General features: G+C 47.5%; 2 protein-coding genes across 2 annotated transcripts; one reads left to right on the forward strand and one right to left on the reverse strand.

Moving 5' to 3' along the window:
• Window positions 1–32,050: 32,050 nt before the first annotated feature.
• Window positions 32,051–51,158, reverse strand: LOC136154594 (melanoma-associated antigen 9-like). Its single transcript, XM_065916810.1, has 3 exons — window positions 51,038–51,158; window positions 50,448–50,452; window positions 32,051–32,908 (listed from the first exon to the last, which is right to left on the reverse strand). Exons 1-3 carry the CDS (start codon window positions 51,156–51,158, stop codon window positions 32,051–32,053), a joined length of 984 nt encoding a protein of 327 aa, XP_065772882.1.
• Window positions 51,159–68,971: 17,813 nt separating this feature from the next.
• LOC136153200 (heat shock transcription factor, X-linked member 3-like) lies at window positions 68,972–70,438 on the forward strand. Its single transcript, XM_065914801.1, has 2 exons — window positions 68,972–69,457; window positions 69,845–70,438. Exons 1-2 carry the CDS (start codon window positions 68,972–68,974, stop codon window positions 70,436–70,438), a joined length of 1,080 nt encoding a protein of 359 aa, XP_065770873.1.
• The last annotated feature ends 1,124 nt before the right edge of the window (window positions 70,439–71,562 follow it).

Raw genomic sequence — 71,562 nt, forward strand, 5'->3', positions numbered from 1 at the left:
ACAGGTAGGCCTGGCATGCTTCAGTCCTATGGGTTGTAAGGATTTGGAAACGATTGAGGGACTTAACTGAACTGATTATGTGAAGGGTATCTAGGGGATATGGCAGTCAAGGTGGCAATCAGTAAGAGAGAAACCAGGATGGGAGTCTAGTGGAGGCAGGCAAATACCTAGGGAAGAGGCAGTTGTGGGGTTTGCCTACTCAGATCTGAGCAAAGTTTAGAAGAGAGACTGAAGCGTGAGGTCAGATATGGCGGAATGGGAGGAGGCTTTGAGGGAGAGCTACTTATAGGAGAGAGAGGCGAAGGTCACTGCATGTACCGCTAACCCAGAAGGGTGAAGTGCAGTCCTATGTGAGAAGTCCCAATAGGGTCATTCTGTGGCTAGAACAGAAGGCTGTGGTGCAGGGCAAGACAAATAGAACACAGAAATGCAGGTGCTGGTGGGGGCTCGATGGCTGATAAAAATGCATGAAGCTGCCCAGTGCAGGAGAAACACTGGCCCAGCACAGAGGCCAAGTGCTGTCAGTGCTCCACCCCCACCATTTGTTTTTAATTGAGCTGTAAATCCGGATTTTGATGTGGCCTCTCCGAATTTTATTTATTTATTTTTTCAGTGGGTTTTGTCATACATTGATATGAATCAGCCATAGAGTTACACGTATTCCCCATCCCAATCCCCCCTCCCACCTCCCTCTCCACCCGATTCCTCTGGGTCTTCCCAGTGCACCAGGCCTGAGCACTTGACTCATGCATCCCACCTAGGCTGGTGATCTGTTTCACCATAGATAATATACATGCTGTTCTTTCAAAACATCCCATCCTCACCTTCTCCCACAGAGTTCAAAAGTCTGTTCTGTACTTCTACGTCTCTTCTTCTGTTTTGCATATAGGGTTATCGTTACCATCTTTCTAAATTCCATATATATGTGTTAGTATACTGCAATGTTCTTTATCTTTCTGGCTTACTTCACTCTGTATAATGGGTTCCAGTTTCATCCATCTCATTAAAACTGATTCAAATGAATTCTTTTTAACGGCTGAGTAATATTCCATGGTGTATATGTACCACAGCTTCCTTATCCATTCATCTGCTGATGGGCATCTAGGTTGCTTCCATGTCCTGGCTATTATAAACAGTGCTGCGATGAATATTGGGGTGCACGTGTCTCTTTCAGATATGGATTCCTCAGCGTGTATGCCCAGCAGTGGTATTGCTGGGTCATATGGCAGTTCTATTTCCAGTTTTTTAAGAAATCTCCACACTGTTCTCCATAGTGGCTGTATTAGTTTGCATTCCCACCAACAGTGTAAGAGGGTTCCCTTTTCTCCACACCCTCTCCAGCATTTATTGCTTGTAGACTTTTGGATAGCAGTCATCCTGACTGGCGTGTAATGGTACCTCATTGTGGTTTTGATTTGCATTTCTCTGATAATGAGTGATGTTGAGCATCTTTTTATGTGCTTGTTAGCCATCTGTATGTCTTCTTTGGAGAAATGTCTGTTTAGTTCTTTGGTTCATTTTTTGATTGGGTCATTTATTTTTCTGGAATTGAGCTTCAAGAGTTGCTTGTATATTTTTGAGATTAATCCTTTGTCTGTTTCCTCATTTGCTATTACTTTCTCCCAATCTTAGGGCTGTCTTTTCACCTTACTTATAGTTTGCTTTGTTGTGCAAAACCTTTTAAGTTTCATTAGGTCCCATTTTTTAAATTTTGCTTTTATTTCCAATATTCTGGGAGGTGGGTCATAGAGGATCTTACTGTGATTTATGTCGGAGAGTGTTTTGCCTATGTTCTCCTCTAGGAGTTGTATAGTTTCTGGTCTTACATTTAGATCTTTAATCCATTTGGGGTTTATTTTTGTGTATGGTGTTAGAAAGTGTTCTAATTTCATTCTTTTACAAGTGGTTGACCAGTTTTCCCAGCACCACTTGTTAAACAGATTGTCTTTTTTCCATTGTATATCCTTGCCTCCTTTGTCAAAGATAAGGTGTCCATAGGTTCGTGGATATATCTCTGGGCTTTCTATTCTGTTCCATTGATCTATATTTCTGTCTTTGTGCCAGTACCATACTGTCTTGATGACTGTGGCTTTGTAGTAGAGTCTGAAGTCAGGCAGGTTGATTCATCCAGTTCCATTCTTCTTTCTCAAGATTACTTTGGCTATTCGAGGTTTTTTGTATTTCCATACAAATTGTGAAAGTATTTGTTCTAGTTCTGTGAAAAATACCATTGGTAGCTTGATAGGGATTGCATTGAATCTATAGATTTCTTTGGGTAGAATAGCCATTTTGACAATATTGATTCTTCAATCCATGAACACGGTATGTTTCTCCATCTGTTTGTGTCCTATTTGATTTATTTCATCGATGTTTTATAGTTTTCTATGTATAGGTCTTTTGTTTCTTTAGGTAGATATACTCCTAAGCATTTTATTCTTTTTCTTGCAATTGTGAATGGTATTTATTCCTTAATTTCTCTTTCTGTTTTTTCGTTGTTAGTATACAGGAATGCAAGGGATTTCTCTGTGTTAATTTTATATCCTGCAACTTTACTATATTCACTGATTAGCTCCAGTAATTTTCTGGAAGTGTCTCTAGGGTTTTCTATGTAGAGGATCATGTCATCTGCAAACAGCGAGAGTTTCACTTCTTCTTTTCCTATCTGGATTCCTTTTACGTCTTTTTCTGTGGCCAAAACTTCCAACACTACGTTGAATAGTAGTGGTGAGAGTGGGCACCACAACCGTTGTGTAAATGCTAAAAGCATCCTTTCTCTCATACTGACTTGTCTCCCAGTCCTGTTCCCCCACATATGACTCCCTCTGCTTTTCTCTTCTCTCTTTCCCAGGGTCCCACAGCGCCCAGCCAAGGTGGTAACTGTGGGTAAGAGGTGGTGGGTGGGAAAGGGTGAAGTGTAGAGAAAGTGCCATGGTGATTGAAACTACCAAGCTCAGTTACTCTCCAGAGAGGTAAGCAACAAGTTCCTGGTAGGTGCTCATTCTCCCTACCAGTCAAAAATAGCACCCAGGAGACCAAGACGAACAACTGTTCTACCAGTTTTATTGACATACATTTTACATACCAGGAAATTTACTCTTCCCTCATTTTCAGTGTATCATTCAATGCATCTCAGTATTGAGTACGGTTTGCTGTAAGCTTTTCTTTATAGATACCCTTATCAGGTTGAGGAGTTATTCTTCTATTCTTAACTCATTGAATAGTTTTTATTATAAAAGGCTGTTGGATTTTGCCAAATGTTTTTCCTATATATATTGAGGTAATCCTGAGGTTTTTGTCCTTTCTTCCATTAACAAATACATGACATTAATTGATTTGCACATGTTAAAACAACTGCATATCTGGGATAAACCCAACTTGACTATGCTGTATCATCCCTCTTATGTGGTGCTGGATCCAGTTGGTCAGCATATCGTTGAACATTTTTTACGTTTGTCATGGTGTACTATTGTCTTTCCTTGTGCTGACTTTATTTGGTTTGGTATATAACACTGGCTGTGTAGAATGAGTTGGGAAGTTTTTTCCCTCTCTTTAACACTTTGGTACAGTCAAAGAGAATCAGTCTTCATTCTTTTAATCCTTGGTAGAATTCACCAGTAAAGCCATCTGAACAAAGGCTTTTCTTTGTGGAAAGAATTTTTACATACTAATTCAAAATTCTTACTATTTAAAAAAATTATTTCTTTTATTTTTGGCTGTGCTGGGACTTTTTTTGCTGCATGCAGACTTGCTTTAGTTGCAGCTAATGGAGACCACTCTCTTGTTGTGGAGCATGGGCTCTAGGGTCCACGGGCTTCTGTACTTGTGGCACATGGGACTAGTTGCTCCATGGCACACAGAATCTTCCCATATCAGAGATCAAACACGTGTTCCCTTCTGTGGCAGGCAGATTCCTAAACATTGGATGGCCAGAGAAGTCTCCAAAATCCTGACTTTTAATAGATTCATTTAAATATTCTATTTCTTCTTTTTAAATATTGCTTGAAATACGTCTATTGATACAAATTCATATAGCACACAATTCACCAATTTAAAGTGTAAAATACAATTATTTTTAGTGTGTTTGAAGAGTCAGACAAGCATAACCACAATCAATTTTAGAAAAAGTTCAGCACACCAGTAAGAACCAAAGTGGATGAAAATTTACAGACACTGTATCCAACACCACCTCCTCCAGCCACCCCCTCCCCATCCATGTGTGTTTATCTGTTCAGTAGCTCAGTCATGTCTGACTCTGCAAACCCATGGGCTGCAGTCTGCTAGGCCCTTCTGTGCATAGGATTTCCAAGCCAAGAATACTGGAGTGGGTAGCCATTTCCTTACCAGGGGATCTTCTCAAGCCAGGTATTGAACCTGTGTCTCCTGTATTGGCAGGTGCATTCTATACCTCTACAACACCTGGGAAGCCCCCCAGCCTGACGTAACCATTAATCTTCTTTCCTTATCTGTAGATTTCCCTATTCTGGATATTTCATGTAAGTGGAATCATAATATGTGCTCTTTGGTGGCTGGCTTCCTTCACCTAGCATGATGATTTCAAGGTTCACCCTCATTGTCTTTTTTCATTTTGTTTTTAATGCATTTGGTGTCACATCAAAGAATCTACTTCTGAAATCCAACATCATAAAAATGTACCTCTGCATTGTCTTCTGAGAGTTTTAATGGCTCAAGTCTGGGGATTGATCAAAGGACTGTGACTTTCTGTTTTTGTGATTCAGAATAGACTTTTGTTCATTTGACTGGTGACATCTCTGCTTGTACATATCAAGTAAGAACTTACTGGGCTTCCTAACTCTTTTACTTCTAGGAAGATCATGAGCAACTAGATAAAACCATAGAGCTGCCCAAGTCGGCCTGTTCTGATTGGTGCTTTGACTTTGCTCTCCATTACTGTAAACAGGCCGGCCATGTCTTTGGTGGTTGTATGCTGCCACTTTGCTCTGGCCATCTGGGGATCTAAATACTCCCACTGCATTTAGGTTTCTGAGTTCAGTGACTGAAGTTCCTACTGTGAGTTCTGGCCCACAGAGAAGAACAATCACATAGTTCTTCAAGGGTTCTGGGGCACCCCTCACAGTCTTGGTGAAAGGTATGTCTTTGGAATTCTGCCAGTATGGATAAGTAGGTGTTAAATGACAAATCCACACCAACAGTCAAATCTCTGTAAACCTCTGAATGCCTTCTTCTGTATTAAACCAAGGCAGGTCTGACATTTCCACTCACCGTGGACCAACTTTGGGTGCATAGTTCAACCAACCAGACAAACTGATAAGAGTCCTTTCTAACTCCTGGAGTTGCAATATTAAATACAGAATTTATGCTTAGTGAATCATTTTGACCTGATCTAGCTTTATATGGGGTGTCTGATCCCACTGGGGGTCAGGAGGCTGCTTCCCACTGAGGGTGGGGAGGATTCTTCTACTGGAAAGGGTGACTCACCATACTTGATGGGCCCAGTGTCCCCAACTTCATCAGGGTCTCCCCACACAGTTCTATCACAATGTACAGAATCCCATTCTATCCAAGTCAGTGCCCTCATTTTAACGGGAAACTCTAGTGGCAGAATTCAACTTCAAGTCTAATTCAACGACTTGAATGATCAGTGTTTGCCTGTGATCATTAGCAATCTCAACACTGTATCTACAGGCGATTCATGTCTCCATATGGGTACACATAAGGGTACACATTTGGGTCTTTTACTGTAAACTGAGCTAATCCTTTTCTTTCACCACTCTTTCCAACTATGTTGGAGGCAACCAGAAAGCTCATCATATCTATCAATGTTCCCAAAATGTTCAAAAGTATCATATACACAGTCACAGAACACCTTGCACCCAGCACTTGCTTTAAGTAGTTCATCAGGCATATCCAAAGGAGATATTTTCCATATATCTGTTGCCATAGACTATCGATGCTGTCTTTAGCACAGTCATTAGCAGCTTTAAACCTAATTAAATTAGATAGCTAATTCTATAAAACCCAGAACCATTTGAGAAAACTCACTTTTTAAATTGTAGTACAGTGGCTATGCAGAACTATATGTTACAGATGTACACTATAATGATTTACAGTTTTAAAGGTTATACTCCATTTATAGCTATTTCAAAATATTGTCTATATTCCCCATGTTTTGCAATATACCCTTGTAGCTTATTTTATACATAACAGTTTGTACCTCTTACTCCCCTATTCCTATCTTACCCCTTCCTCCTTACCTCCCCCAACTGGTAAGCACTAGTTTGTTCTCTGTGTCTCTGTGTGAACTTCTTTTATTTTAATATTCAGTTGTTGTTCAGCTCCTCAGTCATGTCCGACTCTTTGAGAACCCATGGATTGCAGCACTCCAGGCTTCCCAGTATTCACAACCTCCCAGAACTTGCTCAAACTCATGTCCATTGAGTTGGTGATGCCATCTAACCATCTCACCCTCTGTCCTGTCCTTCTTCTCCTGCATTCAATATTTCCCAACATCAGGGTCTTTTCTAATGAGTCAGTTCTTTGCATCACGTGGTCAAAATATTGGAGTTTCAGCTTCCGCATCAGTCTTTTCAATGAAAATTCAGGACTGATTTCCTTTAGGATGGACTGGTTGGATCTCCTTGCAATCCAAGGAACTCTCAAGAGTCTTCTCCAATACCACAGTTCAAAAGCATTAATTTTTCAGTGCTCAGCTTTCTATATGGTCCAAATCACACATCCATGCATGACTACTGGAAAAACCACAGCTTTAACTAGATGGACATTTGTCAGCAAAGCAATGTCTCTGATTTTTAATACACTGACTAAGTTTGTCATAGCTTTTCTTCCAAGGAGCAAGCATATTTTAATTTCATTGCTGCAGTCACCATCTTCAGTGGTTTTGCAGCCCAAGAAAATAAATTCTGTCAGTTTCCATTGTTTCCCCATCTATTTGCCATGAAGTGATGGGACTGGATGCTATGATCTTTGTTTTCTGAATGTTGAGTTTTAAACCAGCTTTTTCACTGTCCTCTTTCACCTTCATCAAGAGTTCCTCTTCGCTTTCTGGCATAAGGGTAATGTCATCTGCCTATCTGAGGTTATTAGTCTGTGTTATTTTTTTAAATTCAACATCTAAGTGAGATCATGCAGTATTTGTCGTTCTCTGTCTGACTCATTTCACTTAGCATATTTCCCTCCAAGTCCATCCATGTTGCTGCAAATAGCAAAATACTGTTCATTATTATGACTGTGTACGATTGCATTAAGTTTATGTGTGTGTGCGCACCATGCCTTATTTATCCATTCATCCATTGATGGACACTTAGATTGCTTCTATATCTTGACAATTGCAAATAATTCTACTGTGAACATTGGGGTGCATGTATCTTTTCAAATTAGAGTTTTGTTCTGTTTCTTTTTTTTTTTTTTTTTTTCGGATATATACCCAGGAATGGAATTGCTGGGTCACCTAGCTCAATTTATATTTCTGAGAAACGCCCCTACTATTTTCCACAGTGACTGCACCAATTTACATTCCCACCAACTGTGCACAAAGATTCCCTTTTTGCCACTTCATTGGTACCATTTGTTATTTGTGTTCCTTTTGATGATAGGCATTCTCATAGGTATGAGGTGACATTTCATTGTGATTTTGATTTGCATTTCTCTGATGGATTTGTGATGTTGAGAACCTTTTCATGTGCCTGTTAGCCATCTGTATATCTACTTTGGAAAAGTTTCTATTCAGTTTTACTGCCCATTTTTAAAGTGTTTTTTTTTTTTTTTTTTCCTGACACTGTGTTTTTGAGCTATTTATATATGTAGGATATTAACCCCAGATCAGTCATTTGCAATATTTTCTCTCATTCGGTAGGTTCTTTTCATTTTTCAAAGGTTTCTTTTGCTGTGCAAGAGCTCTTAGGTTTAATTAGGTCCCTGTGCTATGTTAAGTAGCTTCAGTCGTGTCTGACTCTTTGGCACCCTATGGACTGTAACCCGCCAGGCTCCTCTGTCCATGGAATTCTCCAGGCAAGAATACTGGAGTGGGTTGCCATGCCCTTCTCCAGGGGATCTTCCCAACTCAGGGGCTGAACCTCCTTCTCTTGTGTCTTCTGCCTCGGCGGGCAAGTTCTTTACCAGTAGTGCCACCTGGGAAGCCCATTTGTTTATTTTTGCTGTTATTTCAGTTATTATAGGAGATGGATCCAAAAACAAGGCTGTTGTGTTTTATGTCAAAGAGTGTTCTGCCCATGATTTCATCCAGAAGTTTTACATGTTCAACCTTACACATCAGTCTTAAACCCATTTTGAGTTTGTTTTTGTATATAGTGTTAGATAATATTCTGATTTCTTTCTTTTACATGCAGCTGTCCAGTTTTCCCAGCACCACTTACTATGAGAGACTATCTTTTCCCCACTGTATACTGTATTCTTGCCTCCTTTGTTGTAGATTAATTGACCATAGGTGCATAAGCTTGTTTCTATTATTTCTATCCTATTTCATTGATTTGTCTGTCTGTTTTTATGCCAGTACCATACTGTTATGATTCCTATAGCTTTGTAGTATAGACTAAGGTCAAGACACTTGATTCCTCCAGCTGTGTTCTTTTTTTCTTTTTACTTTGTTTGACAGAGCCTGGTCTTTGGTACGGCACATGGGATCTTTGATATTCATTGAGGCAGGCATGTGGGATCCTCAGGTGCAGCATTCAGAACCCTCAGTTTCAGCACTTGGGATCTTTCTAGATGTGGCATGCAGGGTCTTTACCTGCAGCATGTGAACTCTAAGTTGTGGCCTGTGAATCTCAGTTGAAGCATGCTAACTGTTAGTTGCTGCATGTGGAATCTAGTTCTCTGATCAAGGATCAAACCTGGGCCCCCTTCTTTGAGAGAATGGAGTCTAAGCCACTGGACCACCAGGGAAATCCCTCCAAGTCTGTTCTTTTTTCTAGAGATGGTTTTGGCTATTTGGGGTCTTTTGTGTCCATATAAATTTCTAGTTATGTGGAAAATGCCATTGGTAATTTGGTAGGGATTACATTGGATCTGTAGGTTGCCTTGGGTAGTATAGTTATCTTACAAAACTGATTCTTCCAATCCAAGAACAGGGTAAAATTTTCCATCTTGTGCTGATATATTTCTCTCAATATCTTACAGTTTTCCAAGTACAGGTCTTTTACCTCCTTGAAGTGAAGTTGCTCAGTCGTGTCTGACTCTTTGCAACCCCATGGATTGAAGCCTACCAGACTCCTGGGTCCATGGAATTTTCCAGGCAAGAGTACTGGAGTGGATTGCCATTTCCTTCTCCAGGGGATCGTCCCAACCCAGGGATTGAACCCGGGTCTCCCTCATTGCAGGCAGATGCTTTACCATCTGACCCACCAGGGAAGCTTTACCTCCTTAGGTAGGTTTATTTCTGAGTAGTTTATTCTTTTGGATGCAGTTAAATGGGATTATTTAATGGTAAATGGGATAATATCCTGAAGTTATCTTTCTGCTTGTCACTGTTAGTGTACTGAAATGTGAATCAACTTTTACATATTGATTTTGTATACTGTCACTTCACTGAATTCATCGGTGAGCTCTAGTAGTTTCTGGATGAAGAAGATGGGAGGTCTCTCGGGCAGAACAAAAGGGAATCTGAAGCTGCCATGGGCAGCCAAGGGACACAGGGTGGTTGAGCATCTCTTAGGAGTATGCAGGGACAGCCAGAACATACAGAGAGGGAAGCAGGGCCTGGGGATTCAGCCATTGGCAGGGCGTTCCCTGCCACAATCCTGATAGCTGAGGAGGCAGCCGTGAGTGTTTGCAGGGTCCCAGACAATCTAAAATGGAACTCAGATTTCAGGGATCTGAGGCATCCCTGGGTCACAATATAGGAGGCACTGAGTAGGGCTTCTGTCTATGGGAAACACTGGGCAATTCTATCTAGCTCACCTGAGCTGTCTCTAGAGACATTTAATTCAGGAGGTGTTTCAGCCCCCAGTTTGCAAGAATCGACAAGGAAGCCAACCCGTCGCTGAAGATGGGAGGCTTCCAGCATGGAGCCAAGGTCCACTGGGAGATCAGTCCTTATGCACCTTAGACGCAGACTTGCTGTGAGATACAGCCCACTTCCCCATAACCACATGGCAGGCTTAAGTGTCAGGAACCTCACCACCTCCTGTACCTCCCCTGAGTCCTCAGGACCCCGTGAAACAGGTGCCCCTAGGATTACCCATGTGGGGAAGCAGAGGTCACAGTGGGTGAGCCAGGCAGCTGGGGATCAGCAGCACCAAGGTGCCTGCCTTGGCATCTCCTCACCTGAGCCCTCTCTCTCATCCACTGGGCTGGGCTCCTGGGCCCCAGCTGGCTGATGCCTCAAGGTCAGAGGCATTTCTGATTCTGAAAATCTCAGGAAAATCCTCAACCCCAGGAGCGGAGTTGGAGTGGAGGGCATTAACAGGGTGGACGGCCCATGTGAGTTGCCCTGCATGCCTGCCTCTTTGATGCTAGAGCATCAGGCCCCAGAGCAGGACAGCAACTGTCACAGCCTGGACGCAGAGCTGGATGGAGGTCCCATGGATGGCGGTCTCAAGAAAGGGAGCCACACTGTGTGTGAAGGCTCAGGTGACTGCCCCCTCCCACGTGCCTGGGACCGCGGTGTGCAGAGCAAGGGTGGCCAGGGGTGGACATGGGCAGGCTGTGGAGCCCAGAAGATGATGGCCTGTCCTCTTCCTGTGTCCCTGGGACTTTAGCCAATTTCTCTACAGCCCCCACCCTGGGGTTCCCGCAGACCAATGGCAGGGCCCAGAGAGGGTCTGTGTGGGGGCTGGCTGCTTTGCCAGCAACAATGCACAGAGGGCCGGGTGGCTGTACCCTTGACCATGGACCCCCCACCCTGGACGTGGCTGTGTTTGAGCCCAAGGTTGCCATGCACAACCCTCAGGTCAACCGAGAACACAGAGGAGGGGCTGACTTTGAGGGTCACACGTCTGTCTGTATGTCTCTGCCTGGCCCCAGGGCTCCAGGACCAGAATGCCGTGCATGGTTTACACAAGGGCTGGGCCTGAAACTTCCCACATGTGCACTAGTGTCATGGTGCCCACTGCCATGATGACCGTGGACCAGGTGGCTGGCACGCTGACTAGCCTGGGTGCAGCTGGCCCTTTATTAGGTCACTTAATGACTGTCTTGTGATGTCAGCCCCGAGCAAGCAGAGGCCTTTGGTGACGGGCCAAGCACCCTTGTGAGCCTGGACTGCTCCTGGCCACTGTACTGTCCCTTTTCCAGGAAAGAGGGATGCACCACCCTCCACATGGCTGTGGACAAGGAGGGCCCCATGATGCACAGGGTGCCCGACTTGGGGGGCTTCACTTTCTTCGAAACACAGGGGCTCCAGCCCTCAGCTCAGGGAGCTGCACTCCTCGCTGTGGACCTTTCAGTTGCCCTGGCCTAGCCCGTGCCCACGGGCCACCGCAGCCTCAAGCTGCTGCTGGAAGAGAGTGCTTTCCTGGCTTTGAGTGGAGAGCCTTTGTTGAAGAGACCACACAGAGTGTGGTGCCCTGCCTGGGGGGAGAGGGCAACCTCCTCTCCCTCCCCTTTCCCAGGAAGAGGTGGACCATCGTCAACAGTCACTGCTTTGTGTCCATCTACTGGGAGGACGGCACTTGCATAGGCATCAGTGAGGGGCTCTTAAAGAACCTTTTGGAGAGGGTGGGCTCAGACAAGGTGTTTGAGACAGACTGTATGAAGAGCTTCATCCACCAGTTTAGCCTGTATGGATTCAGCAAAGCGTGCCAGGGATTGCTCACCTCGCTCTGCCTGACCAACCTGCTCACAGAGGAGCCCGCCTGTCTATCTCCTGAGCAAGGTAAAGGCAGGCGAATACCTGCTGGGCCCTGGGGGCAGGGTGGGTGCCAACCTCAGAGCCACCAGGGACGGTGGCAGGTCTGCCGGGAAAGCTATGTGTAAAGATAGGACTGGGGACCAGCGTATGGTCCCTGGGTCGAAGCAGATGGGGAGAGGGGTTTGTGTGCCTCTATGACTCCCTCGTGGCTCAGACCTGAAATAAGCCACCTGTAAGGAGGAAGATCTGGGATCTATCACTGGGTTGAGAAGATCCCCTGGAGCAGGGCAGAGCAACCCACTCCTGTATTCTTGCCACGAGAATCCCCATGGACAGAGGAGGTTGGCGATCTATTGTCCATGGGGTCGCAAAGATTCACACATGACCGAGAGACTAAGCACATGACACACATAGCTGTGGAACAGAAGTCTAGTGCAGGGAGCACAGGTTCTTTCCTGGGAAGTGTCCTGGTCAGCCGAGGAAGTGCAGGCCAGGGATCAACACCTGCAGAGAAAGCAGAGAAGCTTCTGCAGTCTGCCCTCTAAAAATGTCGAGTTCCCTCTCTGGGTCTTGTATCAATACTCTTGGGCCACTCTGAGTCATTTTCCAAGTGCAAGAGGCAATGGTGAGTTAGTGAGTGTTGAGGATGTGCAAGCTGGGACACTGCCTCCTGTGGGACAGGGTCCCACTTTCTCCATGAGGCCTGGGGATGGCTGGGTGGGAGCATCCAGGGGCCTAGCTGGGAGGGTGCTGGATTCAGTAAGTCTTCTGAGACTCGGACTTTGCTATTCTCTCTCTCTCTCTCTCTCTCTCTCTCTCTCTCTCTCTCTCTCTCTCAGTGAACCCGTTACAGTTCTGCTGCAATTTCCTGATTAAGAGAGACAGCTCACACCTCCTGGGGCAGATGAAGAGGAGAGGGGGCATAAGTCTGCATCTCGGCAGTGGAGGGCAGGAGGGCCGCCCTGGGCATCGTTCCTGCACCAAACACCACCCAGACACAGGACAGCCTGTCGCCTTGGCCTGAGGGTGCCCACGGGACTGCAAGCCACCTGGATCTTACCCCTGCCACCGCCATGGCCAGGACCTATGCCGTCCCTGCTGCTGGTCCGGGGACAGCAGCCACACCCCTCTTGATGGGTCCTGATGCCTGGCAGCCCTAGGGGACGCAGACTCCAGTCTCACTAGTCCCTGTCCTGAGGAGGTGGCCCTGCCCATCGAGAGCCTGTGGCTCTGCTTCACCTGGCCTCCTGCCCAGATGGCTCCTTCTGTGATGGTGGTGGGCCCCACCACTGTGCCCACCCAGATCTTCAGCCTGCCCCCTGGCAGCTCCCAGTGGCCACGCTGGTGCTTCTGTGCACTACCTCAGTGCATATCGTGCCTCAGCCCCAGAATGCTTTCTACTACTGCTCAGGTAGCCCCTCTTTCTCATAAGCTCCAGCTATTCTTTCCCATCATCCCCACCTCCTTCAGGTGCATTCCTAGAGGAACCCAAATATGCATCCTATTCAGACAGGTAGAGGCAGCCCTGTGATCAGAACACTGCATAGCAATAAAGAACCTGAAAACACGAGGGATTTCCCATCCAGCCCACATCTTCAGTGCCTCCATCCTAGGACTGGCTGAGCATTTGAGTCCCCTCAGGCAGCTCCTTGCTTGTGAAAGCAAGATAGATGGCCACCCACCCATGGCACAATGCGGGCACCTCATATACAGCTGGGCAAGCCCTTCAGATGCTCTGGACACACTCATTTACAAGACACATCAAGAGTTTGACAAGAGCCTGGCAGAGTGGCTTCATGGGCACAGGGACAGTGTCCAGCAGGCTACTCACTTGACAGATGAGGAGAAATTAGGCCTCCCTTTCTTGGGGGCCCCAAAAGAGCCCTTACTGTCCTGAGACCCACAGGGCTGTATTGCATATAGGGTTATCATTACCATCTTTCTAAATTCCATATATATGCATTAGTATACTGTATTGGTCTTTATCTTTCTGGTTTACTTCACTCTGTATAATGGGCTCCAGTTTCATCCATCTCATTAGAACTGATTCAAATGCATTCTTTTTAATGGCTGAATAATATTCCATGGTGTACATGTACCACAGCTTCCTTATCCATTCATCTGCTGATGGGCATCTAGGTTGCTTCCATGCCCTGGCTATTATAAACAGTGCTGTGATGAACATTGGGGTCCACGTGTCTCTTTCAGATCTGGTTTCCTCAGTGTGTATGCCCAGCAGTGGGATTGCTTGGTCACATTGCAGTTCTATTTCCAGTTTTTAAAGGAATCTTCACACTGTTCTCCATAGTGGCTGTACTAGTTTGAATTCCCACCAACAGTTTAAGAGGGTTCCCTTTTCTCCACACCTTCTCCAGCATTTATTGCTTGTAGACTTTTGGATAGCAGTCATTCTGACTGCCGTGTAATGGTACCTCATTGTGGTTTGGATTTGCATTTCTCTGATAATGAGTGATGTTAAGCATCTTTTCATTTGTTTGTTAGCCATCTGTATGCCTTCTTTGGAGAAATGTCTGTTTAGATCTTTGACCTATTTTTTGATTGGCTCATTTATTTTTCTGGAATTGAGCTGCAGGAGTTGCTGGTATATTTTTGAGATTAATCCTTTGTCTGTTGCTTCATTTGCTATTATTTTCTCCCATTCTGAAGGCTGTCTTTTCACCTTGCTTATAGTTTCCTTTGTTGTGCAAAAGCTTTTAAGTTTAATTAGGTCCCATTTGTTTATTTTTGCTTTCATTTCCAACATTCTGGGAGGTGGGTCATAGAGGATCTTGCTGTGATTTATGTCGGAGAGTGTCTTGCCTATGTTCTCCTCTAGGAGTTTTATACTTTCTGGTCTTACATTTAGAATCCTCCTTGAAGGTGGAGGGTGGTGCATTGGGCATATCCTAGCCAGATCTTATAAAGAAAACTCCCACTGCCCTTGTCCTCCCACTGTCTCTTCTCTGATACCTGCCATTCACGAAGGTCACAGCTATCAGGGAGCCCAAGGGCCACTGTGCAGGTGTTCAGGAAAGTTCCATAATGTTGCTGGCCAAAATTTTGGCCTTCTCTGCCCACCAAAGGTAAATAAAAATACAGAGACAGAGTGGGCAGGCAATAGAAAGATGACTTTAATTCTCAGCTAGCAGAGAGGGGAACAAAGTAGGCTCATGCCTCAAAAACTGGGCCCCTTGTCCATGAGGAATCTAGGGGCTGATATAAGGTGAGGGCTCCCAGTCAGGAGTCAGTGATGAGGAACCAAGGAGTTGGGATCTTGATTTATTTATCTTGCATTGTTTCAAAGACAGTCATAGACTGGCATCAGTAACCCTTTAATTGAGCCTGGCAGTTCGGTTACTCTGTGGCCTACTTTCTGATATGTAACTACAAGGGGAAGGCTGTTGTAAGGGTAAACACCAGATACACAGTGTATTTAGCATAGGGTCAAAGAAAAATAGATGTGATGTATAGCTCTTGTGGGCTTCCCTGGTAGCTCAGCTGATAAAGAATCCACCTACAATGCAGAAGACCCCAGTTCGATTCCTGGGTCGGGAAGATCCACTGGAGAAGGGGTAGGCTATCCACTCCAGTTTTCTTGGGCTTCCCTTGTGGCTCAGCTGGTTAAGAATCAGCCTGCAATGCAGGAGACCTGGGTTGGGAAGCTCTTCTGGAGAAGGTAATGGTTACCTACTCCAATACTCTGGCCTGGAGAATTCCATGGACTATGCAATCCATGGGGTCGCAAAGAGTTGGACACTACTGAGAGACTTCCACACTTTCATAGTTCCTGTAGAGTTAGGGTGCAGAAAGGCAAACCTTAGTTACAGACATGTAGAGTTAGGGGCAGTTTAGTTAAAACAACTAGCAATGTTAAGGTCTGCTCACAGGAAAGGGGAAACAAAAACAAAAACAAAAAACCTCATTCTTCTTGCTTTCCTTTTCACTGTAATGCTAACACCCAGCTTCATCACAATCACCTCCCACAGAAGGAATCCAGCTTTCTAAAGCCCCAAACCACCCTGCCTCAGGCACCGAGTGTTCCTTCTGGTACCCCACCACCTCGCACCACGTTGCCTTGTTGTGTGTGACTAGGGGATGTCTCTCCACCTTCCTCATGTGACTGCAGCTCCTAGACCATCACTCTAGGTGTGGGGGTGTTCTGCTTCTCCTACTGTCCCCATCACTAACATGGCCTTTCACAGAGCAGAGGCTCCATGAGGTTCTGGGTGAGAATAAGCCAGTGACCAAGGTACTTATTAATTCAGACCAATTTTATCCTAATTTCTTTAATAACTAATGCAAATCCAACTAAACATAGATATTTTAGGGTTTATAGAATAACAGATAACATAGATTTTAGAATTAACTTTTATTTTTTATTCTCTATTTCCTTTTATCTTTTCCCCCATGCCCAGCAGTTTTGGGGATCTTAGTTCCCCAACCAGCGACTGAATCTGAGCCCCAGCAGTGAAAGCTCTGAGTCCTAACCACTGCATTGTTGGAGAATTCACAATTTCTGTATTTCTTGACTCCATCAGTTTTATTGTTCTTTCCCATTACCAAGACAATTCCTATTCCAGTGAAATGTGATCTTGTTCAGGGTCACAAAATAAAGTAGGAGAGTTCCTAATGCCCTTTACAAAACAGCAAAACTCCTATCCTTAAACTGAGTAACTACCAATACACGTGTGAAGTTTATTAAGCCTTCAGCTGAAAAAAAATTGAAAAATTCTTAAAGAAAACAGAGATGAATTTCCATGTCAGTGTGGCAAGAAGGAACTAAAAGATGCTACACACCATATCCCCCTAACTGGCCCAAGCCCTCATGAGGGAGAAGGCTGGCCGCTCCCTCTTCAATCACAGAAGGAAGGATCAGCCTCCTTTCCTGCCCCCAGGACACACTATTGGGCATAGGACTGGAAGGAGCCTGGATACTGCTCTGGCTCAAGGCCCTTCTTCCTCCTCCCTTGCAGCCTCTGCAGATGGGCGTGGGCAGGACCTGGAATCACCTTGATTGATTTTGAGCAGATGCTTTAGGACGTGCCACTTGCTGGTCCCTGCATAGGCCCAGGACCCCACAGGAACTTGTAGCGAGCAGGGTCACTGTGGGGTACCTACTGATACTCCACGTACCCCTCCTGAACCCACTTGGGTCAGCACTCCCTGGGCTCCCCACAAATGTAGTGCTCCCTCTTGACATATATGCCCATGTCATTCAGGGTTTCCCAGATCTCCTCTTCATGGGCACAGTTGCCCTCCAGGAGGATCATGCCTAGAACCACCACCAGGTTGCTGGCCTTGGGCATGCTGTTCCCATCACTCACCATCCCATTGCAGGTGAGGCCCAGGGTGGGGACTATCACATAGGTGTGCTTTGGGTGGTCCACCTCCCTCACATCCATACTGAAAACCAGCTGTAGGCATTCTGAGGCTTGGTGAATGGCCTCAGGGAAGTGGTGCCCGTCCTCTCTGAGGACCATGTTCAGGATTTCATCCTTCGTGGTTGGATCTTTGGTGCAATACTTGTGGAGCAAGAAGCCCACAAGCTCCACCACCAGTAGATGCAGTGGGTCTGGGTGCATGGACTTTGCACCTTCCTGGTCCCGCCAGGTACTCGACTCCTCCTCATCTTGGCTTCTGGAGGCCTCATCTTCGGATTGGCTCCATGGAGTGGCAGCCATGATGGGGGGTAGGGGAAGGGAAGGCACAGTGAGGGCTCTGGGTGGGGTACTGGGTGCTTCAGCATCAGCCAACTCCAGCTCCTCCAGGGTGACCAGGAAGAGGACAGAGGAGGAGGAGGAAAGCAAGGAGGAGGGGGGGAAATGATGCAACCTCCTCCTCCACCTCCCCCTAAATGAACCGTCCCTCCACTCGGCTCTCAGCCTCTCTTGGGTCCTAAAGGTTGGCCTCACTCTCTTCGTGGAACTCACTCATCAAGGAATGATGACTGGGATCAAACAACAGCCAGAAGTGAGGCAGGGAGACAGATGGGGACCACAGGCCTGCAGGAGAGAGGGAGTGTGAGTTGCCTCAGCTGAGAAACCCACCCTGGGCGGTGTGACACAGGCCACTGACAGGTCTCCTCTTGACGGGTGCTCTCGAGCCTCACAGGGATGCTCCTCCTGGGCAGGCTGTCTTTGGCTAACACAAAGGAGGAAGTGAGGTGGCTCCCAAGGGTGCAGTCAGCACAGCCCGATATTCCGGGGCTGATATGGTGGGGGGAATTGGGCCTTGTGGCGTACTGTCTCTTCTGGGATGGGGAGACCCTGACACACACTCAGGGCTCCCACCTCACCTAGATTCCTTGCACTGCCTGGACCTCCTCTGCTCTGCAACCTGCAGACACAAGCTTCAGACCTGGGCTTTCACCTCTGGGTTCTTGGAGCCCCTGTGAGAGGAAACAAGGGGGCACCTTGGTTTGTAGACTGTGGCATGGTGCTGGGCCCCTCAGTGCTGACAGGAGGACTGGGCTGTACTCGGTGAGGTTCCACCTGTCCTGAGGTGAGTGGTTCCCCCTGTGCTCACAGAGGGCCCTCCGCTTCCTCCTGGCAAGGTCTGGGCCCTCCTGCCTGTTGTCTTGAGGCAAAATTCTCAAGACAAATTCCCTGTACTGAAAGGGAGAAATAGAGGGGCCCTGCATACTGGTCATGCCTGCCCAGGGGCTAACAGGGCTCACAAGGGACAACAAGGCGTGGTCAAACCCTGTGGAGTCCCTCTGTACTGGGACGATGGGCAGTCGGCTCAATCTCCACCTTGACACCTTGGAGGGCTGGGGCAGTACCCTCTGTTAACTGTGACCCATCTCCTTAAGCAACGGCCTTAACATTCTTGACAACGGAAGTGAGAGCACCAATGCACCCACCTCTTCTGGGCCACCCCAGGGTGACGAAAGGGGCAAGGCAGGCTGGGCTCCAAGTCCTGTGTGTGAGGAGGTGTCTCCCCAGTGCTCACCCTGACCTCTGAGAGGGCCTGAGGCCAGACCCTCAGAGGAAGGCCCCCTGGCCTTGACCAACCATCTGGCTGAGGAGGTGGACCTCAAGGCTCTGATGGTTTCTAGGGCTGGCAGGAGAGATTTCTGTGGCCCCATGTTTGTGGTGGGGATTGTGGTTCCACACTCCTCCACAGGGTCTTCATCTTGACTCCTGGCAACTCCAGGGCTCCTCCTGCTGCTGAGCAGACATGCTCCCCAGATGGCTGCCCTGGAGCCATCCTCCCCCTCCAGGTCCCCTCCGCAGCAGGTGCTCCCCCACCCCCACTACGCAGGGTCCCAACTGTCCTGTGGGAGGCTGCCTCCTCAGTCCATCCTCAGGACCTTCACTTTGATAGCCATGCAGCCTGTCCTGACCCAATCCTGATTCCCCCCGAAGCCTGAACCCTCCAGAGCCCCCCAGAGACCCCAAGCATCTTGGCAGGAAGAGTGCATCACCCCGACCTCCATGCTCAGCTCCCACAGACCTGCAGGTGGGCTCCCTTCTCTCTGAGCAAAGGACCTAGCAGTCCTCCACAAGGGCAGGCTCAGGCCTTTCCTGCCAGGCTCACTCAGGGGCCTCTCAAACTCAGCCCCATCTCCCTGAACCGCAAGGTGCTGCGGTTGGGGTGGGGGGAGTGTTTCCTAGTCCTGCTCCGAGTCCTCCTTCACTGTCTGATGGAGTCTGGGCCTCTCCCTCTGCCCACCTAAAGCCTCCTGACCCCTCAATCCAAACCTTTAGCTGGTCCAAATGGAGAGGCTGCCCTCAGGGGGGCGGCACCTGGAGCCACACACCCAGGCTCCAGGGAAACAGCAGGGGCAGAGGAGTGGCCACTGGATTCTGGGGTGCGGGGGCCGATTCTCCATCAGGGTCTCCACCTAATGTCCCTGCAGAGCCTGGGTGGCCCGTCTTCATCCAGAGAGGCCACTCCTCACACCAGGACCCCAGCCTCTCTAAGTTGGGACACGGCACATTTGCTCCTCTCACTTGGAGGTGTCCCAGACCTGGAGGCAGGGGTGGGTTTCTCTGGGGTCACTTCTTCTCTGGGGCCCGGGGCCCCCAAGTCCTCCCTCAGCATCCTCACTTTCACTTTGGTCCCATGTAACCCTCCCCTCTGCCCACCTGAGTGCCCACCCCTATCCCAGGCTCCCAGTCTCTCTGGGATACAGATGAGGAAGACAGCACAGCCTGCCATGTGCTTATCTCGCCCCATGGCCTCCCACAGCTGAGCGCAGGGCCAGTTTCACTGGGACACTCCACCCTCACCCACATTCTGGAGCCCAGGGTCCCCTCAGTGCACCCTCAGGGTCCTCACTTTCAGTCCCAGTAGTCCCTAGGCTTCTCATCTGCCCACCTGAGCCCCCACTCCCACCCCCATTGCACCAAGTCCCAGTCTGGCTGAGACCTAATGGGAAAGTCAGGACACCCTGCCACGTGCTCCTCTTCCTGGGGGCTCCCAGGCCTGACGGCAGGGGTGAGCTTCCTCTGGGATGCCCCACTTTCCTACTGCCTCACTTTTCCGGGCCCCAAGAGCACTACACTCCTCCGTCTGCTCCTCATGTTGGCTCCCTTCAGGACCTGGGCTCCTCCCTCTGCCCACTTGAATTTTCTGCCCTGAGACCCAGGCCCTCCCCCCCGGTCCCCATTCCAAGGAGCCCACTCGGGATCTCCCAGGAAGGACACAGATCCTGTGGGGTTCTTAATCCTCCCTCAGGCTCCTCCCCTGACCCCCCCATAGGGCCTGCTTCCTCTCTGCTGGCCTGGACCCTCCTCCCAGACCCAGGCCTGCACTTTCTCAGACCTCTGAGGCAGACAGAAGTCGGGTGACATCACATGGGGACCCGTGGCTTAGGGACTCCCAGGGCTGAGCTGGGAGTGGAGCTGGATTCTCTGGACCCCCTGGGAAGATGCCCCCTCCCCAGAACCCACGCCTGAGGGTCCTCACTTGGGAGTCCTTGAGGAAATGCTGCTGCAATGGACTCCCTCTGGGTCAGGTCTGCACCTCTGTCCAGCTGCACCCTGAGCACAGAGTGACTCTGCATCCCAGACTGGAAGCTGGGTGGGGGCACAGCACCCCTGACTGCGGAGGAGGGTCCCAGAGGAAGCACAGTGTTGCCTCTCTGCCGGCAGCCAGACTTAGTTTTTTCTAAGATTCCTTCTCTGCAGGGAAGAGGTTGAGCAGTGGGGTCTGCGGAGATCTTTTGAATCAACTTTTCTAACTTTTATAGTTCAGAGTGCTGAATTTCACTCTCTCAAGCCACAGTCAGAGTCAGAAATATGTATTTATATCTTGCCAAATTTCAGGAAAAAACATCCACTCTTATGCTGCCTGATTCACTCTGATGCTCAATGCTATTCTCTTATTTCTAGTCCGATCTTTATCTGCTATTTAAAGCATAAATTTTGGAAAGACCAGTTCTCACCCTAAGGTGAGGTGATTTCAAGTGGTTATTAGCACAGACACTGCAGCCCTACTGGCTCAATCATTCCATTCTTCGTGCTGTCCTGATCTTACCCTGTAGTTTCTGGCATCTGTGGTCTGAGACACAGTCTCCCAATTTACACAATGAAATATGGGCAGAAGCTTAAACTTTCCTGTTACACATCCTGTCACCTGCTTCTATGCAGGCTACAGCTATATAGATATAAATACAATTTATTTCTTTCACTCTCCCTTCTTAGTTTCTCAGGATTTCTTTTGGGAACAGAAGAGAGTAGCGCGATTTTCCTTTTGGTAGATAAATTTATAGCACTAATCCTGTAAGTCTATAAAAAATGAGAATTGATATTGTCACAGAATTCTGTTTCCTATTATTGGATATGTTCTACTGATCTATTTATTTGGGAACTCTTGAACCTGAGTCTACCAGTAAGCTTGTGTAATGCCTCCATAAAGATCTTGTCTACATACTTGTTAGGAGTTTTTTAAGATAGCTTTTGCAATTTATTGGTTTTAAAATGAGGCATTTTCTATTTCCTCTTCTACATATCTATTGCTCTGGCAGGGCAAAGCACTTGCTTTGGCTATGATAATATTCCACCCCCTATTTTTCTGAACTCTCTTATTCATTTGACTGTTCCAAAGGCTCATTTCTTTGAATTTGCTAGATAGATGATCATTTTGTAATATGGAATATTAATTTTTCAGTATGCATTTATATTGTATAATATAAAGATATTATATTTATATAGCTCTGCCTTTCTGTTTCAGGGCAGCTTCAAAATTTAAAAGGAATAGATAACATATTTCTAGGACTTGTCCCTAGCCAGAACGCTTCTAACATTTCACATTGCTGTATCTTTATACATGTGTATATATATATATATATATACACATATACATGACCTATGTATGCTGTATGTTTACATATGTGTGTGCACACACATATATGTGTATATATGGCTATGTATTTATAGTTATTTTAAGTTGCTAATTTATTAAAATCAAATGTATTTTAACAACACTGCATTGTACTCTCTGCCCCATGTTTAAGGGTTTGGACATGTCCTTTTGCTTTGTCTATCCCTCATCTACTTTTTGTGGAGATAGATGATTTTCCATTTATCATTTGTCCTTCCTCCACACTTATATGTGGTTGACTATTGCTTTCACTGTTCATTTGCTTTTTCCAATAAGATTTCCCTTCAATTTTCATAGTCGTAGTTGTGGCCTGTTCTTTTCAACTTTGAGAAGTCCTGTTAAAATTTCTTGTAAAACTGTTTTTTTCCTTTCAGCATTTTAAAAGCAAGGTGCTCTCCCTGTGGCCTGCAGCATGTCTTCTGAGAAGTCAGCTGATAGCCTAATTGAATTTCTCTTGTAGGTAACTTACTGCATTTCTCTTGCTGCTGAACTATTCCCTCTTTATCTTTTAATTTGGGCATTTTAATTACAATGTGTGTTGATGTGGTCTATGGGGGTTGGTCCTGCTTGGGATTCTAGATGGTTCCTGAAACTGGAGTTCTGTTTCTTTTCCCAGGATATGTAACTTTTAAGGTATTGTATCTTCCACTATATTATCTAATCATTTCTCTCTCTCTCTTCTCTTTCTAGGACCCATATAATGCAAAGGTGAGAGTGTTTAATGTTGCTGTCTCAGAGGTCTCTTAAACTGTCCTCATCTTGAAAACTTCTTTTATCTGTTCAACTTCAGTGATTTCCCCTACTCACTCTTCAAGATTTCTGACCTGTTCCTCCGTATCATCTAATATACTCTTGATATTATTAGTGTACCTTTAATTTCAGCTGTGGCATTCTTCAGCTCTGTTTGGTTCTTTGCTTTGTTTTCTCAGTTTAGTTAGACTTCTCACTTTAGTTCAGGTCAGTCGTTCAGTTGTGTCTGACTCGTTGCGACCCGGGGCACTGCAGCACGCCAGGCTTCTCTGTCCATCACCAACTTCTGGAGCTTTCTCAAACTCATGTCTATTGATTCAGCGATGCCATCTAACCATCTCGTACCCTTCTCCTCCCACCTTCAATCTTTCCCAGCATCAAGGTCTTTTCAAGTGAGTCAGACCTTTGCATCAGGTGGCTAAAGGATTGGAATTTCAGCTTATCATCAGTCCTTCCAATGAATATTCAGGACAGATTTCCTTTAGGATAGACTGATTGGATCTCCTTGCAGTTCAAGGGACTCTCAAGTGTCTTCTCCAACACCACAGTACAAAAGCATCAATTCTTCAGCGCTCAGCTTTCTTTATAGTCCAATTCTCACATCCATACATGACTATAGGAGAAACCTTAGCTTTGACTAGATCTTTGTTGGCAAAGTAATGTCTCTGCTTTTTAATATGCTCTCTAGGTTGATCACAGCTTTCCTTTCAAGGGGCAAGCCTCTTTTAATTTCATGGCTGCAGTCACCATGTGCAGTCATTTTGGAGCCCAGAAAAACACATCTGTCACTGTTTCCATTGTTTCCCCATCTATTTACCATGAAGTGCTTGGACCGACAGCCATGATCTTAGTTTTCTGAATGTTGAGTTTTAAGCCGAATTTGTCATTCTCCTCTTTCACTTTCATCAAGAGGCTCTTTATTTCTTCTTTGCTTTCTGCCATAAGGGCTGTGTCAACTGTATATCTGTGGTTGTCCCAGCAATCTTGATTTTAGTTTGTGCTTCATTCAGCCCGGAATTTCCGGTGATGTGCTCTGCATATAATTTAAATAAGCAGGGTTACAATACATAGCCTTGATGTACTCCTTTTCCTATTTGCAACCAGTTTGTCGTTCCATGTCCAGCTCTAACTGTTGCTTCTTGACCTGCATACAGATATCTCAGGAGGCAGTAAGGTGGTCTGGTAATCCCATCTCTTGAAGAATTTTCCACGGTTTGTTGTGATCCACACAGTCAAATGCTTTAGTGTAGTCAATAAAGCAGAAATAGATGTTCTTCTGGAATTCTCCTGCTTTTCTGATGCTCCACCAGATGCTGGCAATTTGATCTTTGGTTCTCTGCCTTTTCCAAATCCAGATTCAACATCTGGAAGTTCATGGTTCAAGTATTGTTGGAAGTTGGTTTGGAGAATTTTGAGCATTACTTTGCTAGTGTGTGAGATGACTGCAATTGTTTGAACATTCTTTGGCATTGCCTTTCTTTGGGATTGGAATGAAAACTGACATTTTCAAGTCCTGTGGCCACTGCTGAGTTTTCCAAATTTTCTGGCATATGGAGTGCAGCACTTTCACAGCATCATCTTTTAGGATTTGAAATAGCTCAACTGGAATTCCATCACCTTCACTAGCTTTGTTCATAGTGATGCTTCCTAAGGCCCACTTCACTTTGCATTCCAGAATGTCTGGCTCTAGGTGAGTGATCACACCATTGTAGTTATCTGGGTCATTAAGATCTTTTTTGTATAGTTCTTCTGTGTATTCTTGCCACCTCTTCTTAATCTCTTCTACTTCTGTTAGGTCCATACTGTTTCTGTCCTTTGTTGTGCCCATCTTTACATGAAATGTTCCCCTGGTATCTCTACTTACCTTGAAGAGATCTCTAGTCTTTTCCATTCTATTGTTTTCCTCTATTTCTTGGCATTGATCCCTGAGGAAGGCTTTCCTGTCTCTCCTTGTTATTCTTTGGAACTTTGCATTCAAATGGGTATATCTTTTCTATTCTCCTTTGCCTTTTGCTTCTTTTCTCAGCTATTTGTGAGGCCTCCTCAGGCAACCATTTGGTCTTTTTGCGTTTCTTTTTCTTGGGGATGGTCTTGATCACTGCCTCCTTTGCAATGTCACAAATCTCTGTCCATAGTTCTTCAGGCACTTTGTCTGTCAGATCTAATCCCTTGAATCTATTTGTCACTTCCACTGTATAATCGTAAGGGATTTGGTTTAGGTCATACCAGAATGGTCTGGTGGTTTTCCCTGCTTTCACTATGTAACTTCTCACTATGTACATCTATTTTTCTCTCAAATTCTTTCAGCATCTTTGTGGTCATTACCTTGAACTCTTTATTTGGTAATTTATTTTCTCCATTCAGTTAGTTTTTCTCCTGGGGTTTTATCTCATTCATTCAATAGGAACATATTCTTCTGTCCCCTCATTTTTCCTAATTAGCTATTTTTATTTCTATATCTTTGGCAGATTGGTTTTATTTCTTGATCTTGGAGTAGTGGTCTTTGGAAGGAGACAATCTATGTATCCCAGCAGTCCCCTGCTCTCTTGTCACCAGAGATATATGCTCTAGTGTTGCCACTGTGGAAACTGCGTGGTCCCCTCTCTTGAGGCAGGCTGACTGGTGTGGGCAGCCTGGTAGGCATGGCTGACCCCTGGTCTGCTTGGTTGCCAGGCCTTGCCTTGTGCAGAGGCTGATGATCACCAGTGGGTGTGGTTGGGTCAGGAGGTGTCTGGCTGCTGAGACCTGGGTGGTCCCAGGTCTAGTCCCGGCCCACTGGTGGGTGGAGAAGTGTTCTGGGGTGGATGGTTACATAGCCAAGAGTTCTCAGATCTAGTGCTAGCCTGCTACCGTGTGGGGCTCACTCCTGACACAGCTGGTTTCAGGGTCCAGGGTGTCCTGAATCAAGACTCCTACTTCTTGTCTAGAAATCCAGCTCCTATGGCGTTACAGATCTGCTGGTGGCCTGCTAGTGGGTGGACTAGGACCTGACATGGCAGGCTGTAGGTCTACAGTGGACCTGGGGCTGCTTCCTTCTCACTGCTGGGTGCAGCCCAATCCTGCCGACCCTGGCTACAGAGCGTGTGTCCCTGGAATGGATGCCAGTCATCTGGTAAGCAGAGCTGGTCCCAGGGTTTCTGACTGCCAGCCTTGGGTTTGCTGAAGTTGGTGTCAGCCCACTGGTGGATGGGACAGGGCTTGGACCTCTGACTGCAGAGCTGAGGGTCCCCGGGCTTGTGCGGGCACACTGGTGGGTGGAGCACCATCCTGGGCACCCTGGTGTCAGGGCCGGGTCCTGCATAGGTGGGGGACTCTGAGGTTGCTAATGCAAATGGCCTGCTGGTGGGTGGGGCTGTGGCCATGCTCACCTATCTGTTTGGTCTGAGTCTTCCCAGTACTAATGCCAACAATCTGCCTGGTGGAGGTGAGACATCTTGCTAATAAGTGAGAGGGAGGATTTCAAACTGGCACTTGCCAGCACCCATGTCCTTTGGTAGAATGAGCACCCTCAAGTGGCTGTCACCAGTAGCTCTGCTCCAGGGTGAGCTCCATTTACGTACTGCCTTTCCAGGAGCTCTCTGAGATGAACAGGTGGGTCTCATGCAGGTTCTTGCAAATGATTGCATCCACAGAGAATCTTGGAGTGGGTGAGATTTTCTGTATGTATTTGAAGCGGAGTCTCTAGCTGCTAAAACAGTCTGGCTCTCCTGAGAGTAAGCCCCACTTCCCTTCAAAGCCAAATGTTTTGTGGGCATGTTGTCCCGGTGCATGACCTACAGGCTAGGTGCGCATTGTGGGGCTCAGACCCCTCACTTCCTATGAAGAACATCTGCAGTGGTGATTATCCTACCGTTTGTGCATTGCCCACCAAGGGTAAAGCTCTTGATTATACCATGAGTCTGCCCAGCTTACCCATCCTGATGTGGTTGTCTTTCCATACTATATATATATATGTATTTATATGTGTGTGTGTAAGTATGTATATGAATATATAATTCTATTCATATTAAATTTTCTCTATATTTTTATATATATAAAATTATATTATTTTCATCACAGACTACTACCGAATCTTCAGTGTCATACTGTTCCTCAAGAACATCATTGAGCTCCTAATGGTGGGTTGATCACACTATCACACTTCCATTCTTGAAGGAGGAGAGGTCTATCTTTGCTGAAATAGATAGGTACACATTCTAGATGTGGGTTTCACTTTCCTGCTTGCAATGCCTTTTCTGGTGCCACTATTTGAGGGTTCACAGAATGCAGGACAGAGTGACACAGAATATTTCACAAAACCATCCAGGACCAAGAGGCCCTCTAATAGCATGCCAGAGGCTTAGAGGGCAAGTGGCCATGAGATCGAAAGTCGCTATCCCAGCCCCCACCTTCCAGAAGCTTCTGGTCTTCTGGAGCAGTGGGATGACCTCTACAAAGCACACGTGATATACACACTGGGATATGAGAGCCAGTGGTACTGGGGTGTCATCCTCCAGGGACCAGACACGCTCCATATCTGTCATCTTTAGTTCCCCCACGAAGTAAGATACATGGTCCTTGAACTAGGGGGTAGAGTGACCCCATTGATCACCACTCCCACTGATCCATGACCCTACCTACCATCACCCCCACTGACCTTCAGGGAACTTGTACTTCCCGTCTCCCAAGAGTAGGTTCTACACTTCCACAGCAGGACTGTCCACATTAGCCACGTCTAGCTATTTACCTTTGACTTCATATTATGTTAAGGTAGAAGGCCAGGCCCTGGGACACACTAAGCACATTTGAGTTCACAATTCCCAGGCTCATGTGGCTACTGGTTAAGTCCTATTGACGGTGGTGACACATGACAGGCTGTTCCCAAAGCAAGAAGTGTCCCCCAGGAGACATGATAGCAGTCCTACTGACCTATGAGCTATGGTTCCAACCTGGGCACTTTGGGCTCCTCCTGCTAGGGGACCAGCACACACAGAGAACTGTCCCCAACCTGGCAGGCAGAGATGACCTTGATCCTAAGGAGTGTGCGGGCTACCCTGGCACAGGAGGAACAGCGAGGAAACATCTCTAACAGCCAGGTGATGTGTCTTGGGTTCCTGCCCCATTTCAGTGGTGAATTGACAAGTCCAAGAGCAAGGGTCTGAGAAGGGCATCGGGCCCAGTGCTTCAGAACACTGAGGGACAAAGTCTGTATTACCTCACCAGGGAAGGCACTGGAAATGGCTGAGGTCCTGGCTGAGAGAACAGGGGATTTAGAACGGATCTCGGGCAAGAGAGAGTGACCATCAGTTGTGGTGCAGCCGCTGCTGCAACTGTGAGGGCCCAGCATTTGTTCAGTCTTTCTCTCTGAGCTTCTTCAGGAGAGGAGACCAAGCAGAATCTTCAAAGAACTGTCCTCAGACGAGGTGAACTCTCCAGATGAAGGGAGTGTATGTCAGTGCTGGGAGGGGTGGATTACAGTGGATGTCGTGGTACCACCCAGATCTCCTCCTTGTGACTAGCCCACTCATTTGCCCAGGGCCACCGGTATTGGTAGATGAGGACTGAGAGCAAAAGTCTTCTCCAGAATTGCCCTCCACTGAAGGGAACTGCCTCCCTGAGGGCAGCATGTTGTGAGAGACTACTCATGGGATCAATTTGAGGAGGATACAGTGGCCTGACCCCCTCACCTTGATTATGTTGATCTCTGCAAGGTCTCTCCTTTTGATGTCTGCTTCCTGAAAATGACTATGACCTCCGTGCTCTGAAATGGCACCAGAAGTGAACAACAGAATGAAATGCAAGGTAGACACAGAGACTTAGCCTTTGGAAGTTGAAATCATGGGCAGGGGTGATCCCTGTGCCCTGTCAGAAATTCCAGGAGTACGACCCCCAAGTATTTGTGTTGGACTGTCACAAAGCCATATCTCAAGGCTTCTGTGCCCTGATGGTTATTTTGTCAAGTCAGATCATCTTCTTGACCCAGTGAATAAACAGAACAGAACTAGTAAGCATTTACCACTACTATTATGGTGAAAGTAGAGGAGTATGGATGGATGGGCTGCAAGTTAGACATTTTCGACTGGCTTCCTGTTTGCATTTCATGGGGCACAAAGAAGTAGGCTTCAGGTTGGATACCTACAAATGTTAGTATTCCCTGTGACAAGGGATAGGTTGGCTACAGTTAAGGCACTTACAGTCAGCCTCCTGTTTGCTCTCTGAAATGAATGAAACAGTAGAAACAGCATAAATAGCCAGTGTTTGTCTCTTATAAATACCTAAAGGTAACAGTCATGGCAAGGACAAAGAGAGGCAAAACTCTGTTCGAGTAAGGATAAAGGGATCTACACTCCCCCATCTTTTGGGACAAAGGAGACATGCGACATGTGAAAAAAGGCTTCTTGTGGGTCAAAAGTCAAGGGATAATGCCAGACCATAATGAGTCTTGCTCTTCCCAGAAACCTTCACTTCGAGATCCATCTTGACTGAGGGGTGTGTGTATGAATGCAGGGGAGTATCCCAAGGTAGGTCAGGTGTGGAAAAAGAAACCAGATAATTGGCCTGAAGGAAGACAAAAATCCAGAAGGACTGCCTTATATAAATGACTTTTCTGACTCTTGACTGTGCTCCTGTTCACCAGCTGTGACATCCACACTCTTTCTCTCCAAGACTGGATCTCTGCCTTGCTTCTATCTCAACTAACAAACCATTTCTTTATGTGCTCTCCCACTTGCTGGGCTCTGTCTTTAAGAATATTGTACCCACATTTACAATTTCTGTCTCTGTCATTAATGAATTTTTCACTGGAGGCAATGATCCATGTAAAAAATAGCTTTCAGCCTCTAGCCTTTGCTAGTATGGTGGCTAGGATTCCTGGCTCTCATCCAGGCTACTCAAGTTTAATTCCTGGGCAGGGGATTAAAATCTCACTTCACACAACCGCTCACTGCTGCCTCATGACATCAGTGCCACTGGAAGGAGCCCAGGTCCTCACCTTGGCCCTGAATGGACAGGCCTGGACAGAGCTTCCATCAGTCAGTCAGGCAGGAGCTTTTTCTGCTTCTTGGGAGCTCAGTCCCATGGATGTGGCACCACCTGCATCCAGAATATCTTTCCACTCCACCCCAGATATCAGGACAAATGGAATGATTTTTTCCCAAACAACATGCTACTGTTATTTATAGGAAACATTTTTTTTTCTGTCATTCTATTTAAATTGGTGCATTGATCATGTAATTTATTACCAAACTGTTGTAGGTTTACCTAGGATCCCATGTTCCCTGCAGGCAGCTTTCAGGAAGCAGAAGGAGAAGAGATGTGAACAAGGACTTGGTATCTCTCCCTTCCCCTGAAACGTACTCGGTGCTCAAGAGACAGCAGTAGGTAGGAATAGCTTGTGATGAAGACAATTCCCTTCCTGTGTTGAGGAGTTTCTGAGAAAGGCAGATGAGCATTGAATCTCCAACTGTTTCTAGTCACTACTCTGTATTGGCACTTTCAAATGCAAGATCTGATTTAGTTTCCAAGGCTCTTGTGAATGTCAGGGATGGGCCCCCCGACTCCCTCCAGTGTTCTTTCTGCCCTTCCCTCTGCAGTGATGCCAGTGCCCCACAGTCTCAGTGGGCTGAGGATGTGCCCCTTCTTCCTGATGCCATTACACAGTCTCCCCCTGGGAGTCCCGGCTGCCTCCACACAATGGAACTTGCCTGAGCACCTGCACAGGTGCCCGTAGGCTCCCCGACAGCCATGGCCTTCATGAGGGGCAGGCATCAGAAAAGCGACAGTGAGGGGACAAGGACAGTGGGAGTTTTCTTGATAAAATCCAGTTAGGATATGCACAATGCACCACCCTTCACCTCCAAGGAGGATTCTGAGGTGTGTGAATTCAAATTCAGTACAGATTTTGCCACTGTGGTTTCCATAACCCCTCCTCATCTATGGCTTTAGGGTCTGCCCACCTAGAAAAGCTAATCCATTAGTTTAAGTACACAGCCACCAGTTTCAAAAAAGACAGTCCATTAAAATCCTACCAAGAGTTTGGGGGTGCTTACCAATATTTCTTCAACTGTATTCTCCAAGATTTGAGTAGATTGTGCAGCAAATCAAAGTCCACTCACCCCTCCCCATTTTGAAAACTTTTGGGGTACTTAGATCAAGCAGCATAAAGAAGTGTTTAACTGTTCCTGACCATAGTGTAACTTCCCTTCCTGCCCCAAGAAATTTATCTAGGACAGAGGAGGATCTTCTAATGTGTATGTCCCATTTCAGATTTTCTTCTCACCCATAAGATACTGTGTATAGCTCTGGCTGCTGCCACCGCCCAGGTTCATTACCATCACCTCTCACAGAATGAACCCAGCTTCCCAAAGTCCCAAAACACCCTGGCTCAGGCACAACACTCGAGTGCTCCTCCTGGACCCTCACCGCCCTTCCCCGGTTGCCTTGTTCTGTCAAACTAGGGGACATCTCTCTACCTTCTTCATGTGACTGCACCTCTTAAATCATTGCTCTAGGTGTTGGGGAGTCCTGCTTTTCCTAGTGTCCCAACTGCTAACACAGGGCCTTCCACAGAGCACAGGATCCATGAAGGTCTGTGGAATAAATGAGCCAGAGCAGGGCACTTATTAAGTCAGATCAGGTGTTTTGTATTTTCTTAAATAATAATTTGAAAAAATCCAATTAAACAGAGATAGTTTAGCTGTATGAAATGACATACAAGGAACATAGAGGAACTTACCTCAAATATATTTAATTTCTCAATTCTTACTAAGTAATATCATATTTCCAAAAGAGTTATATTCCCATTCCATGGAATCTTGACCAAGGTTACAAAATAAAATCAAAGAGTTCACAATCACTTTTACAAAACAGCAAACTTTTTTTCTTGAACTGGGTGAGCACAAACACACTGTGATCAATGATATTGACATAGTTAGACACTGAAGCTTATTAAGCCTTCTATTAAAACAAACAACATTTGAAAAATTCCTAAAGGAAACAAAAGTGAATCTCCATGTCGTTGTAAAGAACATGATCCCAAAGATGCAGCACAGCATTTCCCCCAACTGGCCCAGGCCCTCATGACAGAGAAGGCTGAAGGAAGGATCAGCCTCCCTTCCTTCCTCCAGGACAAGCTGCTGGATGTGGGTCTGGCTGCTGCTCTGGCTCAGAGCCCCTCTTCCTCCTCCCTCACACCTCTGCACACTGTGATGGGAAGAACCCGGGACCCCTTCCATTGACCCTGTGCAGATAGTCCTTGACTTGCTGCTTGCTGGCCTCTGCATAGGCCCTGGTGCCCCACAGGAACTCATAGTGAGCAGGGTGGCTGTGAGGCACCTGACAGTACTGCAGGTACCCTGCCTGCACCCATATTTGGGTCAGCAGCTCCTTGGGCTCCCCATAGACGTAGGGCTGCATCCCAGCAAATGTCCCCATTCTGCTGAGTTCTCCCCAGACTTTCTCCTCACAGACCCGGTCCCCTGCTAGGAGAATCAGGGTCAGGGCAGAAACCAGTAAGCCAGCCTTTGGCATACTCTGCCCATCCCTCTGCATGTCATTGAGAGTGAGGCGGCCCAGGGTGGGGATCATGACATAGATGTGCTCTCTATGGTCCACCTCTTCCATATCCAGGCCAAAGACCAACTGCAGGCACTGTGTGGCTTTATGAAAGACCACAGGGAAGTGGGCCTGGTTATCCCTGAGGACTGTATTCAGCATTTCAGCCTGGAAAATCGGCTCCTTGGTGCCATACTTGAGGAACACGATCTCGACTAGATCAGCCACCATCACATTCAGAATCTGCTTGAGAAAGATCTCTGCATCCACGGTAGCAGAGGAAGATGAGATTGGAGGGGAGGTGGCCAGAGGGGTTGAGGCATCCTCCGCCTCCACCCCCAGGAGCTGCACCTCCACTGGGCCCTGGGCCTGGATTTGGCCCTGAAGGTGTTCCTTAGGAGTGCAAAACTCATTCATTGGGACCACAGGCGTAACAGATGGGGTCTTGTGCCCAGTGGGAGTGTGGCATGGGGGAAATGGAGGACCACTGACCTGGGAAAGAGAGAGTGTAAATGGTCCTAGTTGTGAAACACGCCATGGGTGACTCTGACTGAGGCACTTTACTGGTCTTCCTTGAGGGCTGCTCTTGGGCATTACAGGGGTGCTCCCCGTTGGTAGTCAGTCCCCTGTCAACTGAGGAAGAGAAATTTTGGCCCAGGGTGCAGCCAGTATAGCCCAAGTTTCTGGGGCTGACAAGGTAGGGGGATTAAGGCATTTTGAGGTCCCCTCTGTTCTGGGATGGGGAGCCCCTGTGCACCATCAGGGCACCCACCTCACCTTGTCTCCCAGCACTGCCTGGACGTCCTCTGCTCCCTGACCTCAGGACATGGGCCTCAGACCTCCGCATTTGCCTCCTGTTTCCTGGAGCCCCTGTGAGACAAATGGAGGGGGCACCTCGGGGGGAGACCGTGGCACAGACTTAGGCCTTCTGTGCTGGTAGGAGGGGTTGACTCTGTGAGGTCCCCACAGATCTGGGGTGGGTAGTCCCATTGGGGCTCACGTGTAGTGCTCACTTTTCCACCAGCACGTCCTGGACCTTCCCCTTTGGGGACCTGCAGGGAAATTCAGAACAAGACCCAAATCTGGATAGAAAGCGCTGAGGGGCCCCACATGTGGCCGCACCTGCCTAGGGCATCCCACAGGTCCTAGGCTGGGGAGATGCTCGGTCCTCACCCCTCCTCACGTCCTACTTGGCCTCCAAGCACTGAACACAGGGGCGGGCATCTGCTCAGTCCTTCCTCGGGATCCAGGGAGTCCACCCTCTGCACAACTGAAGCCTCCGCCCTCCACCCAAAAACCTCGTCCTAAGGCCCCTAAGACAGAGGTGAATAAACTGCTCACCCTGCTCTGGGGCCTCCATGACCCCCCACAAGAGCAAGGATCCCTCCCTGCCTTGGAGTCTAACACCCTCAGTCTTTCCTCGCATGGAGCCTAGATTCCAGGCAGGACCCGCGATTGTCCCGTCCGCCATGTTGAAACCCCGCCACTTTCACCAGGTCCCCAGAGTCTCTGAGATCCGGGTGTCAGGAAATCTTGCTCATGGTTGTCCTTCCCGGGGGTTACCAGAGTCCCCTCTATTCTGGGGTCAGGCTCCCCTCCTCCCTCAGTGTCCTCACCTTGACTCCTGGTAGGACCCGGGCTCTGTCCTCTCCCTGCCTGAGACCTGACTCCCCACACCAGGTCCCCGGTCTCTCTGAGACTCACATGTCAGGAAGTCAGACAGGCCTAGAGTGCTCTTCTCACCCCAAGGGTTTCCAGGGCCAACTACAGGGGCGGGGATCTGTGGGGTTCTGTCGGTCCTCCCGCAGGGACCTCTCAGTCTTCCTTCAGGCATCTCAACTTGCCTCCAGTCCGGACCTGGGATTCTTGCCTCTCCTGAGCTGAAGCCCCGCCCCTTATACCAGGGCCCCAGTCTCTCCAAGACCCGGGTGTCAGGAAGTCAGACCATGCCTGTTTTGCTCATTCTACCCCACAGTCGCCCTGGACTGATAACAGAGATGGGCTACTCTGAGGCCTCCTCTGATTGTGGTCCACGGTACCCTAGTCCTCCCTCAGGGTCCTCAACTTGACACACCACAGGACCTGGGAATCAGCCCACCTGAGTTCCCGCCCCATGCAAAGTTCCCAGTCTGAGACCTGGATGTCAGGAAGCCTGCCTCCTGTTTCAGGACCCCAGACTAAGACCCAGATATAGGGAAGTGAGACCACACATGTTGGGTTCATCCTACCCCAGGGCCACCAAGGACCGACAGCAGCAAAAGGCTTCTCTGAGGTGTCCTCTGATTGGGTTCCAGCATCCTTTCAGTCCTCCCTCAAGATCCTCAACTTTGACAACCTGCTGGTGCTGGAATTCTTCCCTCTGCCCACCTGAGGCTGCTCCCCCATACCAGATCCCCAGTCTCACTGATACCGAGATGTCAGGTATATGGTATGTATTCATTTAGTCCAAGTCCTCCCAGAGCCCACTCAATAGTGGGGTCCAGCATCCCCACAATCCTCCCTCAGGGTCCTCACCCAGACTCCCAGTGTCGGGAGTGCCACAAGTTACTGATGCTTCCCTTCTGATGGAAGAGAAGGGAAAACTCATTCTGCCAATACAGCCACTCAATGTGACCACACACTCACTGAGGAGCCATGCAGGAAGAGGCCTGGGGCACACCACACACACCCGAGTTGTTGACTCATGCCAGAAAATGGCCTTCCACAAAGTGTGTCATGTTTCCACTCCACCAACCACAGGCAAGGGTGTCATATCCTCACACCCTGGCTGGCCCCGAGCATCATCATTCGTTGAACCTTTGCCTGCCTGCTGGGTGACAAAGGGTCACACTCTTCACTGGGTCTGGCTTGGTTACAAAGGACCTGGCTGGCCCCGGGGCTTGGCCTTTGCTGTGTCTTCTACTGGGGTATGTGACTGGATCCCAGGCTTGCCCAGTGGCCACCATTCAGTTTCTCAGCCAACCCAACCCCTTCCTCCTGAGAGCCTCCAAATCTCACCTGTGTGGGTGGAATCCCTGAGCAAGAAGTGGCTGCAAGCACTCCTACCACTCAAAGCAGAGGGTGCCTGCTTGGTGGCCAGAGGAGAAAACATTCTTCTGCCTGCTTGACTGGGCATCTTCACCTGCACGAGGACCAGAGGAACAGGGAGAAAGTCACCAGTGACAATACAGCAATCTTGGACAACAAGCCACCATGGTCTTCTCCTTGGCAGAGGCCTCAGACCATGGGGTCCCAGGAGGGCCCAACCGATGAGAAACATACCTGCAGGCCCGCAGCACAGAAACCATCCTCCAGGAGTGATGGTGATTTACAGCCCAGGAGACCCTCCCCAAAGAACAAGAGAAAATGACTCCTCCCCTCACACTGCCACTCTGGAAGGATCTGGGGGCCCCACAGTCAGTGTGCCACCCTCCATGGACTCGTGGTTGGTCCCCACCAGGAGGGGAACCGTTGACAAACAACTGAGCCCTGCTTGTCAGGGTCAGGCTTGGGTGGGGCTAGTGTGAGGTCATAGTCCAGGGGCATGGTAGGAGGCTGGAGGGCAGGTCTGCTGGCATCTTCCCATGTATGTCCCAGGGCATTGCCGGGACCCACACGTGGAAGGAAAGCGGGCTGGGACTGTGGCCGTGGAGGGGGCCAGAATGTCTGGCTTGGCTGCCTGGCAGGCACTCCTGGAAACCCCCACCTGGAGGTACCCGTGATGCACGAGGTACCCTCCCACCTTTCTGCAAGCAGAGTGAGTTGCGGGTGCTTTGGGATGACTGGGCGGTGGCTACCAGTCAGAACTGTGGTCCACCACCGGGACCAAGACCTCTGACAGCACTGGCTGACCTCAGCCCACAAACACCAACACCTGTCATTTCCGGTGCATATGGCTTCCCTTACTCACGTAGGCACACAGATATGCAGGCACACAGTTACGTTGACACGCACGTAGCACATATGAACAAAGGCGCATTCCTTCGCTGGCCCTGTCTGCTAGGAGACAAACTAAGATCCGTCACGCTCTGAGGCGCCTAGAAGGTCAGGCCTGGAGGAGCCTCGAGAAAGGCGGCCTGGAGCACGATCGGGAGCAGGACCCGGAAGTGAGGGAGGAGGCTCGAGGAGCAGGGCTAGGAGTCTGGGGCTGAAGTGTGGGAAAGACCTGGGTGAGGAGAAGCTTCTAGCGAAGGAGGTGGGGCAGGGCAGGGCTGGGACTGGAAGGGGCCTGGGGTGTGGCAAGGCGGGGCTGGGATGGGGCTGGAGCCAAGGTGGAGCCACCTGAGGTGGGGAGGGGCTGACAGGGATGGAGCTGTGGGCCCGGAGAACCCATGGGGAGTAGGACTGTTCAGCTTCATGGTGGAGGCCAGACTATCCTTTTCAGCCCTTGCCATAGGCGTCCAGTCCATGAGACTCGGCGAGAGTCAAAGTGACCATGACCCAGTGTCCTCAGTGACTGCATCTGAGCTTCACAGTGGACCCCAGGGGCCAGGGAAGCAGGCAGAGAGGCGGCTTCTGGGCAGAGTTCCCCATCTCTAGACTGAAAGCCCAGGCTGGCTCCCTTCCAAGCCACCCTGGGACTGCTGGCCCAGTGCTGAGCAACAGTTTATCTGTTCTTTTGCAGATGTGAAGGAAAATCCTCACTGTGTTTCCTGCTGCCCCTGGGACCTGAGATGTCTCAGAGAAAGGCAACTTCACCTTCAAAACTGTTTCCTGTCCTCGTCCTCTCATCTGGGGACTCAGCCCACCCAAGGAAGCCACCTGACTCGGCTCCTGACCGCCGCCCTGCCTGCTGTGTCCCTGTTTCCCAAGTGTCTGATCACAGTAAATGCTCCTCTTCCTGTCCCCATTGCTACTAGCTGAGCTCAGGCCTTGTGGCCTAGGGCCAGTGCTGTCAACCTAGGCCCCTCCAACAGCTTGGACCCCTCCTCTCTCTCCTCCTCCAGCTGCTGTTGCACACACCATCGATTCTGTGTCACACCACATGCACATCTGTCTTCAACCCCAGATGAAAAGCACAGTGGAGCCGTATCTTGTTTAAGCCCCAACCTGTCCGTGGTGCCCTGGGGGGCTCCGGTGGTCCCAGGTCTCCTTCCTCATTACCCAACACCCTGGGTGGCTGTGCTGGCCCTGCAGTCTGTGCAGAGCTCATCCGGGACCCCAAACTTTGCCATGCAGTTCTCTCTCGACCACTGGCTCCTCTTGTCCTGACAACCTACTGTCCTCCATCCAGGCACGACTGTAACATTCCTTTTCTGTCTGCCCGAGTGTCAGGCGCTCTCATCTAGGAGTTCTGGGGCACCCTGCATCTTTCTGCTGCTACCTTTGCCCCCATTCTTCCTCCCAGGCTGTGCCTACTGTGCATGAGTCCGGAACCTCGAGGGACACTGGGTCCCAGGAAGGTGGGTTGGGTGTCTCACTGGTTCCCATTAGCCAGGTACCCACGCAACTGCTGCCATGGAAATGTTGAGTTGGAGCAGTGCTTTCCCTTTGAGCAGGCAGACTGCTTTCTCCTTGCACAGAGTTGCTTCCTCCCAGCCACGACTTGTGGGGCAGAGGCTGCCTCCTGGATTTGAGGCCTCAGCACTGCAGAGACCGGAGCAATCACCACACCCAACTCCCTCATGCTGGTGCCCCCCTCCTCGCCCCAAGAGTGGTTACCAGCTATCTCCAGACACTCCAGAACCTCCTGGTAGTGGTTTCAGTTCATGAGGGAAAGTCCTGTGAATGGTGGGCCGCTGCTGTTCCTCCAAATCCTGGCTTTGAACTAGACCTTGCCCAGTGAACTGGAGACCTATGGCGTATGGCTGCTGATAGGGGCAGCTGTGAGGACCTGCTTCATGGCATTTCTCCACACCCATCCCTTATCTGCTGCTGGTCCCAGCTTTCTTCACATGCCCAGAAATGTGAGCTGAGCCCCAGGGAGTGCTGCCTCCTATCTGGCCTGGGTCTCTGAGGCTTGGTGTGGGTTCCACTTTGCTCCTGCTCTGCATTTGCAGGCAGCACTGACCTGGGACGGACTTGACCCAGATTCTCGGGTTCTCTCCTATGCTCCTTGGCTGATGTGGTTTCCTCTCTGAAATGCCTGTTGCCCATTTCTCCACTGAGCTGTGTGTCCTTTCTGTGCCGAGTTATGGGCACCTCTTTCGGGATCTGGACATTCATCCCGTCCTGGTGTTTGTATTGCAGATTCATCCTCTTCTGTTTGCAGACTAGCAATGGACTCAGTATTCACCTGGTCTCTTGGAGCTGTAAGTGCCCTACCGGTCAGCACATGTCCATCAGGCACTCCCACTGGGGGCTGCCACCCATCCCCAGGCTTGGCAGTTGGGGCGAGCAGTCCCTGAGGAGACGCTGCCCTGGAGTCCAGCACTCTGCCCATGAGAGAAGGCTCCTTCATATCCGTGTCAGTCCCTCAGTCCCAGCCTAGCTTTAGCTCTGGGCCTTGGACACTTGCATGCGAGACAAGCCCAGGGGCAGCTGTGTAGCTCTGGGAGGTCAGCCGGACCTACTTCCCCTCTGTCCAAAGGGCAGCTCCCATTGACTGTACCCCTCTCCATATGGCCCAGATGGAGGGCCAGCCTGAGAACAGGACACATTTCTGATTTCATCTCAGTTCTGCTGCATATCTTTTAGAGGACGTAGCACACACGGGAGCTGCGGACACGGATTGCCACTCTGCTGCCACTGCTCAGGGTACTGACTGTCCAGGAGATGGGGCACCACCCAGGGGGGCCGAGGGAGCTTCTGTGAGACTCTGGCACTGCCCTGCTCGCACTCACATCATGGGCCTTTATATCGCATCTGACACGGGAGTGGGAGATGCTGGTTTCCATATGTCCATCACTCCTATGCTCTGGGGTCTATGTGCTCTTCACTGTCATCCATCTGGGCAGGTTCGCCATGACCTGAGTGCCACACCTGCCAGCACTGGAGGGGGCTTCTGGACACCAGGCTGTGGCCTACTGAACAGATCCAGCAGGTTAGTTTGTGAGATTGAGGACCAGAGAGGGTGGAAATGAGTGTGCATTGCCATCCCATACCCATGGTGAGAGGACTTCAATGAGTGGACTCTCTTGTTCTGGGTGAGAGCCCCGTCTGGCTACCCTTTGAGTACTTGTGTGCCCACCGTGGTGACTTGGCCAAACCCAGAGAGGGTGTGAGAAGTCAGGAGCAGAGGACACCCGTGAGGTGCCACCAGAGGTGTGAAGGTTCTCCAGTTCATGAGTGGGGCATGTATCACCCCCCCCCTTTTCTGTGTGTTTCTCTTTTACTCGCTGGAATTCATTCAGGTTTTCCATTTGGCTTTACCATCTTTCCCTCACATCACATGTTCCCCAGGTTCTGAAGGACTCAACAGATGTCTCACTAAGCCCCGCACCTGGTTGTGGGGGACACTGCATTCCAGGCTCTCCCAGCTCAAGAATGACTGATGAATCCTCGGGACTGGCCCTGTGTTCCCTGAACCTTGACCCCCTGCCCAGAAACCCCAGCCCAGAGGGTCATCCCAAAGCAGCTGCAGAGTCAGAGTTAAGGAGTCTCTCACGTCAGTGTCAATTTGACACTCTGTTTGGCAACCCCCACTCCTCTGGTGGTCCCACCTCCCTGCGTGGGTTCACATCTCAGAGCCCAAGGTCCCTTTGGAAGTGGCTGGGGTCATTCCTATGTCTGTTTGCTGTGGAGTGTTGGTGTCCTTCTCTTGGGGACCCGCCCCATCCCTGTTCCTCACTTCCAGACCTCAGAACTGTCTCGGGGGCCAAACCTGGGCAAGGGATCTTGACCCATTTACTGGGGTGGCTGCCCTTGGCCTCAGCGTCGTTTTGGACTGTACCTAGGTTAGCTGCCCACCTATCAAGCCTCCCAGAGGCTGCACTGTATTGACCACTTGCCTTGCTCTGTGGGTCCAGCCTCCTGGGAGGCGGCCACCCTTATCATGGTCCCTGGCTCCTGGCTCAGTGCGACCTTGTGCCCTCTGCTACAGTCCCTGGGCAGCAGGGATGAGGGGAGGGGGTGTCATCCATCTCTTCCATCACCAGGCCTGACAAGACCAGTCTGTGTTGCACAGTGACTTGGCTCTGCCTGGCGGCCCAGCAGTAGGTGACCAGCTCTTCCCATGGTTCCTTGGGTCTCCTGCTGGCAGTGCTGTGGGTCCTGCCACAGGCTGTGGTGGCCAGATCCCCTGCTTCCTGGGATGGAGACACCTGTGAGGGAGGACTCTGGCCCAGTTAGCTCCCTTGGAGTTGGGGGGGGTCACCAGTTCTTTATGGGGTTGGCTGCTGCTGCAGGCTCAGAAGTTCTCAGACATCTGGGATGTCCCAGTCTTCTGGGGCCTGGCTCCCAGTCTCCCTGGCCTTCGTGTCAAGGATGCATGTTTTCCCCAGAAGACATCTGATGCCACCAGGTCAGGCCTGCCTTAGTGGAATGTTCAGTGTCTTTGAGGTTCAGCCATTTCTGTTGAATCCTGGGCCAATGTTTGTTCACTGCCTGAAGCTTTGTAATCTACCAGGGAGACCCTGCCCCACCGCTTGGTTCTGACTGTTCTTCACCATAAGCTGGTCATCCCCCTGCAGAAAGCAAAGCAAAGAAGTCTCTTCCATCTATTCCTCCCACAATTCACACGCCTGGATCTTCTCACTTGCATTGGAATTCCTGTTCCCTTACCAGCCTGGCAAAAGGTCTAGCAGCTGGGCTGTGGCCTTGAGCCCAGGGCTGAGTGCACACTGACTACCCTCAGGATGGTTCCTCATAACCAGTGGGGCAGGGGATGTCAACCCTGTTTCAAGGCCTCATCTCACCACCTCTCCTGAGACCTCCCCAGGGCCAGCCTTCTTAGGATGGGTCCTTCATGAGGCTGTTCCCATGAGGGAGGGAGGTGTTGGTGCAGGAGGCTGGCTGGGGACTCACCACCAAGGGGACACGGAGCAGTCGGGGTCGGACAGGGTATCCCTTCACCTGTGATGTTGAACTGACATTTCCTGCCAGCCCGTCGTGAGGTGCAGAGCACAGACAGTCATTGGAGGTGTCCACAGTGGGCCCCGGTGGTCAAGCCTTCACAGTGCCTGAGGCCTCATGATCATTATTGAACAAGTGGGAGAACTAACACCAGGAATTGGTGCCTGAGTGGTGGCTATGTGTACACAGAGAACGCCAAGTGTCTTTGCTTGGGTGGCACCATGCTCTGCCCTACACGCAGCCTGGTGGGAGGGGCTCTTGGTGTCTTTTGAATCAGACAACTGCTGGGTTGGGGAGGAGAACTACTTTCAGTGTGCTGGCCACCTGGCCATGTGCTAGCCCCGGTGTAAGCACAGCCTGATGAGAGAGGGCAGTTCTGGGTGCCAGACCTCACAAGGCAAAGTGCATTCAAGTCCAAGGACACCTGTCATGCAAGAGGCTCCTCCACCATGCAGGGCATCAGGTATCCACTCACCCACGCATCACTCAGGGCTCAGGGTGGGGAGGCTGGAGCACATCTTCCAGGCAAACCAGTAAAGAGCAGAGCCTGCAATGAGGCAGGTTGAGGATCATGAAGAGTGGGGAACCAGACACTGACTCATATCAAGGGACCATGGAGGGCTTTTTAGATGGGAGGCCATCTGGGCTGGGTCTTGTAGTGAAGAGGGTCTCCTTGGCTGGAAATGGTGGAAGGGCCCCCAGAAGGGAAAGGCTACCCAGTCCAGAATTCTGACTTTCATCACTTTCACATGGTTGATTAACAATGTTGTGTCTGTTTCTGATTTACAGCCATGTGACTCATTTTATATATATATAATATAATATATATTTCATATATAAATATATATAAATATTATTATATATATAATATAAATATTATATATATAATATATATTTATATTATATATATAATATATATATATAATAAATATATATATATAAAACACTTCCAGATTCTTTTCCATTGTAGGTTATTGCAGATATATAGTTCCCTGTTCTATATAATAGGACCTTATTCATACATTTTATATATTGTTGTTCAGTTGCTCAGTCATGTTCGAATTTGTGACCCCATGTACTGCAGCATTGTAGGCTTCCCTTGTCTTTCACTCTCAGAGTTTGCTCAAACTCATGTCCATTGAGTTCGTGATGCCATCCAATCATCTCATCCTCTAGCACCCTCTTCTCCTTCTGTCTTCAGTCTTTCCCAGCATCAGGTTCTTTTCCAGTAAGTTGGCTCCTCACATCAGGTGGCCAAAATATTGGAGCTTCAGCTTTAGCATCAGTCTTTCCAATGAATATTCAGGCTTGATTTCTTTAGAATTGAATGACTTGGTCTCCTTGCTGTCCACAGGACTCTCAAGAGTCTTCTCCAGCATGACATAAGTACTATTTTATACATAGTAGTGTGTATCTGTGAACCCCAAACTCCTAATTTATCACTTCTCCTGCTTTTCCCCTCTGGTAACCAAAAGTTTCTTCTCTGAGTCGATTTCTGGTTTGCAGATAATTTCAGTTGTATCATCTTTTTAGATTTCATCAATAAGTGATATCATAGAATATTTGTCTTTCTCTTTCTGACATACTCCATTTAGTACAACAATCCCTAGGTCCACCCATGTTTCCACAAGTGGTATTACTTCATTATTTTTCAAGGCTGAGCAGTATTCTATGTGTGTGTGTGGGTGTGTGTGTGTGTGTGTGTGTGTACCACATCATCTTTATCCATTTATCTGTTGATGGGTATTTACATTGCTTCCATATCTTGGGTATTGCAAATAGTGCTGCAATGAACATTGAGATGCATGTATCTTTTCAAACAAGGGTTTCTGTCTTTTCCAGGTATAAAGGAGTGGGATTGCTGGATCATATGGTAGTTTTGTCTGTAGTTGTTTAAGGAACTGCCATACTGTTCTTCATATTGAGTGTACCAATCTACTTTTCCACCAACAGTGTACAAGGGTTCCCTTTTCTGTGCACCCTCTCCAGAGTTTATCCTTTGTAGATTTTTTTGGTGATGGCCATTCTTTCCAGTGTAAGATGATACTTCATTGGAGTTTTGATTTGCATTTGTCTAATAATAAAGAATGTTGAGCATCTTTTCATGTGCCTTTTGGACATCTGTGTCTTCTTTGGAAAGATGTCTATTCAAGTGTTCTGACCATTTTATGATTGGATTGTCTTTTTTTTTTTTTTTTTTGCAATATCAGTTTTAATTAAAAGTGGTTAGTAATAAGCACTTCCATGGCAGAAAGCTCCAGGCAGTCCTCGGAGAGTCTGACTATAAAAATGAGGTATTAAACCTAATATGCCAATACATTGTAAAGTATTTCTTTTCCTTTTCCTCCTCTGACCGTTTCTGTCTTCTTAATCTTTCTAACTTTCTCAAGGCATGTAGATGTTAGATACTTAGCAATGGATATTAAAATGGATTCTTAACTCTCATTGCCACAAAGATATAGCAACTGAATTTGCATGTTCTGTTCCTTGAGCTTATAGCAGGAGCCCAGGCATTGGCACAGAAACCCATTAGTTGTATCCCACTGGTCTGTGAGGGTAGATGGCTCCTTTTTTGTGTGAATGTGTTTCCATATAGCTCATAGGCTGGGCCAATGCATAGGGCACACAGAGGGGCTGCCTTTTTGTGCTCATGATGCAAATGACATTGATCCAGAGCCTGGGCTTTGGGATCCAGGGACCTGGGTTAGGACATCAGCTCTTCTCTTGCTGTGTAGCCTTGGCACTTAGTATCTCTGGGTGTCTCTCTCCTCTGTTAAAACCCAGGTAACACAAAATGCCACTCATGTCACAGGGCTTTTCCAGGGCACAGCCTTGGACATGTTGTCTCCCACTGGGACTCAGGGTCTGTCTTTGCTTCTACTTCTGCAGTTGAGAGTTTATTCCAGAAACACTGCCTCTGAAGATTTTTCTTGATTCCCAGGGTTTGCAAATTTCAGAATTCTCTAACAGTGTTCAAGGGACTATAATGTGATCTTGGTAAAATTTCCCTTATACAATTTGGAAGATCTCAGTTGTGCATGTATAAAATGAGATGACTGGTCCAAAACAGTGATTTTCCAACCTTTGTGTCCATGGGATATCTGACGGAGGTGGGGTTCGGTGGGGTTCAGCCTCCCAAACAGATCAGAGGCAGGCTGCTCAGCTGAAACGAGGCCTGCTCCCCATCCCCCTTCTTCCTAATCTCTTCCTGGCTCACACCTCATAATAGGCCTCCCAAAGTGTACCACAAAACACAGTTTGAAAACCAGTGATCTAGATCTCAGATTTCAGTGTGCTTTCAGATCACTCAGTGGTCTTGTCAAAAGTGGCTTCTGATTCAGATGTTCTGAGGTGAACCTGAGAATCTGTGCTTCTGACCAGATCCCAGTTGATAACTAAGTGTCTGGTCCATAGATAGCATTTGAAAAGCAAGGGTCTTGATTTGCAATTCTCTGATGATGAGTGATGTTGAGCATCTTTTCATGTGTTTGTTAGCCATCTGTATGTCTTCTTTGGAGAAATGTCTGTTTAGTTCTTTGGCCCATTTTTTGATTGGGTCTTTTATTTTTCTGGAATTGAGCTTCAGGAGTTGCTTGTATATTTTTGAGATTAATCCTTTGTCTGTTTCCTCATTTGTTATTATTTTCTCCCAATCTGAGGGCTGTCTTTTCACCTTACTTATAGTTTCCTTTGTTGTGCAAAAGCTTTTAATTTTCATTAGGTCCCATTTGTTTATTTTTGCTTTTATTTCCAATATTCTGGGAGGTGGGTCATAGAAGATCTTGCTGTGATTTATGTCGGAGAGTGTTTTGCCTATGTTCTCCTCTAGGAGTTTTATAGTTTCTGGTCTTACATTTAGATCTTTAATCCATTTTGAGTTTATTTTTGTGTATGGTGTTAGGAAGTGTTCTAGTTTCATTCTTTTACAAGTGGTTGACCAGTTTTCCCAGCACCACTTGTTAAAGAGATTGTCTTTTTTCCATTGTATATCCTTGCCTCCTTTGTCAAAGATGAGGTGTCCATAGGTTCGTGGATTTATCTCTGGGCTTTCTATTCCGTTCCATTGACCTATATTTCTGTCTTTGTGCCAGTACCATACTGTCTTGATGACTGTGGCTTTGTAGTAGAGTCTGAAGTCAGGCAGGTTGATTCCTCCAGTTCCATTCTTCTTTCTCAAGATTACTTTGGCTATTTGAGGTTTTTTGTATTTCCATACAAATTGTGAAATTATTTGTTCTAGTTCTGTGAAAAATACCGTTGGTAGCTTGACAATGAGGTACCATTACACGCCAGTCAGGATGGCTGCTATCCAAAAGTCTACAAGCAATAAATGCTGGAGAGGGTGTGGAGAAAAGGGAACCCTCTTACACTGTTGGTGGGAATGCAAACTAGTACAGCCACTATGGAAAACAGTGTGGAGATTTCTTAAAAAACAGGAAATAGAACTGCCATATGACCCAGCAATACCACTTCTGGGCATACACACTGAGGAATCCAGATCTGAAAGAGACACGTGCACCCCAATGTTCATCGCAGCACTGTTTATAATAGCCAGGACATGGAAGCAACCCAGATGCCCATCAGCAGATGAATGGATAAGGAAGCTGTGGTACATATACACCATGGAATATTATTCAGCCATTAAAAAGAATGCATTTGAATCAGTTCTAATGAGATGGATGAAACTGGAGCCCATTATACAGAGTGAAGTAAGCCAGAAAAATAAAGAACATTACAGTATACTAACACATATATACGGAATTTAGATAGATGGTAGCGATAATCCTATATGCAAAACAGAAAAAGAGACACAGAAGTACAGAACAGACTTTTGAACTCTGGGGGATAACGTGAGGGTGGGATGTTTTGAAAGAACAGCGTATATATTATCTATGGTGAAACAGACCACCAGCCCAGGTGGGATGCATGAGTCAAGTGCTCGGGCCTGGTGCACTGGGAGGACCCTGAGGAGTCGGGTGGAGAGGGAGGTGGGAGGGGGGATCGGGATGGGGAATACGTGTAACTATATGGCTGTTTCATGTCAATGTATGACAAAACCCACTGAAATGTTGTGAAGTGATTGACCTCCAACTAATAAAATAATATTAAAAAAAAAAAAAAAAGAAAAGCAAGGGTCTGAATACAGACTGTCTTTGACCTTTCACATCCTTCGATTCGGAGTTCTTAATGTTATTCTGACTGTGTCATAAAATAAAAATCTGTGTTGAATGAATGTTTCTATTAAGGGCAAAATCCTCAACTATACAGATGTGCAAATTGACCTGGGATATGAAGGAGAAAGAATGCATTTGTTTCTCAACTGTGAGTGTCTGAAACATGTGTAAAATATTCTCTGAACAACACATTTTGGGTTAAGAAGCTGTTGCACTTTGTTAACAAGAGTTGCACTTTGATTTGTTTGTAGTCTGGATCATAGTGAAAGTGTTAGTCAATGAGTCATGTCAGACTCTTTGCGACCCCATGGACTGTAATCCGCCAGGCTTCTCTGTCCATGGAATTTGCCAGGCAAGTATACTGGAGTGGGTAGCCATTCCTTTCTCCATGGGATCTTCCTGACCCAGGGATCAAACCTGGGTCTTCTGCATTACAGGCAGATTCTTTACCATCTGAGCCACAAGGTAATGTAATGCACACTTTTCTAAGGGAATTTCTAATGGAAACAAGTGACCTGCTTTCAGAGCCTGGCTGAGGCCTGTCTCCAAAATCTAGGTCTAAGTGAAGGTTCAGAATCCTGGGCAGCTGTTCATGTGTCTGGCATTCATGTACTTTCTTGATAGTCTTAAGGACGTGGCATCGAGAAAGATACCTTCATGTAAGTGTCCTCCATCCTTTCTGTCCATTGCTGAGTTGAGTGGTTGAGTATTCACTGTTGATAGAGTGCTCTGTCTTCTGCACTCTGTTGGGACTCCTCCTGTGTGTATCCAGAAGACCGGATGCTTTGACAGTCTGTAGGGCTTTGCTTGTCAGTCTGTGTTTGTTTCAGTTCAGTAACTTCATGGCTAAGGTGGGAAACCCACTTTAGCAAGGAGACAAAAGCCCAGTTGCTAGAGTAGCCAGTGTGTTGAAATGTCATGTATCCTTTGTGGAACTTGGCAGAATACTGTGTGCTCTGTGATATTGCCTGAGCCCTTCATTAAGAAGGATGAGCACTTTCACATGGGGTGGAGGTGGCATGTGCACCATCTGAGGAAGCGAGGTGAGACTGAATGCCAAGAAGCCTGGATCCAAACAGAGGTGTTCCTTTGGTGGTCAGTCGGGGAGGAGAACAGTCTAGTCGATGTGTGTTCCCAAAACTTGTCAATGGGCTACTTTAGCACCAGGCACCTGGGAAGCACAGATGGAGTGTACCCAACCGCCCCCTCCTCCAGACGCGGACAGTCTGGTGGACTGGTCCATCAATAGTTCTGTCAATGACCAACGGTCACCTTCCTTCCTTCTTTGATCCCCTCTCTCTCTGGTGTGTGAGCAACTCCTTGGTGCCTGGCATGGGGTCTATAAACGTGGAGAAGATGGGGAACTTGCTGAGAAGCCCCAGACAGTCGGACAACACAAGGCACCTTAAGAAAGACTCAACTCCCAGAATCTGGAATCTCTGAGGAGGGATGCCTAGGATGGTGGCCCTGGGGCCATGGAGCGTAGTGTGTTTCTGAGGTACTGATCCAAAGTGCATTGCCTTCCCATCATGTCCCCAGAGCATTCAGATCACCACAGGTACATGTGGAGGGCCTGTGCCTGAGCCTTCCTTGTACGCCTTCAACGAAGCATGAGGTTCTCTTTTCCCAGCTACCCCTGTCCCACTCAGTTCCTCCTGGCATAAAATCAGCAGTTAGGAGTAGAGGAGTCTCAGATAGAAGCCTTAAGAAGTTTCTGGAAGAATACCCTGTTCGTCCACTGTTTCCTGAGCTCTCTTAAATCCGGGGCTCTTGGTGACATGACACAAGCAGATTCTAATCCCTCTCCAGCCCCTGCCACTCAGGCCACCTTGGTAGTGTAACCACACAAATCCTAAAACACAGCTTTCCCGGAAGCGACCCCTGACTCCCACATTGTTGTTTGAATACCTGCAACTTTCTGGCCTCATCTTGCCCATCTGTCAAATGAAGTCAATGAAAACAGTTCTGGGCCCAGGCTCAGCCATCACTCTCCATGCTTCTCGGGGCTCTGACCCCCACCATGGGCCTTCCTCCTTTCCTTGTAGCAGCACTTCCCCCTGCCTCCTAGATGGTCATGGCCAGGCCTCCACTCCCACAGCCTGACTCCCAGGTGCCCAGCCCTCAACACTGCTGCTCAATGCAGATCCCTTCCTCCTCACTTCCTGTGTCCTCCTGAAACTTCCGGGGCTGACTTTAGAATCGTTCCTTCCTCTTCACAACCTTCCAGAAACCTCTCTATAGTACTCTTTTTGTGAAAGGTTACCTTGGGTGATTTGTGTGTGTGTGTCTGTGTACACACACAACTTTCCAAAACCCTCTCTATAGTACTCTTTTTGTGTAAGGATACCTTGGTTGGTTTCTGTGTGTGTGTGTGTTGTGTGTGTGCGCATGTGCGTGCATACACTGTTACCCCAGCTGTACCACAGGCCCTCTGAGGATAAAGACTCTGCCCAGTTTACCTTGGTACCGTCCTCAGAGCTGCCTCTGCCAGATTAGAGACTTATTAGGTGCTGACTGTTGGCTTCGAGTCACTTAGCAGTCATCAACTCTGCTGTACCACTCTGGACTCGGCTGGTGATGCGATGGGCCATGCCCAGGTGTCAGTGTGTGTGAGGTGGGTAAGCAAGGCAAGTATGTCAGTAATCTCATTGGATGCAGGACCACTCTTTGTAGAAACATCTGAAGTGCTAGAATGCCTGTCCCTGTGAGAAGAGGGAGGCGGGCTCTGAGTGGTAGACTGCAGCGTGGGTGGGGTGTGGATGGTAGCGAGACAGGAGTCCACCCCCAAGGGGCGAGTCCTGACTCCTACACTAGTGACTTGCTCCCTGTCCCCATAGAGGGTGGGGCCTGGAACATGAGACCTAGGAAGTCCTTTCAAGCTCGATACACATTGAATGCTATGACTGTACCATCTGGAAATTCAGTCTTGACAGACTCAGAGGGTTGTCTTTCTCAGCCGTCTTTTTGATTTCTGTGTTACTTGATTCTGTGCTGGCCCAGCATGTTTTGTCTCTGATGCTGGTTCAAGAAGCCCGCCTCCCCTAAAGTGCTTTCTCTTCCTACACTCAGTGTCTACCCAATATCATGCCAGGTTTCTCGCCTCAGCCATGGAGGAAAGACAGCTCTGGACATTGGGTCCTTGTTTGGTGTCCCAGCTCAACCTGTTGTTTCATTCCTCAGGTCACATGCTAATCACTCACTCCGAGGTACTTTTTATTTTTTATTTTTTGAGCCCTCAATAAATGTAGATATATTTTTTAAAAAAAATTTTACTTATTTCTTTTGGCCCTGCTATGAGAAGTGTGGAATCTCAGTTCCCTGGCCAGGGATCGAATCCAGGTCCCCTGCAACAGAAGCGAGGAGTCAACCACTGGACCACCAGAGAAGCCCCACACTCCCAGGTACTTTTGCATTCTGGTTATCTGAAATTCATCATGACTGCCTTATCTTTACTTTTGGATAGGTACCTTCCTGCCTTCTGCCTTGTTATCTGAGTCCCAAGCCTTTTCTTAGTGTTTCATTTCTCTTCTGTAAGTCTCTGAACCAGACAGAGATGAACAGTGAAGCTAATGAAATTTAAGATTAACCTTCATAGTCATTGGCATTTCCAGAACTGGAAGGAGCCCTAGCATTATGGTACATGCAAGTAGTCTGGTTTGTAAAATCAATGAAAGGTGGTTTAACCACAGTTGGTTCAAGGCATCTCTGTGTCCATTCTGCTGCCTCCATCACTCTTGCTCTTGTATTGGGTGGCTATACAGTGACCCTGGGCATATTTGGAATCTGGCTAAGGGGAGATTAAATCAGGTTAAAGTAGTTTGGACTTGGAGAAACATATTTCATGGGCTCCCAACCAATTCTATACACATTCAAGTTATTCTTAGCAGTCCTGTATTGAAATAGCTTCCAGGAATCCTCAAACTTACCGTACCTGTGCACAGCATCAGGACAAGAGGTGAGAGGCTGGAGGGAACATTGTGATGTGTTCACCCAGTGAAGAGGGTGACCCTTTGTCACCCAGCAGGTGGACAGAGGTTCAGTCAGATGATGATGTTTGGGGACAGGCAGTGCGTGAGGACATGGCACTCTTATCTGTGGTTGGGGGAGTGGACACGGGGGAGCCTTTGCAGAAGGCCGTTTGCTGGCATGTGTCAGCACCTCAGGTGTGTGCCCTGTGCCCCGGGCCTGCTCCTGCGTGGTTCTTCAGTCAGTGAGTGTGTGGTCATGTCAAGTGGCTGTATTGGCAGAATGAGTTTTCCCTTTCCTTCCATCAGGGCGAAGGGTAACTTGTGGGACCCCCGACACTAGGTGTAAACAGACACCATGTAAAAGGGTGAAAACAGACACATGAAGATGTGCAGATGTGGAGGAGAGTGCCCAAGGTGCTGAGAGTGGGGAAGTCATTCCCCCCACTGCCCCCTTGCCCCTGTGGAGAGATGTCTGGACAGGGCTGACCCTCTGTCTCCAATTGCCCACAGTCGTTTCAGGGTCCAGGTTGGGTGGCTCACCTACATACCGTGTTGGTTCAGGAGGTCAGCAGCCGAGGTCAAAGTGTCAGCTGACGTTGGCTCATTTGTGGGCTGTGGGGAGAGTCTGTCCCATCTCTCCCCCATCACTTCCAGGACATTGCTGGCCATGGTGGGCATGTCTGGGATTGGAGAGCTCTGCCTTCCTCTTCACCCTGAGTTTCCCCATGTGCCTGTCTAACAGTGTCCTTTGTATGGGGACAGCTGTCCTATTAGAGGCCTGTCCATCCTAAAGAGCTCACTAGACCCCCATCAGCTCTGTGAAGACCTTTCCTTTGTCTATAAGGTCATACCGAGGTACTTGGGATTGAGGCTCCAGCACCTGACACGATGTGACTCCTCACACCCTACAAAGGCTCTGAGGGAGGAACACACTGGAATGTTCCAAAGATGGAAGGATGGCTTTCATGGCTACTGGGGGTGAATCCAAGGTAGGAGCCAGATCACGTGGGCCTCGTGGGCCTGTGAGAACTGTGGCTGTGCTGTGCTAGGGGAAGGAGAGGCCTGGGTGGCCCTGGGCTGGGTGCCTCTGGGACCTTGTTCCCGTCCTCAAACCACATGCAAACAGAGGCTCCCTGAGAGGTGCTTAAACCCTTCTGAGGTTCAGGCCTGCAGCTCTGTTCCACTGCCTCCACACCCCTCCAGTGAACAGGGACCCCCCTCCAGGTACAGGGAAAGAAGTGAGGATGGGAGTGTGTGGTCAGGTCCCCTGCAGCCATGGACTGTCTCTCTATCCCTCGGCACCTCCTTAGGCGTGGAATGAGGTGACAGTAACCTGTCAGGTTATTTGAGGTTTAAATTCTGTGATCCCTGCATGGGTCCATCCCAGGCCCTGGTGATGACATGGAGCGCACCCATCCCAGTAGTTCCTGCTCTCCTTAGTTCTTTCTCTAAGCTCTGGGCAAGGACTGAAGCATCTGCTGACAGTCAAGGCCATGATGTGGGAAGGGCTTTGAGGAAGGTGGCTCCAAAAGTTGTGGGGAAGACTCCTGGCAGGGCCGTCTGAGGTCCAGAGCAGCCACAGGACTGAGGCCAGATTGGTAAGCACGGATCTGCACTCAGCAGCCCTGAACTAAGATGGGGGGAATCTACAGAGCATGGGCAGGGATGAGGCCAGGACCTGAGGGCTGGGGTGGGGTAGGGGGTGGGAAACCGAGGACTGTGCCTGTCTGTGCTGGGGGAGGACCAGAGCCCGGCCACTGGGCTGTGAAGCCAGGGGAGCCACCCTCTGTCCTCAGTGCTCCCAGGGTTTCGAGTCCCTCTGTCTTGGATCTCACCTCGTGCCTCTCTCCCCCTGTCCTGCCCTCCTTCCTGACCTCCCCACAGGCTGCATGTGACAGACAGGTCCTCTGAATCAAAACACCCTGTCAGCAGACCTTGTGGAGATGGACAGAAGGAGCCAGCCCTCTGTGACTGTCCCCATTTCTGTGTCAGCAGGCTTGGAGGATGCTCAGGCATGTTGGGCTGAGGTCCGGCTCAGGGCTGTGAACTTGGCTGTGAACTCTGTGTCAGGCTCCTGACCGTTGTGGCTCTGTGTTTCTGCAGCCACGTGAGGCCCTGGGAGATGAAATTTGGCTGTCTGTCCATCTGAGTGCCTTATGCGTGTTTCGTCTTAAACAGTGTCAAGGCGCTGGAGACGTGGCGGTGGCCCATGCTATGCGGACCCGGCATTGTACCCTGGCCGTCCACCTCAGGCACAGGGACTAGGAGGTCACAGCTTGGCGGGAGCTGCTGAAGCAGAGGCTGGGGATGATACTCGCCCAGATCCAGGCCTTGCTGCAGGACGGGGACAAGTTCGGCCACAGAGTGATCATGGGCAAGTAATGCCCTGTCCCGTGCTGCTCACACGGCCCCCGGTGATGCCCTGGATCTCAGCTGGGTTGTGCTTTTTGTTTTCTGTTTTAACCAGTTGGTGAAGAGGGGTGGGGCTGAAGTTTGTTCAGAGGGGCAGCGAGGGTCCCTGAGCTGGGAGATGGCCACAGGAGGTGCCTGACCACCACTCTGGGCCTCAGTTCCCTTTTGTGTTCTGAGAGGTAGAGGCTGGTCCAGGTATGCACCTGCCACTTGTTTTTGTGTCTGTATGTGTGTGTGGGTGTGTCCACATGTGTGTGTGTGTGTGCCCAGCAGAGACCATGAGAGGCAACACAGCACCCAGCCTGGGTTTTGCATCCCCACTGCCTGCAGCAGGCCCTGAGCAAGTCCCAGGACTCCCCAGGGATGAGGACCCATAGCAACACCTCTCTTGGTGAGTTGCTTGGGGACCCGATGCCAGCAGGCTCCCCGCTGGGGCTATCCTGCTCTGTCCCTGTGGCCTGCAGTGGGCTGACTGAGAGCTGCCCATGGCCTGGTGGGTTCCTAGAGCACCAGGCCTCTCCCTTTCGTTTCGCTCCCTCCCTCGCTTGGCTTTGCCCAGAATTCTGCCATAAGGGTGGTATCATCTGCATATCTGAGTTTATTAATATTTCTCCTGGCAATCTTGATTACAGCTCATGTTTCATCCAGCCCAGTACACATGATGTACTCTGCATATAAGTTAAATAAGCAGGATGACAATATACAGCCTTGATAAAATCCTCTCCTAGTTTTGAACCAATCTGTTGTTACATGTCGAGGTCTAGCTCTTGCTTATTGACCTGCATACAAGTTTCTCGGGAGGCAAGGAAGGTGGTCTGGTATTCCCATCTCTTTAAGAATTTTCTGTAGTTTGTTGTGATCCACACAGTCAAAAGCTTTATGACATGGTCAATGAAGCAGAAGCAAATGCTTTTCTACAATTCTCTTGCTTATTCTATGATCCAACATATTGTGGCCATTTGATCTCTGGTTCTTCTGCTTTTTTTGAATCCAGCTTGTACACCTGGAAGTTTTCGGTTCACATACTATTGAAGCTTAGCTTGAAGGATTTTGAGCATTTTAAGCATTACCTTTCTAACATGTGAAGTGAGCACAATTGTGCACTAGTTAGAACTTTCCATGCCATTGCCCTTCTTTGGGATTGGAAGAAAAACTGACCTTTCCCAGTCCTGTGGCCACTGCTAAGATTTCCAAATTTGCTGGCATATAGAGTGCAGCACTTTCACAGCATCATCTTTTAAGATTGAAACAGCTCAGCTGGAATTCCATCACCTCCACTAGCTTTGTTTGTAGTGATGATTCCTAAGGCCCACCTGACTTCGAATTCCATGATGTCTGGCTCTGGTTAATGATCACACCATTGTGATTATCTGGGTCATTAAGATGTTTTGTATAGTTCTTCCGTATATTCTTCCTACCTCTTCTTAATCTCTTCTGCTTCTATTAGGTCTTTCCGATTTATGCATTTCATGTTTTAATACAATAGAGCTAATATTTACTGAAAGGTAAGGCTGATCTTATTGCAGGTGATCCTCACATCCTGAACTGAGATACCAAGGAACTCATGAAAGGTCTCTTCCAAATAAAGACAGCAGTTAAAGTTCCACCTATTCGTTTTTTGCCTGTAATTGTTTGCTTGAGCCTGGTAAAAACACTGCTTTCGTTCTTAACAGAAATTTTACAAATCTAAGTGATGAATATGCTCATTACTCTCTGTCATAGGCTGATTTATGTGCACCCTCCAAATTCACATGTTGAGGCTCTAACCCCAGCACTTCAAAATCTGCTTCTGTTTGAAGATAGGGACTTTAAAAAAGGTAATTAAGGATCAGTGAGTTCATATGAGTCAACCCTAATTCATTCCGATTGTGGTTCTTATAAGAAGATGAAGCTTGGAGACATAAAGGGACTCAGGGTTGGGCATGCACAGAGAAGGTGTAATCTGAAGACTCAGGATGGAGACCACCATCTACAAGCCAAGAAGAGAGTCTTCAGGAGAAACCTGACCTGCTGACACCTTAATCTTTGACTTCCAGCCTTCAGAACTGTCAGAAATGAATTTCTGGGACTTTCCTGGTAGCTGAGTAGTACAGAACCCGTCTGCTAATGCAGAAGACACAGGTTCAATCCCTGATCTGAGAAGATCTCACATGCCATGAAGCAACTACCCCATGTGCCACAACTTTTGAGCCTGTGCTCTAGAACCCGGGAGCTGAAACTGTTGTAGGCTGTGTGACCTAGTACCTGTGCTCTGCAACAAGAGAAGCCACCACAATTAAAAGCTTGTGCACCACAACTAGAGAGTAACTGCCACTGGCCACAACTAGAGAAAAGGCTGTGCAGCAACAGAGACCCAGTACAACTAGAAAAAAACACATAAACTTATTAAAAAAAAAAAGAAAGAAAATGAATTTCTGTTGTGCATGCTACCCAGTCTGTGACTCTTTGTTCTGGCAGCCTTAGCAAACTAATACCTGCTTCTTCTTTTGGACCTTTGCCTCTTCCTAGTGATGGAACTCCAGAAAATGGGAAATGGGGATCTGCTTGGTCCAGAACAGTGATCTAGTATTGTAAATTTTTATGTCACTCTCTCCATGCATCTCACCTTCTCCCTCCTCTCCTCCCCCCATGTCCTTATTGGCTTTGCCTAGCCTGCACTCTTGCAGCACATCTCTGTGATGGGTAGGTGTGTTTGCTTCAGAGTGGAGTGGTTTTAAGAAGTTGTCTTGTGCCTGAGCCACATGTTTCCTTATGGGGCTGCTCTAATAACTGCTGTGAAGTTTTCATGGTCGATGGCGGTGCAGTTGGGAGAGTTGCTTCTCAACAGGCATCCAGACTATGAATGAAACAGAGTTCTGGGGAACAATGCAAGCTGCCTTTGGTGTGCAGTAAAGTTTCTGCTAAGCCTGCTGACCATAAGCCCTTTCTCGTTACTCTCAGTCTGGTGTTGAGCATGTCAGAGGTTGAGGTCTTCTCACTAACTACTCAGAACAATGCTAAGGGCATTCCACATTGAGTAATGTTCAACCTTCTAGGCTCTCTTACCCCCCTGAAAACTCTTTACAGCCAGGCACACAGTTCTGGAACGAGTCCTGGGACAAGGCTGTGGATGAATGCATTAACCAGGCCTCACCTGACCATGCATGTTACCTCTGCAGCTGATTTGCTGACAGGATCACTTATCTTTGCCCCAAGAGGAAAGGTTTTGTCACAGAAGCTATTTCTCTGTCCCATCTTTTGTGAGTCTTTTTCTATTAGTGCATTAATCCTAAGAAGTATTGCTGGCTTAAAGGATTTATGTGAGTCAGCCAGGGATCTCTCATCATAGTGTTTAATCCTCTTCATTGCCATGCGATCTTCAGATTGCACCTAAAGGCCAGAACCAGAGGTTTAAAGGGCCATGGCCATCTCCACGCATCCTTGCTGAATTATTTACCTTCTACTCATTGACTGGTAAAAAGGAAATAGTAAAGGTGCATGTGAATGTCAATATTTTAGGAATCAACAAACTATAATGGACTGGAATGGATGAATTTCACTCAGATTAACATTATATCTACTACTGTGGGCAAGAATCCCTTAGAGGAAACGGAGTAGCCAGCATAGTCAACAAAAGAGTCCCAAATGCAGTACTTGGATGCAATCTCAATAATGACAGAATGATCTCTGTTCATTTCCAAGGCAAGCCATTCAATGTCATGGTAATCCAAGTCTATGCCCTGACCAGTAATGCTGAAGAAGCTGAAGTTGAAAGGCTCTATGAAGACCTACAAGACCTTCTAGAGCTAGCACCCCAAAAAGGTGTCCTTTTCATTATCGGGGACTGGAATGTGAAAGTAGGAAGTCAAGAAACACCTGGAGTAACAGGCAAATTTGGCCTTGGAGTACAGAGTGAAGCAGGGCAAAGACGAATAGAGTTTTGCCAGGAGAACACACTGGTCATAGCAAACACTCTCTTCCGACAACACAAGAGAAGACTATACACATGGACAGCACCAAATGGTCAACACCAAAATAGAATTGATTGTATTCTTTGCAGCCAAAGATAGAGAAGCTCTACACAGTCAGCAAAACTAAGACCAGGAGCTGACTGTGGCTCAGATTATGAACTCCTTATTGCCAAATTCAGACTTAAATTGAAGAGAGTAGGGAAAACGACTAGACCATTCAGATATGACCTAATTCAAATTCCTTATGATTATGCTGGGAGTGAAAAATAGATTCAAGGGATTAGATCTGATAGACAGAGTGCCTGATGAACTATGGATGGAGTTTCATGGCACTGTACAGGAGACAGGGATCAAGATCATCCCCAAGAAAAAAGAAATGCAAAAGAGCAAAATGGCTGCTGAGAGGCCTTACAAATAGCTGTGAAAAGAAGAAAAGACAAAAGCAAAGGAGAAAAGGCAGATATACCCATTTGAAAGCAGTGTTCCAAAGAATAGCAAGGAGAGATAAGAAAGCCTTCCTCAGAAATAAGTGCAAAGAAATAGAGGAAAACAAGAGAATGGGAAAGACTACAGATCTCTTCAAGAAAATTAGAGATACCAAGGGAACGTTTTATGCAAAGATGGGCTCAATAGCACAATAAAGGACAGAAATGGCATGGACCTAACAGAAGATATTAAGAAGAGGTGGCTAGAATACAAAAAAGAACTATACAGAAAAGAACTTCATGACCCAGATAATCATGGTGGTATGATCACTCACCTAGAGCAAGACATCCTGGAATGCAAAGTCAAGGGGGCCTTAGGAAGCATCATTACAAGCAAAGCTAGTGGAGGTGATGGAATTCAAGTTGAGCTATTTCAAATCCTAAAAGATGATGCTGTGAAAGTGCTACACCCAATATGCCAGCAAATTTGGAAAACTCAGCAGTGGCCACAGGACTGGGAAAGGTCAGTTCTCATTCCAACCCCAAAGAGAGGCAATAACAAAGAATGTTCATACTACCGCACAATTGCATTAAACTTACATGCTAGTAAAGTAATGCTCAAAATTCTCCAAGCCAGATTTCAACAGTACATGAACCATGAACTTCCAGATGTTCAAACTGGTTTTAGAAAAGGCAAAAGAACCAGAGATCAAATTGCCAACATCCGTCGGATATCAGAAAAGCAAGAGTGTTCCAGAGAAACATCTGTTTCTACTTTACTCACTATGCCAAAGCCTTTGTTTGTGGGGATCACCATAAACTGTGGAAAATTCTTAAAGAGATGGGAATATGAGACTGATTGACCTGCCTCTTAACAAATCTGTAGGAATCAACAGAACTGGGCATGGAACAAGAAACTGGTCCCAATTAAGAAAAGGAATGCATCAAGGCTGTATATTGTCACCCTGCTTATTTAACTTATATAAAGAATGCATCATGAGACACGCTGAGCTGGATGAAGCACAAGCTGGAATCAAGATAGCTTGCAGAAATATTAATAACCTCAGATATATAGATGACACCACCCTTATGGCAGAAAGTGAAGAATAGCTAAAGAGCCTCTTGATGAAAGTGAAAGAGGAGAATAAAAAAAGTTGGCTTATAGCTCAACATTCAGAAAACTAAGATCATGGCATCTGGTCCCATCACTTCATGGCAAATAGATGGGGAAACAGTGGAAACAGGGGCAGACTTTATTTTGGGGGGCTCCAAAATCACTGCAGATGGTGATTGCAGCCATAAAATGAAAAGATGCTTACTCCTTGGAAGGAAAGTTATGACCAATCTAGATAGCATTTTAAAAAGCAGAGACATTACTTTGCCAGCAAAGTTCCGTCTAGTCAAACTTATGGGTTTTTCGTTAGTCATGTATGGATGTGAGAATTAGACCATAAAAAAAGGCTGAACACTGAAGAATTGATGGTTTTGAACTGTGGTGTTGGAGAAGACTCTTGAGAGTCCCTTGGGCTGCAAGGAGATCTAACCAGTCTATCCTAAAGGAAATCAATCCTGAATATTCATTGGGAAGACTGATGCTGAAGATGAAACTACAATTCTTTGGCCAGCTGATGCAAAGATCTGACTCATTTGAAAAGACCCTGATGCTGGGGAAAATTGAAGGCAGGGGGAGAAGGGGATGGCAGAAGATGAGATAATTGGATGTCATCACTGACTCAAAGGATATGCGTTTGAATAAACTTGGAGAGTTGGTGATGGACCAGGAGGTCTGGTGTACTGCAGTCCACGGGGTCACAAAGAGTCAGACACGACCGAGTGACTGAACTGAACTGAACTGAACTGATATGAGTAGATGATCCAAATTGGGAATAAACATGATTTAGCTGAAGGTGGAATAAAATAATAACCGACATCTTATACTCTAGCTAAGACGTGACCTTCCTAAGAGAAATCTCAACAGACATTTCTGGAAATAATCTAGAAGGCACGTTTGGCAAATTAAAACTCATGTATCACTATCACATGAAGACACTGAATCTCTGTATGGTTAAAATGAGTTCATTAGAGGACATTTGGGAACCAGACTTGAGTCATGATATGATGAATCTGACATGCCTTTGTTTATCCACAGCATTCATAACAAGCTTATTTCAGTATAATCAATCCCAGATTAAAACTTTTAGTTAGTAACTTTTGTAGATTCAGTTTCTAGAATACATTGAGATTAGAGGGCAAATGGTATTATCCTCACCTCATGGGTAAGAAAAAATAGATTCAGGGATAAACACCTACAACCATAGCAAAGAGGAATGACTCTTGTTTATAAAAAGACAGTATTGAACAGTTAATAAAGGCTTTTAGAAAAGATAGAAATGTCAGAGTAAGACACTAATAGGTTGATTGTAGAGAATGAACTTTATGTCAGGAACTATGCTACATGCTTTATATTTGTTATTTAATCTTCAAATGAATTATATAAATGAGTTTCTATTATTTTAAAGTGAGGAAACTGAGGTATACAGATCAGGTCACCTGTCTCAGGTCACACATGTGGTGTGTGGCACATCCCATGTCTGTTTGACTCTCACACCCATGCTTTTAACACCTGCTAGAGTGTGTGCCTAGGAATGATGGGGGTCATTCTAGCTTTCCTTCTGAGATGTGATAAGCAGAAGCTATAAACATGTTAGATTGACTCTGAAATGGTTATGAATTCAGTGCCACTGGCACCACCATTGTTCATAGAGGGCCTTGCCATGGTAAAGCAAATTCAAATAGAATGCATCATTCGACTGAGTACAGAAAATGTTCCTCAATGTAATATGCTTTTAATGTAGGCCAGAAGTTTCCCAGGAAAAGTCAAGGAGCATTTCAATACATTTTAAAAAAAGCTTTCTAAGAAGGAGTCAAATTAAGCTAAAAGTGGCAGTGACATTCTGTGACTCCATGGACTGGCACTCTCTGGCAGCTCTTCTTAACCATTTCCTACGCTGAACTCAGAAGTGTGTGCAGTCCTGATGGGTGTACCCAGAGTAATGGGGGCATAAGGGGGTCTGCAGTAAACTTGCAAGCAGTCCCAATGGATTAGCTCCATCCCTTCCTCCCCCACTGAGGAAGCAGATTGGAATGCCCATGAGAAGACCTTGTTACAGGGAAACCGTAAGTCTGCAGCAGGTTCTAAAAATGAAACTCTTTGAAAAAATTTGGTTCCTAATATCAACTGCATATTACACACAGTCTTTTGTTGCTCCAATCACCATGCACAGTGCCATGCCTGTGGAGTTGACAGTCACTGTAGCATGCCTTGTCAGCACATTCTTTTTCTCTTGATGTGATCATGTACATTTGAGAGTGGTAATTCCTCTGGGAAAATTGACAGTGGGGAGCTATAGACCTGTTTAATTCCACATTATATGTACAAACTATGAAAAGATAAAATTACTGAACCCGCTGCAAGTCTCTTCTGGAGACAATATATCTTTTCTTTTTTTCTCTGTACTAGAGTTATAAGCAAACTTCTAAGCTCTGGTAAAACGTTTTGAGTCAATATTTTTTTTAAACCAAATCAAAGATTAGGTTATTCAGAGTTGGAATGAACTATGGTCGGAGAAAAGGAAGCTGTCCAAGGATGTCATCCTCTTCCAGTTGGGTTGTCACAGCCCTTCCTAAGGTTCAGTGCATATGATCCCATCATAACTTCTGCTCCAGTCTGGTGATGTCCGTTCATTGTAGCCTGAATCCCACAGCTGTTTATTCCCTGCTGCCCTTGTAAAGTTCTGCTCTTTCCTTGTCTGGTTAGGTTCTTCCCACCCCTCAAGGGGGAGCCCAAGGCCTGCCTTGACCACAGAGCTTCTATGATGTCTGCAGTCTGTGGTGGCCTGCTGTAGTGTAGTATGTGTGCTAGTTACTCAGTCGTGTCTGACTATTTGCGACCCCATGGACTGTAACCCACCAGACCTCTCCGTTCATGGAATTCTCCAGGTTAGAATACTGGAATTGGTTGCCACGCCCTTCTCCAGCAGATCTTCTTGAACCAGGGATCGAACCTGAGTCTCCCACATAGTAGGCATATTCATTACCATCTGAGCCAACAGGGAAGCCCTCACTTTTAGTACTTTACTGCTCTCACCATTTGTATCAATTTCCCCCCCCCCCCATTCTTCCATGTCATTCTTAGTCCTATGGTATTCATTTCATGATATTATCCATTCATTTTTACCCATTCTAGTGAAATGCCCTCTAAAGTCCTCTTGACTCATTAACTTACACTGTCTGTTCACAAGCTGAAAACCCAGTCCTGTGGTTCTTTTAATATGCTTTTTGATATCTGAAGGCTGTGAAGTTCTGCCTATACAGTTCCACACTGGGTCCCTCTAATGTGCTATCTTCTCTCTAGTCCCTTTAACAGTACGTGAAGAAACTACCTCCTGTCTCTATGTAAATACAATTCTATTCTTTAAGGATGCATTAAAACAAAAAAGAAACATATTTTTTTTTCCTTTTAAAATAAAATGTTTAATCAGAAAAGAAAATGGAGCTATTGCAGGTTTTTAGGCTAATGTGAAGAAATAAAATTCCTCTTCTATACAAAATAACTTTAATATATAAACTGAGTAGATCATTTGAAAGAAGTGAGTGCATTGGTTGTCAAGGGTAATCTCCAGGCGAAGAAAGAACAATTATGGTAACTTATTCAAACTGAAAGCCAAATCAAGTCATCCAGATTGTACTTTTTTCTAACTCTTTTTTATGGGTGTAGGGGGAGGAAAAGTGGGGTGAGTTTAGGAATACTGAAGCACAATGTAGGGAAAGGCAGCCTAATAATTCCCTCAGGACAAGTAAGGCGTTTCTCTCTAAACACTGACTCATTGGAGAGTTTAGGCTGTGTGGGAACTTGAGTGTTTTAATTCAACCACCTGTGTTACAGCCCTCCCAGCTCGCCCAGGGGTGGGAGTGGTGGTGTTCCAAATAACTGAGTCTGTGAGCGTTGATACATAAAAGTGTATTCTACCAATTACAGGGCAGTTAACACTTATGCTGCTGTTAAAAGAGTCATAGAGGATTGCTGAAATTTAAATCTCACTGCACTTAGGCAGGTAAAGAAAAATGTAACATTGTTTTTCTCTAAGCGTTCCTTTGTTTGCTGTCCACACAAGCCTCTGTCCGGCTGGATTGCCAGAAAGAAGGAAAAGAGAAGCCCCACAATTTTAGCCTAATCGAGTGAAATTATTCTAGTAAGGGAATTAAAAAAAAAAAAAACTTCTTTGAATTTCTCCTGAGCATAGTTTGTTAAAATGGTTCAGTCCCTCTGTGCCCTCTCCTTGCTCCTCAGAAAGATAGCCTTTGGGGATATGGTGGGTGCTGTGGGCCCTTGACCCTGGGCTCTCCTGTCAGGGTGGCCCTTTCCCATGCCCACTGATCCTACCTAGTGACCCTGAAGTGTAACTAGGGTGAGCTGTTACTGTGGAGCCAGGGCCTGGCATCACTGGGTTCATCTCAGTGCCCCATGGTCCTGGCTAATGTGCCCTCCTGAATGTGTGCTGGCATTCTGAGGCTCCTGAGGCCCACAGACCTCTGTTCACTAACCTTCCCTCTGCTCGCTCTCCTTGACCTCTCTATCCTGTTTAAAAAAATCATTCAGAATGGGGGAAAACAATAGCAAACGAAGCAACAGACAAAGGATTAATCTCAAAAATATACAAGCAACTCCTGCAGCTCAATTCCAGAAAACTAAAAGACCCAATCAAAAAGTGGACCAAAGAACTAGACATACATTTCTCCAAAGAAGACATACAGATGACTAACAAACACATGAAAAGAGGCTCAACATCACTCATTATCAGAGAAATGCAAATCAAAACCACAATGAGGTACCATTTCACGCCAGTCAGAATGGCTGCTATCCAAAAGTCAACAAGCAATTAATGCTGAAGAAGGTGTGGAGAAAAGGGAACCCTCTTACACAGTTGGTGGGAATGCAAACTAGTACAGTTACTATGGAAAACAGGGTGGAGATTTCTTAAAAAACTGGAAATAGAACTGCCATATGACCCAGCAATCCCACTGCTGGGCGTACACACCGAGGAAAGCAGAATTGAAAGAGACACGTGTACCCCAATGTTCGTCATGGCACTGTTTATCATAGCCAGGACATGGAAGCAACCTAGATGCCCATCAGCAGATGAATGGATAAGGAAGCTGTGGTACATATACACAATAGAATATTGCTCAGCCATTAAAAAGAATACATTTGAATCAGTTCTAATGAGGTGGATGAAACTGGAGTCTATTGTACAGAGTGAAGTAAGCCAGAAAGAAAAACACCAATACAGTATACTAATGCATATATATGGAATTTAGAAAGATGGCAATGATAACCCTGTATGCAAGACAGCAAAAGAGACAGCAAAAAAGACACATAGTCTTTTGGATTCTGTGGGAGAGGGCGAGGGTGGGATGACATGGGAGAATGGCACTGAAGCATGTAAATTATCATATGTGAAACGAATCGCCAGTCCAGGTTTGATGTATGATACAGGGTGCTCAGAGCGGGTGTGCTGGGATGACCCAGAGGGATGGGATGGGAGGGAGGTGGGAGGGGGGTTCAGGATGGGGAACACATGTACACTTATGGCAGATTCAAATCAATGTATGGCAAAACCAATACAATATTGTAAAGTAAAATTAGTTAATTAAAACAATCATGCCTGTTCATTCTTGTTCCTGTTAGTGAGCAGAGCCCTTAATTGGATGGCACTTACGACTCCTCACTAAACAACTGTAGGGAAAGCTCAGTCCAGTGGGTTAAGAGCTTTTTGTTGACATCCATGACTCCATACTCTAAATGGAGAAGCAGATGAGTGTTTGAGGTGGATGGTACAGTAAGGAGAGCAGGAAATCCGGAAGATGGATGGCATGTTGAGACAATACAAGACAGCTTGATATGTCTGGAGGGGTAGATCACAACCAGTGAAATTCAGAACCTTAAGAAGGGTGGGGAGCAGATTCAGATTGGTTACAGTTGTCTGAAAATCTACAGGGAAGCCAAGCATTACCTTTTTATTGAATAAAGAGAATGACTTAACTATACATAGATGCTGCTGAAATAAGTAAAATACAATTTACTTGAATTCACGGTAACATTTTGGTCATATATTTGCTCAACAGGCACAGAATTTATGTGTCTTTGATCTATTTCTATGTTAAAGGGGACCCCCTACTCTAGTAAGATGGGCTTCCCAGGTGGTTCGGTGGTAAAGAATTCACCTACCAGTGCAGGAGCCACAGGAGATGTTGGTTCAATCCCTGGGTCAAAAAGATCCCCTGGAGAAGGGAACGGCAACCCACTCCATTATTCTTGCCTGGAGAATCCCATGGACAGAGGAGTCTGGTGAGCTCCAGTCCATGGGGTCACAAAGAATGAGACACCGCTGAGTGACTGAGCACAGCTCACAACTACTTAAAAATGGGAAATAAATGGCTTGGGTTAACCTAACCTAATGGTGCCAATAAAAATAAGCAAACAAACAAGCAAATAAACAGCAGTAATAGTTAACACTTACATGTACTTACCACGTTCTGAGCATTTTACATGTGACTCATTTAATGCTCACACCAGTAGTTTGGAGCTATTCTGATTTTACAGACGAGGAACTATCAATATTGTGTAACTTGCCCAAAGGCAGGCCTCTGTACTTGGTAGCAGCAACGTGAACTGAGGGCAGAAAGTGAACCATGGTTTGCAACTATGATACCTCAAAAATTAAGCAGATATAATCAGAGATCTACTGAATCAACATTGAGTTAGAGAGATAAAACACGGATATCAATTTTTGTTTTTTTTTTAACAAGAGGCTGAGACACACCAGGGTTGAAATCTACTCTTCTATGACATTAGTCCTACAGAAAGAGCTCTGCTAAGTGACAGAGAATGTGAAGCTTAATTAAATCACAGTCTCAAAATACTATATAAAGAAGCCAGATTAATTTTATCAGGACAAAAATATTTTATTGGGCATGATATCTGTCACACTTAGCTGACACTTCTGAAATTCTGTAAATTTGGCATCGTAAACTTTTATATCTGGAAAGGGATTTCCTAGATAACTGAATTTGCTCCTCTTTTTTTTCTTCAGGTAAGGAAAAAGGATAGGAAATAGAGGGTCTAGGAAAAGACACCCCCTTGTCACAAAGACTCTCCACTGAGTGACTTATTTAACAACTTTTACTTACCATCAGTTTTGTGATAATAACTGGGCTAAAGCCTTGTAAGGCATGTGACCACTTATATGTAAGTAATGGAAGGCCCTTTATGAGACCAGTGTTATTACAAAGTTACCAAAAGGAAATTGAGTGTAAACATAAAAACTGTAACAAATATTACTGAACGGGATCTGGCAATATATAAAAATGATAATATATCATAAACTGATGTTTATCCCAGGAATATAAGGGTGATTCAACATTTAAAAATCAAGCAGTGTAATCCACCAGATCCAGTCCAAAAGAGAAAACCAAAATTATATGACAAACTCTGCAGATGAATGAAAGCACTTTAAAAAATTCAACATTCATGATAAGAATTTCCAGAAAACTAAAAATGTAACAATGAACTTGGGAATACCAGGCCCCCTGACCTGCCTCTTAACAAATCTGTAGGCAGGTCAGGAAACAACACTTAGAGCTGGACATGGAACAATAGACTGGTTCCAAATAGGAAAAGGAGTACGTCAAGGCTATATATTGTCACCCTGCTTATTTGACTTGTATGCAGAGTACATCATGAGAAATGCTGGGCTGGATGAAGCACAAGCTGGAATCAAGATTGCCAGGAAAAATATCAATAACCTCAGATATGCACATGACACCCTTATGGCAGAAAGTGAAGAGGAACTAAAGAGCCTCTTGATGAAAGTGAAAGAGTAGAGTGAAAAAGTTGACTTAAAACTCAACATTCAGAAAATTAAGATCATGGCATCCTTTCCATCACTTCATGGCAAATAGATGGGGAAACAGGGGAAACAGTGGCAGATTTTATTTGGGGGGCTTCAAAATCACTGCAGATGGTGACTGCAGCCATGAAATGAAAAGACGCTTACTCCTTGAAAGAAAAGTTATGACCAACCTGGACAGCACATTAAAAAGCAGAGACATGACTTTGCCAGCAAAGGTCCGTCTAGTTAAGGCTATGGTTTTCCACTAGTCATGTATGAATGTGAGAGTTGGACTATAAAGAAGGCTGAGCTCTGAAGAATTGATGCTTTTGAACTGTGGTGTTGGAGAAGACTCTTGAGAGTCTCTTGGACTGCAAGGAGATCCAACCAGTCCATCCTAAAGGAGATCAGCCCTGGGTATTCATTGGAAGGACTGATGCTGAAGCTGAAACTCCAATACTTTGGCCACCTCATGCAAAGAGTTGACTCATTGGAAAAGACCCTGATGCTGGGAGGGATTGGGGGCAGGAGGAGAAGGGGACGGCAAAGGATGAGATGGCTGGATGGCATCACCGACTTGATGGGCATGAGTTTGAGTAAACTCCAGGAGTTTGTGATGGACAGGAAGGCCTGGCGTGCTGCAATTCATGGGGTCGCAAAGAGTCGGACACGTCAGAGTGACTGAACTGAACTGAACTGGGCATCATGAGGGCTTGTGTGTGCACTACACAAGTGTCTGAGCCATGGCTGACAAAGACTCCCTTGGTGCCACACAAACCCACTGCCAGGGCCCGGGTGGTGCTCGGAGGAGTGGGATCAAAATAGCCAGCTCCGTCAAGATCCAGTGGGCAAGGAGGGATACCGAGCATGGAGGAGGCAAGAAAGGCCACCTAGCTAGGCTGCCCGCAGATGCCATGACCTTCTATTCCCTTTGGAGGAGTCACCAGGGGCCCTCACTGACACTCACAGCCTTCAGAGTCATGTCCCAGTCAGAGGAACTGAAGAAAGGCTAGGGGAAGCCCAAGTTGAAGCCTGGAGCTCATCCAGTCCTTAGGCAGAAAGGCCCCTGGGAGAGCTTCTTCCATACCCTCTTAGCTCTCCCCTTTAAGACACCAAGGACTGACCCTCACACAGGGAAAATGACCCTGCTACTGGCAGAACTGGGAGACAGTTTCCTAGGGTCCTTGAATATGGGCCTTTCCAAGGTGCCAGTCTGTTTCCTACATGGTGATTTTCAAGAACAGTGGCCCAGAAGTCCCAGAGAACACGCATCTCCAAACCCACTGCTCTACTGTTTATTTGCAGTGAAGACTGGTGATTCTCACTCGGGTTTCATCCAGTCCCACACCCAGGCTCTCATCCTTTTTCAAATACAGTTAGACGGGGGTTTCCTTTGGTCACATCTAGCTCAACAAGTCAGACATGTCCCTGGGAGTGAGTGTGTGTAAAGGAGGGCCCTTGAAAAGCACCTAACCCATAAGCCAACAAAATCATTTCATGGACCTGCCATCTGGGTAACCGAGAACAGGTCCAGAGTGGAGCTTAGGAGAGGGGTAGTGGCGGGGAAGATCAGAGCTGGCCTTGAAGAGGACCAATGAAGTGCTTGTTTTCAACACAACAGTCTGTACCTTGAGCCCCCAATCAAGTACTTCAAAGGTTAGTTATCTAAATAGACTCAAGTTGGACGTGGGCAGCCAGGACTGCAGGTAGCAGAAGCCCAAGCACCCCACTGACAAAAGGAAACAGGGCTTTAAAGCAACCACCAAGGAGTCTGAATCTGGGGCTCTGGGGAGGGGAAAAGCACATGCAGGTGTTCCCAAAATGAACGCTCTAGGGCCACCAGAGTGGTGTTTATGGAAAAATTGGAAACTGAAGACAACAGCGTGTGATCTGCAGTGGGATGCCATCTGGGGGTGGGCAGACCTCGCGAGACTGCAAGATCAGTGGACGTCTGGTTTGCCGTCCCACACAGCATCCTGGGGATTCTGTGTCTCAGGTGCTTGGGGACAGTCAAGTGGAATATGAGATCGCTCGCACTGTGCTTGAGCACAGCCCTACTCTGGGGAGAGCTCGACCTGGGGGTCGGTGGTGGCAGGACAACAGGACTCTGACTTTGGGGCCAACTGAGCGGGACTGACCAACCAGCAGCAGTCAGCTGGAAGACAATAAAGCCAGAAGAGGGGAAAGGATGGAGGGGCCACCAACTCAGGCAAGGTCAATCAGTCTGCTACAGATCCCATCTTCTGGGAGGGACAGTCACCAAGGTCCCATCTGACCCCTGGGTTCTCCCTTGGTGTTCGTAGACCCAGGACTTGCCATGGCCTGGACCTTCAGCAGAAGCCAGCCACAGGTCTGCACATTGTTAGGGCAGTGGAGCCAGGGGTGTATTTGTCAACCCATCCAGGGCCTGGCCCCCTGAAACAAGGCACCTGGCAGCAGATGGGAGCCTTTGCAGGCAACCTGAAACAAACTTTTCTGTACTTTCAGACAAGAGACAAGCTGGGGATCCCATCTCCATCCCCATGCCCCCTCCCCCACACTGGGCCAGGGCTGCCTCTCCACATCACCTCTGTGACATCATGAAACAATAAGGAAGCTGATCCCCTAATTGGCTGCCTGTCCCATGACTCAGATTCTAGAATCTCCAGACAGTATTTATGGAGCACCCCGACCCTGGTCTGAGGCCTGTTTGCCCTGAGCATTCACTGCTTGGGTAGATAATGCTCCTGAGCTCGATTGGTTCAATGGCTAGTCAGAGTTCCCATGAGGCACAGGCAGCGCTGCTGGCCCCATCTACTGATGGGGAGCCCTCAGCAGGGGATCCCCGTGATTCCTCCCCAGATCCAAATGTGGATTCAGGGGAGGCTTTGGAAAAGCAGGGTGACCAACCTGAGAGCCCAGATCCAGGCCTCCATGACAATCTGCCCCCACAGGGCCTGAACCCAGAAATGGCCAACGAGAATGAGATCAATGCCAGCTTTGGGCTGTCCTTCCCCAGGAAGCTCTGGAGGATCGTGGAGGATGTGACCTTCACCTCTGTGCACTGGAATGATAAGGGAGACATGGTGGTCATCGAGGCAGATCTCTTCCAGATGGAGGTCCTCCAGCGCAGAGGCGTCGATCAGATCTGCGAGACAGACAGCATAAAGAGCTTCATTCGTGAACTGAACCTATACGGGTTCAGAAAAATTCGCTCTTCAGGTCGCTCTGAAAGAAGAAAGAAGTTGATGGTAATGTAGAATGCCCTTCTGGGGAGAGTAGACTAGATGAGCTGAGGGCTGATGGGTTTCATTTCCCAGGAGAATGTTGTTCTCATGAGAGAGTGGTTAAGGAAAGAGGAGAAGGCAGGGTCTGTCGTGTCCCACCACCACCCCCCCTTAGGATCTTTGGTGGTGACGCCAGATCCTGAGGGGCCACTTGATGTCAGGGAGGGTCGGGAACACCTCAAGCAAGGATGGCCCCGGGGGAGCTCTAAGGAGTGACATTCCAGAACCTCATAACCTGCCAGGAATGAAGAGACCTTGTCTCCATACACATGCACGACCCCATGATTGTGGGGAGAGTGCGGCAAGTGCTCTTCGCCCCTCTCATGGCTAAAGTGATTCATTTCCTTTCAGATCTATCGCAACTCCAATTTTCAGAGAGACAAGCCTCTCCTCCTGCAGAACATACAGAGGAAAGGCAACCCCAGAACAACTTTTCAACCTGCCACTGGAACAACAGAGACCCCAAAGAGAAAGAAGCGAGTGATGGCGACCAGACACTCTCCCCGACTCCACCACAACGAGTTCACCCAAGAGGTTGGCAACAAAGTCCAGAAGGGAATGCCCACTGCTTGCACAACCCCCAGCCAGTGCTCATTTGTGTTTTCTGACCTTTGGTCTATGGGTAGTGTAGCCAGCCAGGCTGGGGGAAACCATCTCCCCAGTGAGCAGGGTGGCCCCAGTGGAGAAAGCCCATCCAACAGTGCCACATCTGTGTCCCCAGCTACTGCTGGAAGGGACAGCCCAGGGGAACTGCCTGAGAGGCCCCCAGTGTACCCAGATAATGAATCGGTGATGACTTTGTACAACACTTGTTACTCCAGCCTGATGGCGGGCCTTTTAGTCATGGCCCCAGATGAGGCCCCTGAGTCAGAGGAGGAGCAGGGAGATTCCTCAGATCATAAGTGCACCCTCTGTGAGCAGGCCAAGAAAAAGTCCAATCCCTGAGCTGCCAGATTCCTAGGAACACTCAAAAGCACTCTCTTGTAATCAAAAATAGATTTCTGGCTCTAATAATGTAAGGCAAAACTCCACTGGCGTAAATAAACAATCAAGTGAGAACTGCAAACCTGTGTTCTTTCTATCTGCCCTTTGTATTCACACATGGCACAGGGTGAACCAGATGAGGCTGGAAGCCCATGCACCAGACAGGTTTCAGTTCAGTCCCCATGGTCTCTTTTCATCTGAAACAGCAGCATTTCACAGGCTCATCCAAGGGTCTGACCCATGAGCTGAGCGCTGAGGTGAACCCAGGGTGGACTGGTCCCTGGGCCTTTCCTGTCACTCAGCAGATGGCCCAGCTGGACTCCTGACCTTGGGGGTGTCACCTTCCATGAGTCATGCACCCTGCAGCAGAAGGGGCTCCTCCTGGGTATCCCGATGATGCCACAAGTTTCTGATCATCAGCTGAGCATCCCAGCTCCTGATCCAGGCCCCCCCTCCAGAGGCTGACTGGAAGGCAGGGTCACCCACCCGCCAAGGGCTTTGCAAACACATTACCCCAAACTCAAAGACAAGTAGAAGGTTTCGACAAGGTGAACACCAGCCCTTGTCGCTCTGCCCTCACAGCTATACTTAGGAGCCTGTCTTTGGACGTGAGGTGGCCAGGCACTGCCTCCAACACACACACTTTGACAGCCAAGGGACACTTTACAATAGACAAGGGTCATGGGCAAGGATAAACCGTGGCCTGTTTCTGGGCCTGCAGGCCTCTCTGCCTGCCAGTGCACAGCCCTGTCCCCAGCCTTACCCTGTCACCCCTGGGACACTGTTCCAATATCAGGGATATTGGACCAGAACAGAGAGAGAAAAACATTAACCGGTTTCCTAACAACACATTTCTCTCAACCACACAGACCCAGCAGGGCCAAAACGAGTGGCAACGCCATCATTTCATAAAGGTCAAAGTCCCAGAGTCTTTTGCTGAGTCCAGAGCAGCATCCTGTGAGGGGAGTTCCTGCCCCTGGCCCCGCACCAAGTGGGCACCACAGCATGGGGCTGATTCAGACAGAATCAGATGGGCAAGTCCAGAGCGCGGCAGTAACTGCGTGGTATCAGCATGTGCTGGTCTC

Source organism: Muntiacus reevesi, chromosome X, assembly GCF_963930625.1.
Source record: "Muntiacus reevesi chromosome X, mMunRee1.1, whole genome shotgun sequence".
In the NCBI taxonomy this organism is placed as follows: Eukaryota; Metazoa; Chordata; class Mammalia; order Artiodactyla; family Cervidae; genus Muntiacus; species Muntiacus reevesi.

Bases quoted from the DNA above. Each gene is read 5' to 3' on its own strand.
- LOC136154594 (XM_065916810.1), bottom strand. From the start codon at position 51,158: ATGGCCAGCAATGTCCTGGAAGTGATGGGGGAGAGATGGGACAGACTC.
- LOC136153200 (XM_065914801.1), top strand. From the start codon at position 68,972: ATGGCTAGTCAGAGTTCCCATGAGGCACAGGCAGCGCTGCTGGCCCCA. The intron at 69,458-69,844 runs GTAATGTAGAAT...ATTTCCTTTCAG, and splicing joins AAAGAAGAAAGAAGTTGATG to ATCTATCGCAACTCCAATTT.